Source organism: Gopherus evgoodei, chromosome 14 (genome assembly GCF_007399415.2).
Source record: "Gopherus evgoodei ecotype Sinaloan lineage chromosome 14, rGopEvg1_v1.p, whole genome shotgun sequence".
Taxonomy (NCBI): domain Eukaryota; kingdom Metazoa; phylum Chordata; order Testudines; family Testudinidae; genus Gopherus; species Gopherus evgoodei.
Window position 1 is genome coordinate 19,990,979 of NC_044335.1, and position 71,699 is coordinate 20,062,677.

General features: G+C 45.2%; 2 protein-coding genes across 4 annotated transcripts; one reads left to right on the forward strand and one right to left on the reverse strand.

The window, feature by feature from the left end:
- Nucleotides 1–471: 471 nt before the first annotated feature.
- GDAP1L1 (ganglioside induced differentiation associated protein 1 like 1) lies at nt 472–38,657 on the forward strand. The gene is made up of 6 exons (XM_030533208.1): nt 472–869; nt 8,783–8,975; nt 13,384–13,557; nt 25,793–25,890; nt 26,696–26,810; nt 38,294–38,657. Exons 1-6 carry the CDS (start codon nt 690–692, stop codon nt 38,635–38,637), a joined length of 1,104 nt encoding a protein of 367 aa, XP_030389068.1. The 5' UTR covers nt 472–689; the 3' UTR covers nt 38,638–38,657.
- FITM2 (fat storage inducing transmembrane protein 2) lies at nt 38,634–55,289 on the reverse strand. 3 transcript variants are annotated; one of them, XR_003996500.1, is made up of 4 exons: nt 55,019–55,289; nt 53,248–53,385; nt 39,018–39,126; nt 38,634–38,703 (listed from the first exon to the last, which is right to left on the reverse strand). XR_003996500.1 is itself a non-coding variant. In XM_030533211.1 (3 exons), the coding sequence occupies exons 1-3, from the start codon at nt 55,189–55,191 to the stop codon at nt 39,090–39,092; spliced, it is 348 nt and encodes a 115-aa protein (XP_030389071.1). In that variant the 5' UTR covers nt 55,192–55,289; the 3' UTR covers nt 38,809–39,089. The 3 variants fall into 3 exon arrangements, 2 of the variants coding, with proteins under 2 accessions (XP_030389071.1, XP_030389070.1); XM_030533211.1 differs by lacking the exon at nt 38,634–38,703 and having other exon boundaries at nt 38,809–39,126; XM_030533210.1 differs by lacking the exons at nt 38,634–38,703; nt 39,018–39,126 and having other exon boundaries at nt 49,028–53,385; nt 55,019–55,281.
- Nucleotides 55,290–71,699: the final 16,410 nt, after the last annotated feature.

The following is a 71,699-nucleotide window of genomic DNA, read 5'->3' on the forward strand; positions in this document are numbered from 1 at the left end:
AATAATTGTAACCCACATCTGTGAGCTCTTTGGGGCAAGGACTGTCTTTTTGTTCTGTGCTGGTACAACCCCTAGCACAATGGATCCTGGTTCATGACTGGGACCCCTAAGTATTACCGCAATACAAATAAATCATAATAATTAATTAATAGTTAATTGGAACATACAGAAACACGAGAACATTTGAAGAATCCTTGCTTCTTTGTTCCATACAGCGCTGTAGGTAGGAAAGCACCTGCTGGACATTTTACGGACAGCATTTATTTATGAATCAGTTTATTCAATATCCATCAAATATAAAGTGATCCAAATGTTAGTATCAGTTGCAAAAACATTCCTAATGAGATGTGGGGTTTGGAATTGCATGTTGACTCCTGAGCTGGTAGCACAGGTAGCACAGACTGTTTCTGATCAGTTCCAATGAAACAATGCATGCCCAGTGTAGCATGTTTCAGTGAACGCCCTGGCAAGAGTGTAAATGGGCTGTGATTTAACACACCCAATCCCCTTCTTTTGTAAAATCAGGTTCTGATTCTGCTGCCTGGCATTGCTCACCTAATACCGAGCATGTAAGGAAATTCAGTCCACTTGCTTGAGTAATGATGCTGTTTCCATGAGCCCATGTGATGCTTGGATAGTGCAGCTGCTGCTTCTCTCTCCTTCTCCTGTTCTTCCAATCTCAGGCTGTCATGGCGACTCCCAACAATGCTACTCCCACCAACTGCAGCTGGTGGCCCATTTCAGTTCTTGAGAATGATGCAGGGAAATCTGCGGAGGTTGAGGACAGCCAGGACCCAACAAACCCCGCTCTCAGATCCAAGGATAGGCTGGTTTTGTATCACTGGACCCAGTCTTTCAGCTCACAAAAGGTAAATGCTGTGCTGAATTCCCAGGGAAGAATCACCTCCAAGATCCAGGGCATATCCCTGCCGTGGGAGAACGGCTTGGATGGGTGTTTTGTAGGATGAGTAGACTGGCTATTCAGAGATGAATAGGGGGTGCAGCTGGCAACCAGAATATCTAAAGAGTGATGGGTTTGTGTCTGTATTTCTGCATTTTGACAGACTCTGTCTGGGGTGACTGGAATGTGTGTGTGGAGGGGGGGAGGGTCCGGGGTTTCACTGTAATTCTGCCTTTGCTCTGAGGTCAGATTTTGTACTGGGAGATGTTTCTGATTTATGATCCTGCTTCATCTAACACCTGAATCTCACCTGAGAGGGAGAAGGGTAGACAAAGACAATTGCATTGAAATATTGGCTAGCTAGGACTCTCCTGGTGTTGGGGGAGGGGATGGTAGCCATATGTACAATGGTCACCATTAGTTCCTATACATCGTGGCACAGAATTGTATCCATGGATTTGAAAAAAGGGCTCAGCACTGTGCCAAACAATGCATTTGCTCCTGATGCTGCAGCAATGCTACTGAAATCCTGTTCCCTCGACTCTCTGAGTCAGTTCAGAGCTGCCATGCATGGATTTTGGTAACAAATAACACTCAATCATATTCTCCAGTCAATAGTGAATGTTCTATTCTGCAGCTCAGGATAGCAGCCAGCGTTCAACAAACTGACCTTATTTTCATAGTCACCAACAGCCTCAGTTGTTCTCCTTACATTCATTATATATGTGAGCTGAATTATTCATAGCGGAGAAGGTGAACATAAAGTTTTCAAGCTGCAAGGGCCTGGGTTCCTATGAGAGCAGAATGTTCTCCCTTCACCCCAAGCACATTCAGGGAGGCTGTGGAGGCAGGGGAGGGGGGGGACAGGCTTGTGTGTGTGCACAGAGAAATCCTGAGGCACACAGTGCAGCCAGATGTCTACAAATGTTGAGTCCTTTCTTCCCACTCTTCTAACTAACGTGCTTATTCTGCATTAGCAGAACTGAGTCTTTAGGGTAAACAATCTGACTCCCATCGTTCCTTCCTTCCCTGCATTGCAATGTCCCTTTTGGGATGTTGCTATTTGTATCCTTATCTATTGCTTTTCTCATTTGTCTCCCAGCACTGGGAGGGAAACAGTTAACCAGCTACTCACACAGGATTTTCTACAACCAATCCAGGCCGAGCCCTAGCTCTGCCAGAACCACTCCGCAAACACTATAGGGCACATTTTAAAGTCACAGTGCACAATCTCATATTATTTATTGAAATCCCAATCTGATTTTTTTAAAGTCACTTGCAAAGGAATAACACCCAGAAACATGTTCACTGTAACTAGGGATTAACTAGCAAGACAACCTGCTAACTATTACAGCGCATAGTACTGTACATGTAAGTGTAATGGACACAGCATGCCGTAGAAAGCAGATCCATGCCAGATATTCAAATATCCTTCAAACCCTCTTTCTGATAGGAAATTTCCTTTATGTTAGAGGTGTTGTTAAAAGTCCTTTAGGAGTAAAGTGGTTTCCAAGCCCCTGTCTCCCTGACTAATTACACAGATCTTGCTGCCAAGGTTGTTGAATATTGACTAATTGGGTGGGATTCCAGGGGCAAACCCTAAGACGTGGGGAGCATCTGCTGAACCCCTGATTTGGGCCTCACTGCTGTGAAGTAGGCTTTTAATTTGAAAAGGTTTCCTCTTTCAGTCAAGGTGTCTGGCACAATAAAAAACTTCAAATTTCTGGGCAGATGCCTGATGATAGAAGTACTCTGACACGCTACGCACAGCCAGGCCACCTGATCTAGCACCGGGCAAAGAAATGCCTGGGGTTCCTTGTTCTAGGTTTGGGTCCAGCCTCCCCATTCAGCACCATGGCCAGAGCATAAGACAGTCTCCTACAGCCTGCCAGAAACAAGCTGGGGGAGATGGGGAGGGAAGCAGGTTAACCTGCACAAGCCAAAGAGCCAGATTCATTCCTGTATAACTCAGCTGGGTTAGTTACACAAGGTATACATTTGGCCCAGTGTTTCTAAACCAGGCCTTGGACCTTCTTCCGTTAATTGATAGTCCCCCTAAGACATCAGGGGTGAATTGTCAATGGCAAAGCACCCTTGGACTTCAGTTGGGCCAGGATTTCACCCTAGGTCTCTGGGATGCAGATGTAGTGTCAGTGGCTCTTATACAGCTGTGCACATCTGGAATCCAGACCTATGATTTTTCTAAAGAAATAGTCTAGCTAGGCAAGGTCGCTGGATCTGGTGGCAGAATCCCTTGCAGGCTATTACAGGTGGTTTCTCAGCAGCTGACATGGAGATTCAGGGGACTGCTTTGATTAGCAAGCACTTCACAGCTTGGTTATCAGTTCAAATCCAGCCCAGGTCAGTTGTAACCCAAAGTAATTCCCTTCCAACAGCCCTTTGGTGTCACTTGTATGAAACGAGTTGGTAGGTCTTAGTCCAGTTCCTAGCAGCTCAGGTTTCTATGTGATAAAAATTGCCATAGCAATTGGTCTGAACACCCTCCTCCTTGGCAGCCTCAGCTGAGTTCAAGAACTGAATAAGCCTGATAGACTGAATTCTTCTCTTAACCTAGATGCAGTTCCTGACCTGTAGTCAGGGTGGAGCTACACTAGTGGAAGGTGCTGTGTGTGGGAAGGCTGCCCTGCTTCTGTACATGTTCTGTGACTAGAGGAGAACCATCTCCAGGGCTGTCGAGCTTGCTGCTTGCATCAGAACCAAAATGCACCAAAGGTTATTTGGTAGAGAGAGACTTGTCCCAGCATGCCAGTGCATATTATCATAAGAATCCTTTTCCACTCCGGGCTCTGAAATGGAATCTGAGCTCATGGTAGTTCTCTCTTAGCTTGAGTGGAAGCCTCTTCCACATCCAGGGAGGAAGCATGGTCTAGTGGTTAATGGACAACTCTGGGGGTAGAAGCCTTAGAGTCCATTTGTGGTTTTGGCACTTATTCGCTGTGTGACCTTGGGCAAGTCACTTCCCCACTCCAGGCCTCAATTCCTCATCTGCAAAAGGAGGATAATCGCACCCACCAACCTACCTCACAGTGGGGCTGTTAGATTTCATTCCTTAATGTTTAGAAGATGCTCTGAGAGCTTGGGATGGGAGGTGCTACAGAAACACAAAGCACCTGATGACTACTATGAGGTAATGATGGGTAGCAGATTGCTGTGCCAGGGATGCAGTGGGCACAATTGGCACCAGACCTGCTGGACATGTGTGGTGACCCCTGCTGCAAGCTCTGCTTCTCTCGTCACTTCTAGAACAGGCCAGTGGCTTCTTAATGGCTCACTGATTAGAAAAGAGGAATGGGGCAACGGTCCTCAGTGGCAGGACCGGTTATCCCAGCACTGTCCTTCTGGGGTTTAATTCCCTTTCCGCAACACAGGGGCAGAGAGCGAGGAATCTGAAAACAAGGGGTTCAGGCTTTTACTTGTTTTATGTTAAAAGGAAAAAATAAATTGTCGCTCCTGTAAATAATTAATTGCTAGTTCTGCAAACTCTTTGTTTGGAGGCTCTAATTAAAAAATGCTATTTTTTTAAAGTTTTATTTTTAGCAAATTCTAGTTGTAAGAAAACAATTGCTTGTTTGTTTTTAATTCAGAAGTTGTGTGTTAGGCACCTGCCTAGGTGTCACACCAGTTTGTTTGTTTTTTACTTGTGTGCCCTACTTAAGTCATAGTGGTGAACATTTTCAAAACCTGCATGTCTAAAATTAGACTCCTAAGTTCAAATTACGGATTCTAAATTAAGTGGCCTGATTTTTAGAGGTGTTGAGCACCCACAACTTTTCTAGAAGTCAATGGGAGTTGTGACTGTTCAGCACCCTTTGAAAATCAGAACCTTAAGTATGGGCTTGGTGGTCTGATATTGAACATGTGGGTTTGAAAATGTAGGTCAGTGCATTTTATACACATTATATTTTGCACTTCTCTAATGTTTTCCATGTGAAGAAGTGTTACTAATTTGATCTCAAATCCTCCTGCCCCTGTGTGGTTGCTATCATTGTTCCAATTTTACAGATGGGGAAACTAAGGCACGGAGGTTTAGTTATTTACCCACGTTCACATGGAAAGTCTGTGTCAGAGTCAGGAACAGAACTCGCATCTCCGATTCCCATGTCACAGCCCACCTGTCACCCCTGGAGTTATTTTTATTTAGAACAAGTAGAAAATAAACATCCTGGTATTAATACTATGCATCAGGGCAATTTGTTGAGTGCCTGGAAAAATATAACTGGTTCATGTTCCATGTGCCTAGGAAGATCTGACAAATAACAACAAAGATCAATTCTCAGTGCAATTTTGTACGTGAGGGTGCAAATGAAACAGGACTGGATGCCTCTTAAAGAGCTGGATGGGCAGTGTGACGGGCCATGCTTTTGTGGCTGGTACTCCAGGCTCCCTGACTGTTCCCTACCCTAAGGATGAGGCCCTCACTGCCTGCCTCCCATTCAGCTGTGCACAGCTCAACCTGCATGACGTGTGTGCTGCTCACTGCATTGGGAGTCAGTTTTGTAGCAGCCCAACCCCTCTGGCAGGTTAGAGTGCACAGCTGAATGGGAGGCAATGGGTACTATGGTCTGCCAAGGGCCTGGAGTGGAAAATTGGCACAGCTGCCCAAAGAAGCCGGGATACTAACTGATTTAAACCCCTGACCTCCGCGACTCAGAAGAAGAAGCCAAGCCTGGTGTCCAAAAGCCATGTAAAGGGTGGGATACAGATGTGAGGGATGCATATACAAAACAGCTCAGGACTGGGCGTGCAAAGGTTCTTTAGGCCACCGATGTGTCTCCATGGTGCTCCTGGGTCATGTGTGTTCTGGGATGGACCTTTGGCTGATCCCTGTACCACCTGCCAATGGCCTCATGGGGGTGATGCAGCATTTGGGGGTAACTCACACACAGGTGGCATTGGCTGTTTCCCTTTTTCCAGGCCACACCTGCTCCACTAGCAGAAAGGAGGGATTTGGCAAAGGAGCTATTAAGCCATCTCAGTGGTATCAGAGGATGGCTTTAAATGGCACTGATCCGCCTAAGGCTTTGTATTCAAGCAGAGGAGCTCTGTAGTTAGGGCACTGGCTTAGCACTCAGAAGAGCTGGGTTCTGTTCCGTGGTCTGCTGGGTTTCTTTCTGCTTTCATATCTGTAAAATGGGGATAATGATAACGATCTTCCTTTCTAAGGTGACTTGAGATCTCTGGCTCAAAAGTGCTGTGCAAGCTCCAGGTGATATTATTTATTATGACCCTGAGTTTAGACCTGCACAGCCCATGAAGCTGGGAACTAGGGTCATACAACAAGAATTTGGGAGCCTCCCTAAATGAGATCCAGTAGCTCTGTATGTGCACCATCTGGGCAGATGGGAGCAATATGGTGCCTACCATCACCCTAAGACATGCATTTGAACTATACTAGGTATGGCATCAAGTATCAGAGGGGTAGCCGTGTTAGTCTGGATCTGTAAAAGCAGCAAAGAATCCTGTGGCACCTTATAGACTAACAGACGGTTTGGAGCATGAACTTTCGTGGGTGAATACATCTGATGAAGTAGGTATTCACCCACGAAAGCTCATGCTCCAAAACGTCTGTTAGTCTATAAGGTGCCACAGGATTCTTTGCTGCTTTTATAGGTATGGCACTGTTTTCTCTCTGGCAGCTTTACGAAGATTTCCAGGGGTGACCATCTGTACCTTAAAGAGAAACGCATCAGGAGCAGCAAAAGATGGAGAAGCCAGACAAAGTGTCTGAGTCGTGCTCCCCATGAGTGAAACTGCTGAGTATTGTGGGTGGTGTAGAAATGTGCAGTATGTCTTCCTGTCTCAGCAGATCCCAGTGTTGGAAGGGGCTAGATTGGCAGATCAAAATACCACTCTCACAGTGCAACTGATAATCGAGTGATAAAACCATAAATCCAATCACACAGAAGCTTAAGGGCTTTATAAGCATTCACTGGCCTTTACCAGCTGATAGTGATAAGTCAGGACACAGTCTGAGCTAAAGCACAGAGATCTGATTAGTCCAAACCTTTTGGTCCAAGAAGGAGTGTGAGCAGTGCATGGCTGAACTTCAGCAGATGCTTTGCTTTAACACACACAGGTATCCGTTATTCTCACAGAGAAGCACACAGAAATGTGCACATTCACAGAGACAAGCCCTGTTACACAGATGCACACACAAGCACACTAATTGCCACACTGACAAATGCATGGCATTTTGATTAAAAAACTAGAATATCAAATTAACGTGGCTCACAATAAATGGATTAAAAACTGGCTAACTGATAGGTCTCAAAATATAATTGTAAACAGAGAATTGTAATCAAGCAGGTGTGTTTCCAGTGAGGTTCCACAGGGATTGGTTTTTGGCCCTACTCTATTTAACATTTTTATCAATGACCTGGAAGAAAACATAAAATCATCAGAACTAATTAGTCTTGGCTCCCAGTTCCCTGCTCTAACCATGTAGCAGAAGCATTCACGAAGCCAGACCCTGCTATAATGCAAAATGTCTCTAGCAACGAGGGCCAGGAGAAAGGAAAGAGAGAAGCTACAGGCTACAAGGGACCTTCATTTACAGCATCTTCATACAAAGTATATCACCCCAAATTCTTCACAGGGATAAATAATAGGAGTCAGGGAGGGAAGAGAGGCAAAGGAGGAAAGAGATGCAAGGTGGAGGGATGGCTGGAGACTCACAGAGCAGGAGCTGTGGGGTATAAGGCTCTCTGATCCCATGGAGGGACAGGGGGAAAGCTAGTGCTAGGAAAACAACAGGAATGGGAAGGGGATTGCAATATGTGGCAGGACTCTCCCTGTTGGACATTTGCATTCTCCTCTCCCCTTGACACTCCTCTCTGCTTTTGGAACCAGAAATATTCCCAAGGGAGCACTGACTGGCAGGAGTGAGGAAAATAGTGAGCCTTCCCCTGCTGTGGCAACGATACTCCATGTATAAGTGACGCCAGCCATTTGGCGTGTAAGGGAGGTGCCCGAAAATCACTTGATGAGGTCCTGTCCTAGGTTTGCAATGTGTGCATCATGGCGTGTCATTGTGCCTTAGGGATACCATGTTCAGAGGCGCCATTGTGATGAAACATAATGGCACAAGAGGAGGACAGCATGCTGAGATTATGCCTGTCTCTGATCAGCCCCTGATGCCAGCTGCCATCACTCGTTAAATTTTCAAACGAGCACCTTTGTGCTTTCTCCCAAGCTGCCCCTCATGCCTAGGAGAAACTCCCCATAAACTTCCACAAACCCAATTCATTATCCATCTTCAAATCCCTCCTTACAGCTCTTCTTCGCTGCCAGGCCTACAAAACACTTGACTGCTAGTGTGCAGAGACTACTGCCTATCATGTTGGTCAATATGGTCTCATTGTTTCCTTTCCTCCATTAGTCTGTTGTCTGGTCTTATATTTAGATTGTAAGCACTTTGGGGGAGGCGCTGTCTGTTCTATTTTGTACAGCATCTAGAACAACAGGGTCCTGCTCCATGATGGCTGGTCCTAGAAATTGTAATATAAATAATAAGTTTCTGTGATTCTCTGAGACTGGGTAACAAAATATTTCCTCTGCCTTCTACCTCCTTTTTGGCTGCTGGGAGAGATGCCAGAGACGCTGGTATGTTGGGCTCAGGGCTCCTCCTGATGTCCTACTACATAGTACGTGTCAAGTGGCTCGAGGAATAATCCCAGGGTGGGCACTCTACTGAATGCCCATTGGTAAGAGGAGCTCCAATCAGCCCTGTGAATGCTACAAACACGGGGCCCCAAAGAGCCACAAGTGGCTGAGCATCACTGTCCTGTAGACTTTGTGGGTATTGGAGACCATATGCAGAGCCCGGTGGGCAGCAATGAGACTTCTTGCTTCCTGCTGTAGGTCCGCCTGGTCATCGCGGAGAAGGGGCTGCCGTGCGAGGAGCGGGATGTCAGCATGCCCCTGACTGAGCACAAGGAGCCCTGGTTCATGCGTCTCAACCTCGGAGAGGAGGTGCCCGTGATTATCCATGGAGACAACATCATCAGTGACTACAACCAGATCATCGACTACATGGAGAAGAACTTCACAGGAGGTGAGGAGGGATGGGTCAAAATTCATAATCAAAATGGGGTTTTGATGGAAAATTGGAGTTTCGGCTCAAGGAAACTGTTGGTGAAAAGGAAGTGGGTTTTAGCCCACAAAAGCTTATGCTCAAATAAATCTGTTAGTCTCTAAGGTGCCACAAGTACTCCTCATTCTTTTCGTTGGTGAAAAGTGTCTGCTCTTCAAGAAAAATTTCAGCTTTTTTTGACAACAAAACATTCCAAAACCAAAAGGTTGTCAGCCGAAACTGAAAACTTGCAGTTGAAAACCAAACATTTCAATTTGGAAATGTCACCACAGTGCCTCATGGGAGTTGTAGTTCATGCCCCTCATGTCCCCATTCTCCTTTATGAGCCAGGCTCCCAGCAGGGCTACTGTTTTTGTATTTGGTTTGAGTTTTGGGCTGTGTTCCAGGCCTCTTCACCACCCTCAGCTGTGACAACTCTATTATTTCTGTGTATCGTCATTATGAGACTTCATGTGCAGAGATGGGGTGAAACTGGAACCACTTATTCAGCTCTCCACCTCAACAACCTTTACGAGTTTGGATAAAATGGGGCATAGCTCTGAACTGGCCAGGGCCAATGAGGTTTGGCAAAATCAATGCCAGTTGTGGTTTTTGCTCAACCTCTGCTTAGACCTAATAGTCCTGCAGAGTTTTGCCACCCAGTGGGATGTCACACGGTCTGACACGAAGCTTTCATAGCCTGCCAAAATCAGCTTGCTCTGGTGTCCTGGCCAGTGGCACCGGGCGCTGACGTTCCTCTCCCTGGAATGTGCCTGGGAAGGGCTTTCCTGGGGCTGAGCTGGTGAGTGACTGCAGTCGGAAGACAGGTTGGTATATTGCCAGTAGGGAGGAAATGAAAGGGGATGGCAGCTGTTAAGGAGGGGAGATGTTTATATTTGGTGTTACGTGAATGTAGTGCCAGTGAGCAGCACAGTATTGCCAGCACTGGGGAGTGAATCCCTTTATTTATCCAGAGCAAATGCAGCCTGGTTAGTGGCAGAGCGAGCTCCCCCACACTGTCCTGCCCTGGTGCTTCACCCCCCGGGTTCACAGAGAGAGGGCCCAGCCCTGAGGCAATGACTCACCAGTGCTTTCCTGAGTTCCCTTCATTTGTCAGAGCAGAGCTGGCCAGTTCAGGGCTGTCAGACTGGGATGAGTAAGCCGGGAGACTTCAAAGGCTTAGGAGGGAGGTTTTAACTCTGTCATCGTGACACTCATCCTAAAGCCTGTCACCTTAGGAATGGAGAGACTTTAAAAACCATCTTAAAATAGATTCCAAAAACAAGGGAGTCTTGGCAGATCAGCGGCTGTCCTCCTCTCCAGCACTCCCTTCTCACGCTGCTCAGAGAAAGCATTCAGCAAAAGCAGGAAGGTTCCCCACTCAATCAAAGGCCTTCTTTTAGGCTTAGTTGAACAGGCTGGTCTTGCTGAATCCCCAAAGTTTCAACAAATACATCTTAAACAAAGCAAAGGACCACTTGTCACCAACCATCGTAGCTTCCCAGAGGTTCCCGCTTATGGACCAGGCCAGGACCCAGCTTTGGTTCAGTCTGAAAGACTCTTCTCAGGCACTTGGCTCAGCGGCCTATATTCTGTTTTATTAATGCAACCCCACTGATTTCTAATCCCCAGTGAGCTCACCCTTACAGATGTGACTTTACCTTGTCTCCATTAGGGTTGCACACATCTAAATGAGGGCAGAAGATGCACATGTGATAGCATCCTGTCACCAGCAGAAGGTATTGACCTAGTCAGCGTCATGGAACAGCTCCTAGAGTGGTAGATAATTACAGATCTGCCATGGTGCCGGGGCAGGGGGTGGGAAGGGGAAAAAGGTGCTCTGACCCTGGTTAGCAGTTCTATTAGTCATATTAGCAAGCTCTGGAATCATGTCCAGCCCATTCTGGCTTTGCCTGCAATGCCAGTCTTTAGAGGCTGATGCTGGTGAAATAAATCACTCACCCCATAAAAATGTTTCAATCCTGGAAGGGCTCTTTATACTAAGGATAAATATCTGCAAGGCTTCATTTTGTCACAGGCTCGAAGCAGAGCCTAGCTCTATTAGTTACCAGCCATACCCTGTGAGGTAATATATAACATGGCATCAGCAGCAATCGGGCCAATATGTGGAGTTAGTTCAGCAACCAACAGGGAGAACAGGTGCCATTCTGGTGAGCTAATGCCTCCAACACCAGCTGAAGGGAGTAGGTCCACAGCCAGAGCTGTTGCATTTCAGTGTGGTTACTGAGTAGCCTTACTTGAAGGGCTGGCTATTCTGAATGCATTGGGTTCCAGCCCGGGAAACCTTGGCATGAACTGCTACGATGCTGGCTGAGAGCCATGTGGAAGCATGCGCTCTAGGGATTCTGTATTCGTGTTATTTCATTCCATTGGTGGTGGTTCTCAAATGAAAAGTCCCTGTTTGTGGCTGGGATCCAGCCTCTTGTACTTGGTCCAAGGACAGCATGAAGGTGAACGGCAAACTAGCAGTCCCATGAGGGACTTTGGCTCAACCACATCATATTTAGAAGCTATGAAAATCTCTCAGTCTGAAAAATTCACTAGGAAAGGGTTTAATGTGATAGAATCCCCAAACCTATCAATGGAGACGCCTTGCTTGGTCCCACCCAGTTCATCCCTGGGGGCCAGGAATGTTCCCTATAGTGCATTTACTGGTTCTTTATAGAGTCTAGATTTATATTATCCTAGGGAATAGCCAGCTCACTTATCTCTCAGGACAAGCCCTTCCCATTGCTGCTGATAGCACTTACTTACCCACCTCAGAGGGAGGTGATGAGGTTTAATTAGGTTTTAAACAGCGCTTGCGATGCAGAGCACTACATACCAGCTACCAGGTCTGATATGCTTTTCAGTGTGAGGATGTACCATGGCTATTGCTATAACCCAAATCTTGGGGCTCATGCTCAAACACCCATAGAAGTCAGTGAGAGTTTGCCAGCGTTCAGGCCGAGTAAAACCGGAATGAGGACCTCCTGGTTTGACTCTGTGCTTGGTGCAAGGAAATGGAAATCATGGGACCAGTGGAAGATTTCAATCAGTCACAGCTGAGAAGAAATCAGATGTTCTCCAGGAATTGTTTAAATCCTCAGTGATCTTTTGGGGCCACATTTTCACTGGGTTTCCAGGAAGCACCTGCAAAATCCCCTGACACATACAAACCCTGTATTGGTGGAACAAAGCCATTCAGATACCACAACCAGCTTTTGGCTAGAAAAGGCAGGCACAGTCAGCTTTCAGACATCATGAGCCTCTTTTCTTAGAAACTCCTCAGCCAAGGGCTGTTGGCAAAGATGCATGTGCCACAGTGTGCCTAATGTGTGTGCATAATTACTGAGACTGCTTGAAGTTGATCAGAAGGGTCTGTTTGCATGTGATTTGTATGTGCACTCACAGTAATTACATGCATATATTAGACATGCCATTGTAAACAACCCCGGAGGGCTGTGGCTTTGAAAATCAGGCCACTAATTCACTCTTTTTAGCAAGGAGAGAAGGAGCTGAATGTTGTCAGTTAGGAAGAGAGAGCACACACACAAATGTGAATGTTTCAGTGAGTGTGAGCGGATGACACGCTGCATAACGTAGCCAGGGCTGACCTTACAGTAGTTAATATTAGAGCAGAACTATGAAGATGCAAAGTGCCATATAAGTACTAAGTATTGCTGTTATTATTGAGTGTTATGATTGTGGGTGCTTGACAGCGCCCGAGTTAGCACCCAGGAATTAGCATACAGCTAAAGCACATGTGGTGGGTCTGGTCTATAGGGAGTTGCTGGGTCTGCGTCTGTGCACTGATTGGCCAAGAGACTGCACTTGGAATAAAGAGCATCACAAAATAGTTCTGTTGCCCTAGAACTCCATACACAGGGGATTTGGAAAATCCCATCAATTCCAGGTACGAGTTTGGTGCCAGTTTGCTTTCCTGGGAACAGAACTCAGCACCTGATGTTTAGAGACGCAGAGACTTTGCAACCACCACCGAAGTCAATAAGAGCTGCAGATACTCACTAACTGTAAGACCCAGGCCCTGAACATTTACACTCATTGGGTGCAGGGGAGGGCCTACTGTACATGATCAACCTAATCAACCAGTGCATAAGAGGGACCAGTCCAAACAAATCCAGGAAGGCTTAGCTCCGGGGTTAATTTCACTTGAGCCCCAGGAAAGTGTTTCAATGAATGGTTTGATTCCATCTCTAATCAGAACTAGCACATGCTAAACACAAACCGGTGTCTCAAAACAGGAAGTAATGAGCCACCCTAAATCAATCTTTGATCATCCCAGTGGCCTGGGGACAATCAAATCACATGGGAACACGTTGGTGTATTGTAGCTGTAACCAATGCCAACTTTTTGTTCTGTGTTTCAGAAAATGTTACCCAGCTGATCCCCGATGCCGGGAGCATTCTTCACACAAGAGTGGTGCAGTACAGAGAGCTCCTGGACTCACTGCCCATGGACGCCTACACTCACGGCTGTATCCTCCATCCCGAGCTCACCACTGACTCCATGATTCCAAAGTACGCTACAGCTGAAATCCGCAGTAAGTTGCCTCTTTAGCAGGACTGCCTACCGCCAGTGAACAGTGGGATGTTTATTCCTTTCTATCTTGGCCCTCTGCAAACTCCACCCCGACAGGTGCTGTTGACACACATTTAAAAACACAAGGGCATAGGAGATGCAGAGTAAATCAGCCAAAGTAGCAGCACTTCTTTCCTTTGTGCTACTGCGCATCATTTGGTCATGTGACTACATTTCACCTTCAGTGACTTCAGCCCTCCATCGGGGCCTGCTCAAACAGATGGGCTCAGCAGTGTGCCCAGGAGACAGAGCAGAACTCTTACTTCAAGAACAGGAGACAGTCTAGTGGCTTACTGACCCAATACACTGGAGGCAAATGTCAGGTGTCACTCAGACTCCTGTAGGCTCTTTACTTCAGCTTACTTCTCCGGGAGCTTTACTCCAGATGTTTATTCCCTCTGGTTCAAAGCCATTCTGCATGAGTTCCAAGTCACTCACATTTTACACTGTGCCCCTCGCCAGGGTGGAAAATATATCTTGTGAAACAATGGAAATCCTGCCACTTTGAAAATCTCAGTCTCCTTTTCCCATGATGAATCAACCCTTGACCATTCCCCAGAGCTTACAGCTAGAGCCGGTAGAAACCTTTGGACAGAATGTTTTTCCATTGGAAAATGCCATTTAGTTGAACCTGCTACTTTCCAGGGGATCATGTCAACATTTTGTTTCGATAATGTTGGAACATTCCATTTTGGCATTTTTGAAATGGAACATTGTGATTTTTCATTTCACGAAATGGAAATTCTGATTCCTGCACAACTCTACTCACAATCAACTGCTGAGTAGCGAGGAGCATCCCTTATTCCCTGTGAGACGGTGAGAAAATGGAGGGTAGCCAGCACCTTCCAGGATGGGACCATTAGATCCTCCAGACATAGTATCATCCTTGCTTCCTTCTGGGTCCCCTTCTCAAGGACAATAATCTTTCTGCAGGGTGCTGCCCAGAGCACTGCTTACAGGATCCCAGATGGGGCTTATCATCCTCTCCAAGACGATAGTCTCTTTCCTGTAGGATATTTGTACCCTGTGAGCAGAGAGCAGAAGGGGATTGTGAACCTGCTGCAATAGGAGCTGCAGGACTACTCTCATGACCAGGCACTGAGCATGCAATGGAGTGCACTGTCAGCATCAAGAAAAGCTGCTGTCAAAGCCCTGTCATCATAATAGACACAGACATAAAAACCCAGATGACCAGGTCCAGCCCTTGTGCAAGCAGGTGCTAGTCTGTTGGGCTTCAGGGGAGTTGCATTATTTTAAGCCATAACTGAACCTGACCCAGAGTGGCTAACATCCAGGCACTACGTTCTGCCAGTTACCCATGACTAAGATGCTCAGCCAGTGAGTAGCCTCTTTACGGCTTTCAGTGGCATTGAAATTCACTTGGGATAATTAGGGCTTGGTGGTTCTGATTCCAAACAACCAAGGTAGCAGTGGTCTGGAAAGGAGACAGAGAAATTGACTGCAGCCTTTGGGACAGAGGGTAGGAGTCCATCTAGTCGCAGTTCAGAGGGATCAGCCTCCACGTGTCCAGGACCAACATTACTGGGTCCTTTGCAGATGTTTTATTCATACATGCGGGTGGAGGACATGCTGTGCCCTTCATTATTTTATAAAGCATATTGCATTTGGATGCATTAGCTGTTATTGCTGAGGGGGCGCAGTTAGGAGAGATTGTTATTCCATACTTTACAGCCCAGAGACTGTGTTAAACAGGGCACGCGCTGCACATGCTTAGGGCCCGGGTTTCCGTGGTTGCTGAGCACATTCCAGTCTAACATGTGCTGTCCATTCATGAGGATTAAGAAAGCCAGTGGGGCGGTGCATTTTGGCAAGTACAGACTTTGGAGTCCTGGCCCCCTTCACACCATGGAGGGGGATCCACACCAGTACTAAACAGGCCAGCATGGGTGCAGGGCTGTGTGTGGAAGAGGCCTGTGGGGATCCAGTGGCCCGCAAGGCCCAGGTAGGTGGAGTAGAAGCCATGGCTATGTGAGTGAGGGGGTGAAGGGTATATTAACTCTGTGGCCTGCCTGTGGGTTGGGGGATGGACTCTACCCCAAAGACTGCCTATTACCTCCCATGAAGTCCAAGTACTGTTGCTTTGAGCAGGAGGGAGAATATCATAACAGACCACATAAAGTGTCCAAATCACAGCCTCTCTTTCCTCCCTCTCCTTGTCTCTTTTACTTTCTCCCTGCTGCTCTGCTTTTTCTCATGTGCACGCTCTCCTTCTTCCTCTCCTTCCCCCCACCTCCAGTGGGCTATTTCATTATTATTTTCAATAATTTAAAGGTCATACGGGGGAGACTGCCAGGGATTTAATTACAGACACTGGATGAAGTGACGTAATACTGTGCACTTGACCTTCAAGCATTCATGAAACATTGATGATACTTAATATAACTCAGCTGCAAAGACTACTCTTAAGGCCCGGTTCTCCTCTGGGAAGTGCCTTTTCAGAATGACACTGGAGGGCCCCACCATTGTTGTCTCTCAAGGACTCTGGATCAGAATGGCTCATGGATCACAGTTTACAAATACAAGGATTTTTTACCCTTGACAAGCCCATCCTAGGATCTGGAATTAAGCTGGGCTCATGTATCACAGACAATCAGATATCTGCTGTTGACAGGGCCGGCTTTAGGCCAGTTCCACCAATTCCCCCGTATCGGGCCCTGCGCCTAAGAGGGCCCCACGCCCAGTGGCAGAGCCGTTGAGGAGTGGGGCAAGTGGTCGAGAATCCCTTCCCTGGCTAGAGGCTCCTTTTTAATTTTTACTCACCCGGCAGCGCTCTGGGTCTTCGCCGGCAGGTCCTTCACTTGCTCCAGGTCTTCAGCAGCACTTCAGTGGCAGGTCCTTCAGTGCCACTGAAAACTCGGAGCGAGTGAAGGACCCGCCGCTGAAGATTAGGAATGCCACCCAGTGAGTACAAGCCCCACATGTTTTTTTACGTGGTTTTTTTTTTTTAAGTCATCCCTGCCAGGGCCCCGTTGAAACTGTTCAAATCGGGCCCCGCGCTTCCTAAAGCTGGCCCTGGCTGTTGACCATGTCCTTCTCTGCCAGATTTTCTTCAGGGTCTTTCTGTTTGTGTCCCATCCCCATCTAGCTGGGACTCTCTCTCATATGGGCTCCCCATCTCCATCTTCTCATGTGTGCCTTTGCATCTCCACCCTGCCTTTTCCTTGTGCCACAGGCACCTTGAAGTCTTCTCCCTTCTACCCTCACTGAAGTTCTTTTGTGATCTGACCTAGACTTCCCTCCTACTCTCAGTCCCAAGGTTTCACACCGAGGACATGCCCTAAGCACATAAAGGGAGTATTAGAAAGTGCAATTTGCTCATGCAAATATCCCATTGGCACACGTAGGGCCAAATTGTACTCTCAGTGGAGCTGGTTTCAATCCAGAATAAGGCTAATGAAGTCTAAGATGAGAAACCAAGTTGATGAGAATTATACCAGGAAGAGTCAAGCACAGAACAAACTGGTGCTTACGATATACTATTGAGAAACACAAGAATATTTCTTACCTTGTCAGTGAAGTGAAAGGGAAAGGAGGAATTCTAGAGGATATAAAGAACCAAAAAATATTAATGCAGTGAAACAGGTCTAACCACAGTGCTAAACATAGGGGGTCAACTCCTAGCCCCACTGAAGTCAATGGAACAGATAATTTCCCCTACATTCTCAACAACACTGAACTCAGTTTTGGCTTTCCACCTTGATGGAACAATAATTCAGGCCCCCTGCACTAACAATTCCATCATTGCAGAGTCTGCCTCAGAAAAGGTTGTATAGCAATCGACATGGGGAGACGAGGAGACAGGCCCCCTTTATTCTATTCTTGGCTTTGCCACAAACACCCTTTGTTACTCCGGGAAGGTTCCTTGACTCCTCAGTGTCGGTCTATCTGGGCTACTTATCAGGCTCCATCACTGTAGTATCTGTGCACCTCAGGTTAATCTCCACCTCCTTTTCTATCTCATTCCCTTCTCAAGTCTTCCTATTGGTCAGTTCCTATAGTGGGCTCTTCCTTGACAACACACACATGTTGAGATGGTTGTACCCCATCACATGTATGTGTTTCTATGTGCACACGTACACTATTGCTTTCTAATGGGTGGAAGCAGATCTGCTCATGTGGATAGCAGTCCCTTCTACTGGTTAAGTTAGTGCCACTACTGTAATTTACCGAGTACCACCTTGTGATTTTGGAGCATGGTGATGATTATCAGTATCTGTTTATATTGTGGTAGCCCCTAGGAGCTAGGCACTGGACAAACACAGAATACAAAGATGGTTCTTGCCCCAAAGAGCGTACAATCTAAGCAAGCGTAAGAGTGTGGGTCTTTTCCCTGTGCTGTGTGTCTATGAAGACTTGATGACAGTGGTGTTGGCTGCCCACAGCTCAGTGCACAGAAGATGAAGTAAAAGGCTTCCAGCTGTGTGCCTAAAAGAAGTTTTCTAGGGTTGGGATTATACCAGGCATTGGATCAGCAGTTATCAGAACCAGAAAGCCAGGATGCATTTTGGACAGAAGCTTCTGGGCAGTCGCCTGATCAGTGGAAGAGAGACGCAGAACAGAGAGAGAGAGAGAGAGAAGAACATACAGTTAAAGCCATTTATTATTTATCATTATAATTCTGAACTCCTCAGCTCCCGGGATGGCCCATTCATTAGAGGGAGAACTTCCCCTAGCAGGACTGACTGAGTACTCCTTGCTTTAGAGGTAGATGTTGGGATGCTTTCTCAGGGTGACCAGAACTGCAGGTGACCTTGTTACCCCTTTGCCTTAGCAAGAGAGAGATTTGTGGGTGTCACCCCAGGTTGCTAGCCAGCTAGCCAAGTTCCCTAGTACTCTGCCAGCCCTCTTTTCCTTGCAGGTAACATTTGATACACCCTTGTCCCCAACGCCCCCTAGAAGTGGATTCCTCTGCAGTGTCCAGCCCCTGCCACTGGACACTCCCAGAGATTACCAAGTCTGCTGTCTCCAAAGAGACAGTATACACACCAGCCTGTTGGCTTGGCAGAGGTTTAGCACTGTATGTGAAAACATTGCACTGGGATGAACTTATAGTAAAATGAATAACAGGTTTATTAATAGTGGACAGAGAGCTAAGTGATAATGAGCAAGGATAATAGGAACAAACTGATTACAAATAAAACAAAAGTATAATGAGCTTTTGAGTAACTGAACTTGGCAGGCTACAAACCTTGTCTTAAGGCAGTTTTCTCACCTCCCACTACTTCTTAGCATCACCAACCCATATGGTGAGGGATCCAGAGTTCATGGATGCAAAGAGCGCTGACCTCTTTGTTCCCTCAGTGGTGGATCACCAAAATTCCTTTTGCTTCTCTCTATATTCCCCCCAAGTTTATTATCTTTGTCACCACTGTCAGGATGAACCCCTGGCATTCAGACTCCAGCCTCTTCCCATGCTGAGTTCACATCCTCATGTTAATTTGTTCCTCCTGTTTACCTCTGATGCAAATGAACTGCCCGTTGTCTCTGGCATCACCTGCTCATTTTACATTAGCGACAGGGAGATAACTATCCTGCCTCTTGTCTGGAAGAAAACCTGTTTCTCCCTTTCTCTGGTCACAGACTTTAAAGCATAATATCAATAGTTCCTAATATAATGTTAATACATACACTTCAAATTGATATAAATGACCATGTGTAACTGGCTTTCATTTGATATCTCACGCAACATTCTCTGTAGATAAATATCATGACAGCAATGTGTTAGGTGTAGTGAGTTTGTCAGGCTTGATAGGAGTTGCTGTTACATGACAGTGGCATTGAGGGGCTCAGAGGGGCAAGATGTACAGAATTTCAAGGGTAGACTTTGTAATTAATAAACCATTTGTTCAGTTCTTATAAAGGTCCCAGCAACGTCTATTTTGTATGCACAAGGCAAAAGAGGGTGAAAAGAACACAACACAAACTGCTGATCTGATGGGGATGAAGCTGCAGGCACAAGGTATGCAGCAGCAAGTGTTCAGGAAAGCTTTAAAAAGTCCGTATGCTGGTAGTCTAACAGGAATCCAGAAGAGAAAATGAAGAGCTGAAAATCATTTGAAGTCCACTGGGGCTGGGATGAACCTGCTGGGGGATGACATGGCATTTAGCTTTTATTATTATATTGGGACTGTGCCACCACTATTGTTAAGGTTGAGGCCAGCTTACTGTTTACCAGCTGGTAAGTGCTTGAAACGTACAGCAGGTATGCTTCAGCAAGGGCTGCTCTTGGGCTGTAGGTAAGAGGCATGACTTGGTAAATGTGGCATTTTCTCCAGTGTGTTGTCCCCCACAGAATTGCATTCTCTCATTCTTTGGTATGCACCCCAACTGTCCTGCACTGTGTTAGGAACAGTGTATTGCCTGGTGCAAGGACTGCTTGCAGCAGGTTGCTCTGTGATATGAGGAGAAGTGCATCTGAATCCAGAGAGATCCTGGACTCCTTGTTTCTGTGCTGACTCATGGGATTGTTCAAGAGGAGCAAAATGATATGTTCTTGCTATGGGGATTTGTACCAGTGTAAGAACATAAGAATGGCCATACTGGGTCAGACCAATGGAATCCTGTCTTCAGACAATGGCCAGTGCTAGATGCTTCAGAGAGAATGAACAGAACAGGGCAATTATCAAGTGATTCATCCCTTGTCGTCCAATCCCAGCTTCTGGGAGTTGGAAATGTAGGGACACCTAGAGCATGAAGTTGCATCCCTGACCATGTTGGCTTATACCCATTGATGGACCTATCCTCCATGAATTCCTCTAATTCTTTTTTGAACCAAGTTATACTTTTGACTTTCACAACATCCCTGGCAACAAGTTCCACAGGCTGATTGTGCGTTGTGGGAAGAAATACTTCCTTTTGTTTGTTTTAAACCTGCTGCCTATTGATTTCATGGGGTGATCCTAGTTCTTTTGTTGCATGAAGGGGTAAATAACACTTCCTTATTCACTTTCTCCACACCAGTCATGATTTTTAGACCACTATCACATCTCCCCTTAGTCGTCTCTTTTCTAAAATGAACAGTCCCAGTCTTCTTAATCTCCTTGTATGGAAGCTGCTCCGTACCCCTTATCATTTTTGTTGCCCTTCTGCACCTTTTACAATTCTAACAGATCATCTCTGAGATACAGTGACCAGACCTGTATGCAGCATTCAATCTCTGAGAGTACCAGGGATCTACATAGTGGCATTATGATATTTTCAGTTGTCTTATCTATCCCTTTCCTAATGGTTCCTAACATTCTGTTCACTTGTTTGATTGCCACCGGACTTTGAGCAGATGTTTTCAGAGAACTATCCACAATGACTCCAATATCTCTTTCTGGAGCTAATTTAGATCCCATCATTTTGTATGTATATTTGGGATAATTTTTTCCATTTCATCTGCCATTCTGTTGCCCCATCACCCAGTTTAGTGAGATCCTTCTGTAACTCTTTGCAATCAGCTTTGGACTTGACTATCTTGAGTAATTTGTATCATCTGCAAGTTTTGCCACCTCACTGTTCACCCTCTTTTCCAGATCATTTATGAACATGTTGAACAGCACTGGTCCCTGTACGGATTCTTGGGGGAAGCTGTTATTTAGTTCTCTCAGTCGTGAAAACTGACCATTTATTCCTACCCTTGTCTTCCTGTCTTTTAACCAGTTACTGATTCATGAGAGGACCTTCCCTCTTATCCCATGTGTGGTGGGGCAATGAGTCACCTGTGAGATGCCTCCTGCTGGTTGTCCAAGGAATTAGCTCTTTCCAGTCCAGAGCACCCTCTGCAGGCTGGTGGCTCACCGCTGGCCCCCACATGCCTTCCTTCTACCAGAGGTTCTGCCCACGGCAGCAATGCCCAATCTGGGTCTCCCCACCCAGGGGAGCCCCCAAACCCCTATCCCCACCTTGCCTCAGTGGCTACTGCCAGTGCCCATCTAGTCCCCGCTTCCTGGGGCAGACTGCAGTCGGTAAACCACTGAGCATCGGCAAGGCGGGTTGGATCAGCTGCCTCTGCCTATCTCTGGGCTGCCCCTCTGCAGCCCTGGTACCCTTTTGTGGGCCCTTAACTAGGCCTGCAGCCTGGGGCTTAGCTAGGCGGGAGCTCCCCAGCTCCCTCTGCCCTTCCCCAGCACTGCTCCACCCTAGGTACCCTTCTCAGCTTCCCAGGTAGCCAGGTCCTTCTCTCTCTGAAAGCAAGAGACAAAGTGTGTCTCTTAGCCTCTGGCCCTCAACCCTTTTGTAGGGCCAGCTGTGGCCTGACTGGGGCATGGTCCCACCTGTGGCTGCTTCTCCCAATCAGCCTGGCTTTTTCTGCTGCAACCCTCTCCAGGGCTGCTTTAAGCCCTTCAAGGCAGGAGCAGGGTGACCACCCCACCATACCATGACTGCTTAGTTTTCTTAAGAGCCTTGTGAGGGATCTTTTCAAAAGCTTTCTGAAAGTTCAATATACTGTATCGACTGGGTCACCCTTGTCCACATGCTTGTTGACACCCTCAAAGAATTCTAACAGATTGGTGAGGCATGATTCCCTTTACAAAAGCAGGGTTGACTCTTCCCCAAGCTTTCATGCTTATCTCTGTGTCTGATAATTTTGTTCTTTATTATAGATTCAACCAATCTGCCTGGTACTGAAATTAAATTTACTAGCTTGTAATTGCCAGGATCGCCTCTGGAGCCTTTAAAAAAAATCAATATTACATTAGCCACTCTACAGTCATCTGGTACAGAGGCCAGTTTAAGCAATAGGTTACATACCAGTTAATAGTTCTGCAATTTCATATTTGAGTCCCTTCAGAATTCTTGGGTGTATAACATCTGGTCCTGGAGACTTATTATTGTTTAACTTATCAATATGTTCGAAAATGTCCTCCACTGACACCTCCATCTAGGACATTTCCTCAGATTTGTCACCTAAAAAGAATGGCTTGGGTGTGGGGATCTCCCCCACATTCTCTGCAGTGAAGCCTGAGACAAGAAATTTATTTAGCTTTTCCACAATGTCCTTATCTTCCTTGAGTGCTCCTTTAGCACCTTGATTGTCCAGTGGTCCCACTGACTGTTTGGCATGTTTCTTGTGTCTGACGTACTCACAAAAATATTTGCTGTTAGTTTTTGTGTCTTTAATTAGTTGCTTTTTAGATTCTTCTGATAGCGAACATTAACAGTATGGGCAGGGATAAGTGCGGGTGATGTTCTAGAGGGAATCCTTAGGAGAAGTGTCAAAGGGTGGAAACAGCTGGCATCTCTGCGATGGTTTGTGCAGAGCAGGTGAAGTGGCTGGGTATAGGCCAGGTAGAGACAGCTGGTGATGATTAAGCCTATCTTAAATGTGACTTTTGCCTTAGCAAGGACATGGACTGACAGTTTTTGTCTCATGCTGCATGTCATTTGCACAGTGCTCCATGTCATCCGGAAGGATAGTGAGTTGTGATGTCTGCCAAGGGCATGTTATGGCATCCCTTATAGAGGAAAGAATTAAGATTCTGGGGGTGGGACTGGCATGCACCTTAACTCTGTATTTCCTGGTTTTCAGAGGTTTAAGTCTAGGTGCACTCAACGTTCTTGAAAGGCATGAAACCTTGATGGTCAACCTTGACTCTCGTTAAAGAAGTTTTGGGTGCTGAATGAAGAATTCTCTTTCTCTGAGTTGTTTATGATCCACAGTAGGATGCATGTATAAATCAGGCAGTAAAAGAGCTGAACTGAGCCAGGTATAGGGGAAACGTGGGTCAGATTCCATCCCTATCTTCCCCAGTCCCCAGGCTCCTGAGCTAGCGACAGAGGTAGAGAGAAGGAGGATGGGGGGCTTTACTGATCATCTCAATCCTGACCCAGAGCATGCACTGCTATTCTGGGCCCTAAGCTCCCCATATACATAGGCTAACCAGATAGCAAGTGTGAAAAATCAGGACGGGGTGGGGGTCGGGGGGGTAATAGGAGCCTATATAAGATAAAGCCCCAAATATCGGAACTGTTCCTATAAAATTGGGACATCTGGTCATCCTACATACACAGCTCTGCCCATGGCCCAATGCTGCCTGCAGCTCACTCTGTATTCCACATCTGAGTTCTTCTTTCACAGAAACTACCGACTCTATCAAATGGCATAACTATTCTTTAAAATCAGTCCGTGACCTGGATAAACAGCCAGGTCCAGCTTTCACTTGCAGCTGAGTGAGGGGGATGGATAAGGAAATATCTGTATCATACTCACAACCCTCTCCCCAACTCTAGACAGCTATGCCGGGTTTCAGAGTAGCAGCCGTGTTAGTCTGTATCTGCCAAAAGAACGGGAGTACTTGTGGCACCTTAGAGACTAACAAATTTAGCTATGTCAGGAACACCTCACCTCTCTCGAGAAGATGAGCAGTGGGCTGGCTGTGATACTGTACAGGCATTAATCACTCTGGCTGTGCTGGGGAATGAAGGGAAAGTCAGAGGCTGATTTATAGACTAGCCCTGCATCTTGCTGAACCCCTGATGTTGTCATAATTAGCAGTGATCATTTAAGGGAGGCACATAAAAGCGAGGGGGAAGAGAGTCATTACTGGGTTATCTTATTCACTGAGGAGCCTCCAGAGGTGTTTGTTTTTAATCTAGTAACCTGTTCACTGCTTCATCTGCTACCAAAAGCAAAGTGTCCTGGCTATGTGATTCTCAGAGGAAGGGTGAATGTGCATTTCATACCCTGGTGTACATCTATCTATACTTAAGGTTTGTTATTATAGGCCAAGGATCGGCAGCCTTTGGCACGTGGCACCTCAGGGAACTCCGCTGGTGGGCTGGACCAGTTTGTTTACCTGCAGCATCCTCAGGTTTGGCCTATCGCAGCTCCTAGTGGCTGCGGTTCGCTGCTCCAGGCCAGTGAGGCTGCGGGAAGCGGCGGCCAGCACATCCCTCGGCCTGCCTGACGGGCCGCATGCCAAAGGTTGCCGATCCTTGTTATAGGCCAAGTCCTGCATTCCTGCCATATCCCCAAATCCCAGTAATTCCACTGGGAGTTGGGGTCCCAAAGGCATGCAGGGTCAGGCCTGGGCCATCGAAGTGCTCACGGAGGCTATTACTCCTTGCTGATGGGGTAGTATGTATCTTCCTGGTACAATGGAGCTAGCCATGCTTCTTGCTCAAAATGGAAAGTGTTCCCATCTCTAGCTTAAATCAGTCTGTTGCTTATTATTTATCAGTGATCATCATTATTAATAAATCAGATTTAGTTCTCAGTTACACTTCTGTAAAATCCGGAGTAACTGCATTGAAATCACCAGCGTGACTGAGAACAGAATTTTGCTTGACATGGCCCAGATTGAGAAAAGTCCCAGTTTCAATGGGATTTATGCATATGCTGACGTACTTTCTGGTACTGTAAGTTCTTGCATATTCACATAGCACTTTTTACACAAATGAACAGCACCTCACGGTGATTTATAGACTAACGGCCTTGTTTTCAAACTGTTCTCTAGATGATGCTTGCAAATCCCAATCAATTACACTCTCCAAGGGTAAAACCGCCAGAGCGGAACAAAATGGCTCAGCAAATATTTGCTGTGACAGTTAATGGCCAGATCCTTACTTGGTGTACAGTGATTTCAACAGAACTTCACCAATTTACCTGGGGATCTACCTTCATGTTTTTACCAGTATTTGCACAGTCACAAGGTCCATGGGCAGCTGCAGTTTTTGGCTGCAAGAAGATCCGGATTCTGCCCCCCACCCAGGGTGGTACAAGTCTTGAAGTTAGACCTAAAGTTACACCTCTTTGCACCCAGGCTGAATGAGGACACTAAACAGACACATGTGCAGTAGAAACCACTTTTCCTGGTGTAATGACTGGGGAGAGAATTATAGTTTCATGGCCAGAATGAGGTTCTATTCACAGACTGCCAGGTCGGCATCACTGCTGCTGCAATTAGCCTTCCATCTGCAGTGCAAGAGGATGCAACAGCCAGGGCCGGCTCCAGGGGTTTTGCCGCCCCAAGCAGTGCAAAAAAAAAAAGCCGAGATCACGATCTGCGGCAATTCAGCGGGAGGTCCTTCGCTCCAACTGGGAGTGAGGGACCCTCCTCCGAATTGCCGCCAAATACCTGGACCTGCTGCCTCTCTCTGGCGTGGCCGCCCCAAGCACTTGCTTGCTAAACTGGTGCCTGGAGCCAGCCCTGGCAACAGCTCCCCCAAACTGTCCTTCTGTCTCCCTCCAGGACACTTAGCTAATGCAAGCACGGAGCTGATGAAACTGGACTACGAAGGGGAGCCCCAGCTGACTGAGCCATACCTTTCCAAACAGAAGAAACTCATGGTAAGACGTCTACAGCAACGCATGGGACTTTATTTCTAGGAGGGAGAGGGAGGATGGATCCCAAAGAACAGCCAAGGGTGCCCATTGCTGGGGCCCTGATACTACTGAGAGACCGCGGAAGCATTTGGGTCCATTCTAAAGTGCTGAATATTTCCTCCCAAGTCACCCTGATGTTGTGTCTGTACCACCTGGGGACCAGACTCCCAAGTGAGTTGAAACCACTAATAGAGCCTCTCTTTCCCCTCACCCCTCTCTGGGGCTGGACTCACAGTGGGGCATCCTGAATTTTACTGCAACTGGGATGCCATTGGGGCTTGTGTGGTCTCCAGGAAGCAGCACCGTTATGTGAGCCCAAAGGATGCCTCTCTATGGCTGATCCAGTTGGAGCTATGCTGATCTGCTCTTACTGGGGAGTTGCTTCCCCTGGCCAAAGTGGCAAGAGCTCAGCTGTACTAGTCTCTCCTGGGAGGCCTCCCCCCCTTGCTGAGCCGTGAGGAGCTGTGCTGCTGAGCTGGAAGCCATCTTAGCCAAAGCTAGCAGGAACTGTGCTGAGCTGGGCTAAAATGGAAGTCACCTCCCCATGGCTGAGTAGGTCTTAGCAGGGGGTCACTTTTACATAGATGAATCTTCCCTCCAGAGTGTGGTGAACTCCTCCTGCAGCTGTTGAATAACTAGAATGATGAAGGGGTTTGGAAAGTGCTGTGTATGTTCTACATTGCACCCATTCTAGTGCCAAGAGCACCTGGACAAGGAACGTATAGTCTCAGGGCCACCCATTTAGTGTAAGCCTTTGGCTTTTGTTTAGGCCAAGATCTTGGAACATGACAATGTGAGCTACTTGAAGAAAATCCTTGGAGAGCTGGGAATGGTGCTAGACCAGATTGAGGCCGAGCTGGAGAAGAGGAAACTCGAGTATCAAGGTAGGCAGCTTTGTGAGGTGTTTTGAAAGGCACTGCTGAAGCACTGGCCCAGTAAAGCAGTAACTTTGCAGCACCAACAGTCACATCTTCTCATCCAGAGGTTACTGTGAGGCGTTCCCTTCTCTTTACCATAGTCATCCTTATCTCTGGGGTGGCATTGTTTCAATGCCTTGGGAGCCACCACCTGGGAAGTAACACCTGTGTGGTGCAGCACATAAAGGGTTAAGGCCTCCCTTCTGATCTCAGATGGCCAGGTTACATGGTTCCACACATCCCCCTCTCTCTATTTTCACTTCCCTCTGCTGGCTGCGTGATGATACCTCATAATGAGCTACCTAAGAAACCAAATGAAAGTTCAGAGGCAGAGGAGCAATTGCACTCAACTGCTATGATGAAATGTCAGTGGTGTGGCTTGTCATTCACCATTCAGATCAACTGCTCCACCCACCTCCCATCGAACATGCCTACAAGGGAAGCGAGGTTGTGGTGAGAGCTGCTTTGACATTACACAGTGACCCTGGAAAATGACAGAGCTGGGGTGGGGCAGAGGAACTTCCTCTGCTCCAGTTGTGGCTGAATCCATTGCAAAGTAACAATAGTTTGTGTGTGAGGCCCAAAGAAGCTTGTGAGGAACTACGATCAGTGAAGCAACTTCAGGGAGGCCAGGAGCGTATCTAAAAACACTTGGACCAGTCTCACTTCTCGTGCAGTAGGAGGGGAACAAGGAATTCTGCTCAGATGCATTGAGTAGGGTTTGGAAATACACCGCTGCGCTAGAAAGAGCTAAATAAACCAGTGCTCCTGGGTTACACAGCAGGGCACGCTCTGCAGAGAGGGATTGAACAGCCTTCGCTGCTCAGGAAGTGGGGGATTAAAGATGGGCCTTTTCTGCGTAAACATGACATTTCTCATAAGTAGCCTTGTCAGTGTATTTTAGCACTGGCCTGTGCAGGCCTTGGTGTATGGCTTTGTAAATCATCGGTGTTTGTTTAATTCAAGAAAGCTTCTATTTACACCCAGTGACTTGTTTGTGAAATGCCTTGGGACTGGTGGATTCACACAAGAGGTCCAAAGTGATAGCATATTGTCAGATAGTCAGGGCAAGTCAACACTACAAAATTAAGTCAACCTAAGTTACATCAATATCCAGCCACCACAGTAATTGAATCTCTTTTGCATGTCCACACTACACTCCTTCCGTCAGCGGTGCATGTCCTCGTCAGGAGCTCTTGCATCAATTTGTCAGTGCGGGGCATTGTGGGATGGCTTCTGAAAGATAGCAACAGTCGATGTAAGCAGCACAGTGTCTACACTGACACTCTGTCACCCTAACTACATTGACCTAAGCGCTGCGCCTCTCACAGAGGTGGAGTTATTACGTCAGTGTAGTGGGCGAGTTACACTGATGGGAGCTACATTTTAGTGTGGACGCTTACAGATCTAGAGTGACTTAAGCTGCCTTACATTGATCTAATTCTGTAGGGTAAACCAGGCCTCAGTGATTATGGATGCAAACGGCAAAACAAAAACAACAAAAAAAAAAAACAACAAACCCAAGGGGGAGAAAAATATTCCCACGAACTGTGGTTTGTAACCTATCACTTAAATCAACCTCTGTACCAATGACTGGCGGGTAGCTAATATAAGCCTGGTATTTCCCTTCAGAGGAAACCTGATCTCTGCCCTCTTTACCCTTCCTGAGCCTGAACGGGGCCATTGGAGAAAATCTGTCTCCTTGCTCCAACCACGAAAGGGAAAACCAATACCCTGATTGGGGGGGGGGGCAGAGAAAGGGAGATTTGTGAGCTCCCCCTCCACTGGCGTATGCTCCCCTATCTGGGGATGAAGATGCTGTCCCCTCTGCTGTAGTGTAAAAACAAGCATGCACTAAATCAAACCTTACTAGTCGTTTGATATTGCTGTTAGTTATTGCATTATTAACCCAATCTCTAGCCTTGTGAATGTCCATGCACTTTACAGAGAGTAGGGAAGACATAGTCCTTGCTCTGGAAAGCTCATTATTAGGCGAGTGGAGCGGAAACAGACAATTTATGGCATTGCCTGGACAGGGAGCTGCAAATAAGCGGTGCCTGCCTGCTTTGAGAGGCTGCAGCAATGGGGCTAATGTTAATTGCAAGGCCTGGTTTTTGTTGGCCTGGCAGACACACACAGAGCAGGTGACAGCACTGGTGCCTACTGGCAGAAGGGGTTTTACAGCACTGGTAGGCCACCATGGGGGAGACAATCTCACCCCAGGACTCAGGCCCATGTCTATAATGTCCAGATAGCACAGAAGTTCAGATTGAGGTCTTTCACAACGTGGGTCCATCTCTAGTACAAAGCAGGGCAGTCAAAGCCCAGTGTGTGAGTCAAGCATCGCCCAGTTTGTTCTAGGCCAAAGGGTGTCAGGTCCCAGCCCATGAAGCCCCATCTGGATCCAAGCAGCCGGGTAGCTGGAGCATTGCGCTTCGGGCCCTGTCGCCTCAGTGGCTGCAGCTCTGGACTGAAGATACGAGTGGCTGCAATGCAGCTTGTGAGCCGTTGTCAAATCGTTGGCACCAGTGGGATAAAGTTTGGGCGCCCTCTGTTATGAAACGGGAGATAGGGACCAGCCCTGTCTAAGTGGGAAGGAAACAAAACGCCTTTGAGTGACATTGGCTTCGTGCCCCAGAAATCTCCCATCAGAGGGCACCATAATGAGTACTAAGCGTGAGTGTGTCTGTTAATGAGAGCATTATCTGACATGATTAGCAAGGGTAGGCACAGACGCACTCCAGTGACTGCATGGCTTTCCATAATCCCCGCACCTGTGGGGTTTGCTGGGATTGAACTTGATAGCTGTTAAGTCCCCACGTTGCTTTTGACTGGGAATGACCCAACTCCCATCACAGCCAGAACCAGTTATTTTGCCCTGGAGAGTGAGGTGGCTGCAGGAATTGTTGCTTGACTAACCAGTTCCAAGGTCTGTTCCAAACCTGCAATCCACAAATTTCAAGCCCCCTCAGCCGTGCTTGTCACGCTGCTGAGAACCACTTTCATTGCATAGTGCCTGAGAGCCTGCTGGGTGCTTCACAGAATCTTAGAATATCAGGGTTGGAAGGGACCTCAGGAGGTCATCTAGTCCAACCCCCTGCTCAAAGCAGGACCAATTCCCAACTAAATCATCCCAGCCAGGGCTTTGTCAAGCCTGACCTTAAAAACCTCTAAGGAAGGAGAGTCCACCACCTCCCTAGGTAACCCATTCCAATGCTTCACCACTCTCTGAGTGAAAAAGTTTTTCCTAATATCCAACCTAAACCTCCCGCACTGCAACTTGAGACCATTACTCCTCATTCTGTCACCAGGTACCACTGAGAACAGTCTAGATCCATTCTCTTTGGAGCCCCCTTCAGGTAGTTGAAAGCAGCTCTCAAATCCCCCCTCATTCTTCTCTTCTGCAGACTAAACAATCCCAGTTCCCTCAGCCTCTCCTCATAAGTCATGTGCTCTAGCCCCCTAATCATTTTTGTTGCCCTCTGCTAGACTCTTTCCAATTTTTCCACATTCTTCTTGTAGTGTGGGGCCCAAAACTGGACACAGTACTCCAGATGAGGCCTTACCAATGTCGAATAGAGGGGAATGATCACATCTCTCGATCTGCTGGCAATGCCTCTACTTATGCAGCTTAAAATGCCGTTAGCCTTCTAGGCAACAAGGGCACACTGCTGACTCATATCCAGCTTCTCGTTCACAGAAAGAGCTTACAGCCTTCATTGTACTCATGACAATGAAAGTGGGTGGCTAACAGAATGAAGGGGGCAGGACAGGAAACAAAAGATTAAAGGTTATTCATAGACTCATAGACTCATAGACTCTAGGACTGGAAGGGACCTCGAGAGGTCATCGAGTCCAGTCCCCTGCCCTCATGGCAGGACCAAATACTGTCTAGACCATCCCTGATAGACATTTATCTAACCTACTCTTAAATATCTCCAACGATGGAGATTCCACAACTTCCCTAGGCAATCTATTCCAGTGTTTAACTACCCTAACAGTTAGGAACTTTTTCCTAATGTCCAACCTAAATCTCCCTTGCTGCAGTTTAAGCCCATTGCTTCTTGTTCTATCATTGGAGGCTAAGGTGAACAAGTTTTCTCCCTCCTCCTGATGACACCCTTTTAGATACCTGAAAACTGCTATCATGTCCCCTCTCAGTCTTCTCTTTTCCAAACTAAACAAACCCAATTCCTTCAGCCTTCCTTCATAGGTCATGTTCTCAAGACCTTTAATCATTCTTGTTGCTCCTCTCTGGACCCTCTCCAATTTCTCCACATCTTTCTTGAAATGCGGTGCCCAGAACTGGACACAATACTCCAGTTGCGGCCTAACCAGCGCAGAGTAAAGCGGAAGAATGACTTCTCATGTCTTGTTTACAACACACCTGTTAATGCATTCCAGAATCACGTTTGCTTTTTTTGCAACAGTATCATACTGTTGACTCATATTAAGCTTGTGGTCCACTATGACCCCTAGATCTCTTTCTGCCATACTCCTTCCTAGACAGTCTCTTCCCATTCTGTATGTGTAAAACTGATTGTTCCTTCCTAGGTGGAGCACTTTGCATTTATCTTTATTGAACTTCATCCTGTTTACCTCAGACCATTTCTCCAACTTGTCCAGATCATTTTGAATTTTGACCCTGTCCTCCAAAGCAGTTGCAATCCCTCCCAGTTTGGTATCGTCCGCAAACTTAATAAGCGTACTTTCTATGCCAACATCTAAATCGTTGATGAAGATATTGAACAGAACCGGTCCCAAAACAGACCCCTGCGGAACCCCACTTGTTATACCTTTCCAGCAGGATTGGGAGCCATTAACAACTACTCTCTGAGTACGGTTATCCAGCCAGTTATGCACCCACCTTATAGTAGCCCCATCTAAATTGTACTTTCCTAGCTTATCTATAAGAATATCATGCGAGACTGTATCAAATGCCTTACTAAAGTCTAGGTATATCACACCCACCGCTTCTCCCTTATCCACAAGGCTCGTTATCCTATCAAAGAACGCTATCAGATTAGTTTGACACGATTTGTTCTTTACAAATCCATGCTGGCTATTCCCCATCACCTTACCACCTTCCAAGTGTTTGCAGATCATTTCTTTGATTACCTGCTCCATTATCTTCCCTGGCACAGAAGTTAAACTAACTGGTCTGTAGTTTCCTGGGTTGTTTTTATTTCCCTTTTTATAGATGGACACTATATTTGCCCCCTTCCAGTCTTCTGGAATCTCCCCCGTCTCCCATGATTTCCCAAAGATAATAGCTAGAGGCTCAGATACCTCTTCCATTAACTCCTTGAGTATTCTAGGATGCATTTCATCAGGCCCTGGTGACTTGCAGGCATCTAACTTTTCTAAGTGATTTTTTACTTGCTCTTTCCTTATTTTCTCTTCTAAACCTACCCTCTTCCCGTAAGCATTCACTATACTAGACATTCCTTCAGACTTCTCAGTGAAGACCGAAACAAAGAAGTCATTAAGCATCTCTGCCATTTCCAAGTCTCCCATTACTGTTACTCCCTCCTCATTGAGCAGTGGGCCTACCCTGTCCTTAGTCTTCCTCTTGCTTCTAATGTATTGATAAAATGTCTTCTTGTTTCCCTTTATTCCCATAGCTAGTTTGAGTTCATTTTGTGCCTTTGCTTTTCTAATCTTGCCTCTGCATTCCTGTGTTATTTGCCTATATTCATCCTTCGTGATCTGACCTCGTTTCCATTTTTTATATGATGCCTTTTTATTTTGTAGGTCACGCAAGATCTCAAGGGTAAGCCAAGGTGGTCTTTTGCCACATTTTCTATCTTTCCTAACCATCGGAATAACTTGCTTTTGGGCCCTTAATAGCGTCCCTTTGAAAAACTGCCAACTTTCCTCAGTTGTTTTTCCCCTCAGTCTTAATTCCCATGGGACCTTGCCTATCAGCTCTCTGAGCTTACCAAAATCTGCCTTCCTGAAATCCATTGTCTCTATTCTGCTGTACTCTCTTCTACCTTTCCTTAGAATTGCAAATTCTATGATTTCATGATCACTTTCACCCAAGCTTCCTTCTACTTTCAAATTCTCAACAAGTTCCTCCCTATTGGTTAAAATCAAGTCTAGAACAGCTTCCCCCCTAGTAGCTTTTTCAACTTTCTGAAATAAAAAGTTCTCTGCAATGCAGTCCAGGAACTTATTGGATAGTCTGTGCCCCGCAGTGTTATTTTCCCAACATATATCTGGATAGTTGAAGTCCCCCATCACCACCAAATCTTGGGCTTTGGATGATTTTGTTAGTTGTTTGAAAAAAGCCTCATCCACCTCTTCTGCCTGATTAGGTGGCCTGTAGTAGACTCCCAGCACGACATCACCTGTGTTTTTTACCCCTTTTAGCCTAACCCAGAGACTCTCCACCCTTCCGTCTCCTATGTCCATCTCCACCTCAGTCCAAGTGTGTACATTTTTAATATATAAGGCAACACCTCCTCCCTTTTTCCCCTGTCTATCCTTCCTGAGCAAACTATACCCATCCACACCAATATTCCAGTCGTGTGTATTATCCCATCAAGTTTCAGTAATGCCAATAATGTCATAGTTGTATTTATTTATTAGCACTTCCAGTTCTTCCTGCTTATTACCCATACTTCTTGCATTAAGAGAAGGGCAATTCCTATGAATCCTTTATTAAGTCTCTGTGAGGATCTGGTCCTTTCATTGGCAGCATTGGCCTTTGGGATGACTGTGTTCAGAGCGGCAATCCCCGGGGCTTCCCATATTCCTGGCAAGCCGTTTCCCTGTCTGTTGTACAGCAACTCAGTCTCAGATGGAATCTTTCTCTGCTCACATGCCAGGGTCCCTGCGGGAGGTGGGGGAAGCCTTGTTGGGCTGCTTTGCTCTGGTCTGGTAATTGATAGCTTTCTTTTCATCAGGCTTTCACTCTCTGTAATCGGGAGTTAATTGAATTTTTCAGACTTCTGCAGGCATTTTGTGTAGGACCCCTAAAATGCCTGCCCTCTGTGAGCAGCACAAACTCCATCAGTTTCAGCACAACTGGGAGACCGTAATGCCCCCATTCCCAAAGTCTCTGTGGCTGGGCAGATGCTGGTGGTTCCTGCTGTGGGCTGTGTGCTCATTACAAAGCATTTACTGAGGGACAGCTGAATCCTTGGGAATAACCCTACTTTTCAGGAAGCAGGCCTCCTCTGGAAACCCAGACACTGGAGACTGAGCTGCTACATAAATATCAGAACACAAGGGGAGAAGAATGACAAAATGGAAGAGAAGGAAAGCACAGGAATTGCAGTGTGACCAGTGATGTATATGAATTGGGATATGTACTTTCTGATGGTCAGAGCATGAGATGTGCAGTCAGGAAGTCTGGGTTCTAGCCCCAGCTCTGACACTGACTTGCTGTGTGACTCTGGGAAAGTCACTTAATCTCTCCATGAGTCCCTGTTTAAAACGATAGTGATCTACCTCATAGGGGAAGGGATGGTATGAGTCTTAGTCAATTGGTATTTGTGAAGCACAGTAGGATCCTTAAGTGGAAAGCGTTATAGCAATACAAAGATTTATTGTTATTTTTAATGGAAATGTCACCCCATCAACCTGTTGTCCCTGGCCCTAAACATTCAGTGATAGATGATCAGAAATACCTGTGAGCAATTGCAGGCCTAATTTGCATAATCAATTTCCTTGACTGCATGCAAAAGTTGCCTATTTGTATATGTAAATAATTAGTCAGATTTATAAATGGTCAATTGTGCGCCCAAAAATCTAGGTTATAAATGTGCTTTTACAAAAACTTTGCATGCATATTAGGTGTACAATTGCACATGCATTAAGAACATAAGAACTTCCACACTGGGTCAACCAATGGTCCATCTAACCCAGTATCCTGTCTTCTGACAGTGGCCAGTGCCAGGTGCTTCAGAGGGAATGAACAGAGTAGGGTAATTTTGTGTGATTCATCCCCTGTTGTCCAGTCCTGGCTTCTTGCAGCTGGAGGTTTAGAAACACCTGGAACTAAGAGCCATGGATAGACCTATCCTCCATGAACTTGTCTAATTCTTTTTTGAACCAAGTTATACTTTTGGCCTTCACAACATCCCTTGGCAATGAGTTCCACAGGTTGACTGTGCATTGTGTGAAGAAATACTTCCTTTTGTTTGTTTTAAACCTGTTGCTATTAGTTTCATCGGGTGACCCCTAATTCTTGTGTTATGTGAAGGGGTAAATAACACTTCTTATATCCTTCATGATTTTATGTACCTCTCTCATATTCCCCCTTCGTTGTCTTCTTTCTAAAATGAGCAGTTCCACTTTTAATCTCTTCTCGTATGAAAGCTGTTCCATATCCATAGTCATCCTCATTGCCCTTTTCTGTGCCTTCAATTTTAATATATCTTTTTGAGATGGGCTGACCAGAACTGCACGCAGTATTCAAGGTGTGGCTGTGCAGTGGATTTATAGTGGCATTATGATATTTTCTGTTTTATTATCTATCCCTTTCCTAATGGTTCCTAACATTCTGTTCACTTTTTTCACTGCTGCTGCACATTGAGTGGATGTTTTCAGAGAACTTCCATGATGACGCCAAGATCTCTTTCTGGAGTGGTAACAACTGATTTAGATCCCATCATTTTGTATGCATATTTGGGATGGTTTTTTCCAATGTGCACTACTTTGCACTTATCATTACTGAATTTCATCTGCCACTCTGTTGCCCTGTCACCCAGTTTAGTGGGATCCCTTTGTAACTCTTTGTGGTCAGCTTTGGACTTGACGATCTTCAGTAATTTGTATCAACTGCAAATTTGGCCACCTCACTGTTCACCCTCTTTTCCAGATCATTTATGAATATGTTGAACAGAACTGATCCCAGCACAGATCCTTGAGGAACCCCACTATTCACCTCTCTCCATTGTGAAAACTGGCCTTTTATTCCTACCTTTTGTTGCCTTTCAACCAGTTGTTGAACCTTCCCTCTTAGCCCGTGACTGCTTAGTTTGCTCCAGAGCCTTTGGTGAGGGATCTTGCAAAGGTTTTCTGAACCTCCAAGCACGTTATATCCACTGGATCACCCTTTTCCACATGCATGTTGACCCCCTCAAAAGAATTCTAATAAATTGATGAAGCACGATTTCCCTTTACAAAGGCTGTGTTGACTCTTCCCCAACATATCATGTTTATCTATGTGTTTGATAATTTTGTTCTATAGTTCAACCATTTTATCCAGTATTGAAGTGAGGTTTACAGGCCTGTAACTGCGAGGGTCGCCTCTGGAGCCCTTTTTAAAAATTGGCATTCCCTTAGATCCACAGGAGCTATCTCTCTGGCGTTAGCTCCGATGCTCTAATTTGTTTGGAAGGTGGAACTGGACTGAGAGTCGCCCTCCTTTAAATGTTTACCACAGAATCATGACAGTGCAGGAATAATTCAGGACATAGTCCTAGCCTGGAGTGCGTGCAAGGCGGAGAAGAACAAGCTAGGAATGGAGGGGGTGGTGGTGTTCATGCCAAAGTAGGTTTGTTTTCTGACAAACAGAACAGTTAGTTAATGAGCAGATTGGACCTCACCCCATGCCACTGCCCTACATGCTCTGCAGGAACCCAGAGTTCTAGGAACATGCCACTATTCCCCTGTAGGCCCCCAAATGCGGCCTCTTCGGGGTTGGGTCTGTTCTTCTACTTAGCCTTTCTCTTTCTCCTCTTGTCAGCCCTCTGGTACCTCCTCAGATTAGTGAGGTGTCCTTCAGAGACGGACATGTAGGGTTTGCGGCATTTCAGAGATGACTGAGGCAGGTTTTAGAATAACTTACTTATTGACCTAACAACAAGAAATAGCTTGCAAGTCAGAACAGCACAGATGCTGCTGTAATCTAGCCTGGCTTTATTCTCGTTGCCCTCTTCCTAAAAGAATCATCCCTGCCTCTGTGTGAGAGTCTGTAGGAAGTGTGGCCTAGCATCGTATCCTGCAAGGTGTGGGACAACTTTTAACCTCGGCCTAAAGCGCAACCTTTTCCTGCAGAGGGTAACTCCTCACATTACAGGCTAGGCTCACTGGTTTGTCATCGCAGGTCTGTTCCTGAGCACTTGCACCCTGCAAATCCTGGTTTGTTATTGCAGGGTTGCTCTTAAGTGCTCTGCTACACACACTGGTGTATTATTGTAGAGAGGCTCCCTGGCTCTGTACTGCACCCAATGATTTTTTATTGGAAGGTTACTCATGCCCCAGCACTCAGAAGTACTAGAGATTTTGCCTGTTTATTGATTTTAGAAAAATGTATTAAGAGCATTTAACTTCCAATCATTTGCTCCTAAGGGTCAAACAATAAAGCTTCCCACAGCTACAGAACATAGCAAGGGATTCAGGGGGTCTAAAAGCCTAAAGGGAGAGACAGAAACCCTGCCCCCGCTCCCCACCCTTTTCCCCCTTCTCTTAGCTCTAATCCTTGCTCCTCTGTGAGTTTATGTAACCCCACCCTTAAGGAAATCAGCTGCTGTCACTAATAAGGCTCACCTGCTACTCTGCCGCTGGCCCTGCCAGTTAGCATAGTACAGGGATGGAAGGATGTTTGGGAAAGTGTTTTAACCCCCTCCTGGCCAGTGCTAATGCAGGAGTTCCTCCGTCCCATCACAGACTTTCTTCGAGAGCATTTCTCCTGTGATATTATTGCTGAGGGTAGCCAGTGACGGGGAGCTTTTAACCCTTTGGTATCTGTTCTCATAGCCCATGTCAGCATTAAATATTGCCTCCCCCTGAAATCTGATTCCCATCACAGAAGTGCTGATAAATCTGGTGTCTTGGAATAGAGTTTCCGCCAGAGGTCATGAGTTTAAAGAGGCAGAAGATGCTCGCTAGTGGCAGCAGGAAAAGCTGGAGGTGCTGCATCAGCAACTACGCTAGTCCCACACTCTGTAGGAAATTTCTTGGATTCCCAAGTATTTCTAAGGTCCCTAATATAGAAAATGGGGAACAGGACCTGCCGTGACCCTGGGGCCACCTTCGTTTCTGAAACATCACACTATGTTCAACCAGCAGCCAAGGACAAAGGTAATTGCTGTCCCTGAGTGCATAGGACAGCTTGTTCATTTGGAGCTGGGACACTTACTAGGTCCCACTGAAGCCAAAGGGTGTTTTGATGCTCACCTCACTGGAAGCAGGATAAGGAACCACCATCTGGAACCAGCCCACAGAGAAGGTTCATGAGTAGTTCTAAATTCAGCAAATTCTCACAGCCCTGCTTTTTAAGATTCCCCGGGGCCCAATTCAACTCCTTATAAACTCATTAGAGAAGATCGGCTTCTTAATGAACTCTAACTCTGCAGCGATACTTAGAGCCTAATCCAAAACCTGCTGCAGTCAATGGAAAGGCTCCCCATTGCCTTCAGTGGACTTTGGACCAGGCCCCAATTTTCCAAACAGCAGCTTGTTCTCATGTCTGTTTTTGTGGCTTAATTCTCCAGGGCAGAAGTGTGAACTCTGGCTCTGTGGCTGCGTCTTTACCTTGGCCGACATCCTACTGGGGGCCACCCTGCACCGCCTCAAATTTCTAGGACTGTCTAAGAAATACTGGGAAGATGGCAGCAGACCCAACCTACAGTCCTTCTTTGACAGGATACAAAAACGCTTTGCCTTCAGGAAAGTTTTGGGAGACATACACACCACCCTTCTCTCGGCTGTGGTACCCAATGCCTTCAGGCTTGTCAAACGGAAACCCCCCTCCTTCTTTGGAGCCTCCTTCCTCATGGGATCTCTGGGGGGAATGGGATATTTTGCTTATTGGTATTTGAAGAAAAAATACATCTAATGCTGGCTGTTTGGTGTTTAGTTTGGTGTCTCTGTGCTGTGTGAAATCACGCTGACTCCTCAGTCACTGTAATGAAATTTGAAACAAGGTATGAATAGTTATATTGTTGATGTAACATTCCATAGTTAGAAGTAGAAAATTATACCGCAAGGAATAAGACACACAAATAAGTCAACTTATAAATGGCTTTTTTTAGGTTTAAGTATTAAACAGTAGCGACTGGTGAGTGTCATACTCAGGCACTTACTGAGCTTACATCCCTGTCATGGAGTGAAACTGCCTCCAGAGCAGGCAAATTCCGGTGGAAGGGAGATGACAACCCCGGAAAAATATTCAACCCCCCATGTTAAACTATGGGATTTGGATACTCTGTGCGGTACCTTTATGTTTTCAAAATGTACATTGGCCGCATCACACTTTTCCCAGGTGCAAGTAGAGGGGCCGTTGTTCTTCTAGAAACTGTTACACTCTTGTGATCTGGGGTCTTTCCTGGAAGCAGAGAGGACACAGCCAGTTGGGGGGTACAGTAGCCAGTCAAGATTAAGGTAGAGTTGAATGATTTAATTATCCATTTTTTAAATTATTTCCATTAAATCAAATATTTTTAATGAGCTGGTCTTAGAATGTATCCACCTTCTACATCTGCTTTTTTTTTTTTTATGTTTACATGTCTTTTATTAAGAGCCACGTTTATTTCTCAGTGATATCATTTTGACTTCCAGGCTGAATTCTGTCTGACACAGATTTTTTTTTTTAGCCTCGCAGCTCTTTGCCTTGAATTTCCTTTCTGGATTTGCAAAGCACCTTTCACCGACTGAGCTTCTCAGAACTTTTCTGCACTTGCCTGAAGACACTTTTGTTTTCTCTTCTGTTGAGGGCTCTTCTCAGTAACTTTCTCCCTCTGTATTTTCTTAGAGACACTTTGCACAGAATCACGTTTATCACTTTCTTGTGCCTTTTGCATGTTGGAAAGAATAATGGGTGTCACTGCTACTCATGCTTAGAAAACTACGAGATCCAGAATAAACCAGATGGGAGGCATAACTGCTTTACATTTCTAAATGTGCTTAACATCAGTTGACTCTTATTTCAAAGTGGGGCAGTATTTGGAGGGATGTCAGGTGGTTTGTGCTGTTTCCTTGCACAGTAAGGATTGATCTAAAGCCCAAATGAAGCAATATACCCTCCTTTTCAATCAAATCTTTCTAGCGAGATCTAAGCCTGTTAGAATTTCCTCTACCTAGTTTTCAGAGCTCCAAGTGTTCACTGGCAAATAGCACTGCATCTCTAGATTTGGCAGCTAACAATGAGCGCTGCACAAGTGCTAGGAATCACATTGTGCCTCGCCTCTGGTACGAAGTGGCAAAAGTAGTTTCTTTATACATTTGCGAGACATTGGATTTCACAGCAACGTCAGTGGTCCCCCACCCTGTGAGTCATGAAATCATGAAAAATTCACCAGAAACAACATGAGGGACCAATGTGTACATTTGTGGACAAATGTGCAGGCAAAAATGCACAAACGTCCTTCATATTTTCATGATCAGTTACACATACAGTTGAGCATGCAGTCACTCAGTTTGAGTGTGCAATCATTTGCACACAGATGAGGCACCCAATTCATGCACACTTTTTTCCTAGACGTTAAACCCATATTTTTCAAAGTGTGTGTGCATGCATGCATTGCTCCACTGGTGCATGCAAAACCCTCAAACCAGCATTTGTACATGCAACTTGGGCAATTGTACGTAAGTGTCTATTTACATGACCAAATGGGTGCAATGTTTTATGGGTAAACATATTCCTACAAATATTGCTGGTGTATTTGTGGAAACTTGGTGGTAATTTGGCCCGAAGTATCCAATATAGGAGACACTGAATTTGGTACATTTTAAGGAGGGCAGGAGATGGAAGTCTCTCTCAATTTCCTCCCCTTGTTTAAAAGCTTGAAAGGAAAAGGCTAACGTAGGAACACATGGTTGCCACCCTAGAGCAGGCCAATGGTCGATGTAAAGCAGTGATTCTCAACCTTTCCAGAGTACTGTACCCCTTTCAGGGGTCGGATTTGTCTTGCGTACCCACAAGTTCCACCTCACTTAAAAACTACTTGCTTTCAAAATCAGACATAAAAATACCAAAGTGTCACAGCACACTATCACTGAAATATTGCGGACTTTCTCATTTTATCATATAATTATAAACTAAATCAATTGGAATACAAATATTGTACTTACATTTAATTGTATAGAATACAGAGCAGTATACACAAGTCATTTTCTGCCTGAAATTTTATCTTGTACTGCCTTCACTAGTGCTTTTTATGTAGCTGAATGCACTGCTGGAGGCACCACCTAGGTACTACGGTGATGATCACAGTGAAAGAATCTCTCTGGACTAGAATAGGAACATACCTGACAGCGAGCACTGACTGGTAATGCTTACCAAATGGGTCCTTTTCTGAGATTTTTATGTAGATTAAATAAACAATTCAGAAAAGGCAAACAACCCCGGCATGTTCCCAGGGTCAGTGAGTCTGGTTTCCCTGGTAGTTCACCCAGCAGTGAAATCAGCTGGAGACTCTCCCTAAAGTAAGCACTCCAGGGAAAGACAGTGAGAGTAAAAAACGACAATCAGAGGAACTGTTGGGGAGATTCGGTGGATAGCAAAGGCACTGCTGAAAAGAACCACTGGATGAGCATTACCATTCCAACCAACCTATATTAATGCACATACTTCATTATGGTGCAGTCCTGCTACGGTTAGAGGCAGTTATGATCAAATGTAATTGCAGATCCACGAGTTGGCCTTTACCTGCAAACCTCTTCTATTCATTCAGGTGATGAATGGTTCTCTCCCTATCACTGTAACCTTAACGTGGAACCAGGCAACAGCTGCAACAGAACCCTCCTAGACAAGGGTTTCCCCACCTGAGGTGCTCTCGATAGACAGAACTAGTGACCCACTGCAGATGTGGCACCCCAGCCTAGGGCTACATGGGGACTTCAGGCACAGCCCTGAACAACAAGGGGTGGCGCATAAGTTGCAACATCCCGAGTTCTGCTGGGCAACATGCCTGAGTCTAAGTAAATTCCCACTTTGCTTCTGGCCATAGTAATTGACAGCTGTGCCACCCAGCAGTAGGTGCTGTCCCCCTGCCCCCATATACTGGCTTAGCTACAGGCCGGTAAGCAGGGGATGAGGGTACATGCCAAGGATCTGCCCATTCCCTGCCCCGGCCCATTTACAGGCTCCTGGGAGGGAGTAAGCAGGCAAGTAGGTCCACTTACTCCTTTGAACTAAGGCCCCCATAAGGGCGTAAGGAGAATTCTTCTTCCATTATATAGGGGTGTAATCTGAGCCACAATCTAGCCCTATGTGTTTTAACTTTCATTTTAAAAGGGCCTCAACCTGGCTTTTGATTTTGCTCCTCCTGCAGTTTTCCCCCGGATATAGTTTCAGCTTTTAAAAGTCTAACTCCCAGATTTGTGGATGCAATCAAGTTTTTAGACATCTAAGTGCCTTAAAATTTTTATTTGCACTCCAACCCTGAATCTGCAATTATTTGGGGACAGAAAATCAGAAGCCACTTTCAAAATTTTTGGTCATTTAGTATTTATCAGAGATCTGTGTTTTCTGTGGCAATGAGTGAGTTGTGGATACATTGTGTCCTTTGGGTAATCAAGACTCTCACTTTCAGCTAGAGATTCCAAACAATTTGATCTCTACTCCCGGCTATTGTTCCAGTTTAAATAGCTCCAAAAACAAAGGTTTTTAAATCTTTTTTTCTGTGGGTTTTGTTTGAAAGCTTCAATAATGAAAAATGTAAGCGTACGTCATTTTATCTGGCAATTGATCTTGTCCTGTCCACACCTTACTAGTCTCCTTTATTTTTCAAGGCAGAGCAGAAACTCCCCCCCTGCCCAGAAATGGTGTATTCAAGAATAAAACTGATCAGATGATGAGGGGAGCGAGAACATGATATCAAGCCTTTCCTTTCTAGGTTGCCAATAAGAGCCAAGCCCAGGTTCGCAGTGTTCAAAGAACATCTGGTGACTGTTTCGTGACTCATGTGAAATTAGTGGCAGGATCATAGTCTGTTTCTGAACAGATAAGTGTCCACATGACAGAATTGTTAGCAGCCTGAACAACTCAGGTACGGAGTGCAGGGCCATGGAGCTAGAATTATCCTCTCAGATCGCTCATCTAAGGGCAAGATTGGTCAAGGTCCATAGATGGGGCAGAGTGGGGGAAGCTTGCACTGGCACTGCACGTGTTGTGCCTGTTTGAGACTAGATACGTGACTTTGCATCCAGGACAATCGTTCAAAAGGAAAAAAATATCATAGCAAATGTTAGTGGTTGTGAAAGTACTTAACATTAGGTCATGTTTTAAACATATGCCAAAAGAAACTTTACAGCATTGGTCAACACCATCGAGAGTTAAGCCAAACCAATCCGAGTTATTCCAAAATCCTGGTTTAGGACACTATAATAATGGACCAAATTTATCAGTTATTACTAATGGCCTTAGGTATTGATAAGTCACTGAATGAATAATCCAAGGATAAGGAAACTGCTCTTTCAGAAATTAAATAACCCAGTTTTGCATCTGCAGGTATTCATAGAATAGTGAAGAATAAAGTTCTGACCCATCAATGACAAAACTTTCATTGACTCAATGGGGTGGAATCAAGCCCCATGGCTCCAATTCAGCAAACTGGTGCTTTTGTTATCCAACAAAGAACTTAATCACATGCTTAAATTCAATCACATGCTTAACTCTCATTGGCTTTAATGGGGTGTAAACACATGCATAAGCACTTGTGTGAACAGGGTGAGACCTCGCCATGTGCTGAAGGGTTTATCTGAATTTGGGGCCTAAATGACCAAGAACTAGGGAATCCAGACCAATCCATTTCCAGTACTGGATATAACCAATTCCAGCTTTTTAGCTGGTTGAGGCCAAAAAATGATGGATCTTTTGTTCAGTCTGAAATAAATGCATTAAAGCCATGAGTGCATTTCTCATCCTTTGTTCTTGCACTGGTTTTCTAGCATGTCCAAGTGACTTTACTTTTTGCTATTATATTGTCCTTTACCGTACAGGGACATTTACAAGAGTTTCCCATCCTTCACTATGAGAAATTGCACATTATGAACAGAGTCTGTTGAGTTTTTTAAAATGACTCGTATATTGGAAATATTATAATCTTGTTTTAAGAAAATAAAATAGATGGGTAATTGGTTCATCACAGATTTATTGGTGTAGATTTCTTTACCACTTACTGCACTTACCAGGGAACTCAATCTGTAGCAACCAGGAAAAGTAGAAGTGAGTGGAAGCCACCACCTGGAACTTGTCTGTATACTGAGGTCTAGCATTTTAGGTACACATAGCTTTGGTTGTAGCTCTCAAACACTCTAAAACGGATTGCTTTGCCTTCCGGTTCACCTTAACACTGACCAATTCTTGTTTCCTAGACAGCAGCTTCAATATAAACAGTAAACTAGTCTCTGAACTACTTCTCTGATCATGTTTTGGCTGAGAATGAAATGCTCCTGCATTTGTCAGAATAGCAAAGACTCATGGTTTAGTGTATGAGGAAGGGAAGTGGGTTCTGTTCCTGGCAAGTCATTTTACTCCTTCATGCCTCAAGTTACCCATCTGTAGCTTGGGGAGAAGAAAACTCAGCTACCTCACAGGGGTGTAGGGACTTTAATTTATTGGGTGGGAAGTGCCACATAGTTTCAAGAAAAACTTGTTCCTTTGGCCCAGTGCCGCACCAAGGGTCAAATCCTCCCTTGAGGTAACCACTGAAATCAATTATAGTAACATAAGGGATACAATTGTCCCAAAGATTCAGCTCTGTCTTGATAACCCAGGGCCATACACTGGTGTGATCAGCCATCTTGGATAAAGTCACGTGAATAAGGGAAGATGACATGTAGCTTAGTGAATGAAGAGTTAAATCACTTTCAGGATTTCAACATAGAGAAAAGCACTAGGCTTACAGTTGAGACTAAGAAAGCTTCCTGCAAATGAGAGATGGGATCATCCTGAGCACCCTAAAAAGACCCATCACGCTTCCCAGGACATAAGATCAAACAAAGCTCAAGAGTATTATTTCCCCGGGCCCAGGTGACATATATAACGGGAAATCAGTATGTGAGTAAAGACATACTAAAGCTATTTCACAAGCAGATACAGCCCATTGACTGTAGCAGCAGCTATAGCCTTGCATAATCCCTTTCATGGGGCTTTTGCCAGTGGATCCATGCACAGTAGTTCGTAGACACACTGGCTACATGCCCACTCCTCCCCTTGCCTGCTCTCACACGCCAGTTCCTTGGCATGATTCTGCACCCTTCTTATCTGCCAGGGACAGGTACACTTGATCCTACCTCACCACAGGGGACTGAACTAAATGATCCTTTGTGGTCCCTTTCAGCCCTGCATGTCTATGATTCCATGCCAGACTCAAAAAGGCCTGATGCCCAAAATATATTTAGTTTAAAAGGTGGGTCTGTCATGAACTGCTAGTGCCACTTGGCATCACAAACACTAGAGAGAAAAGTCCCTTCACTGCCCAGCCATCTAATCTATATCCGCTGCCCCACTCCTTTAACTAGCCCAGGACTATCCCCTGCAGTTTATTCTCCAGTCCTTCACACACACCATAGGGGACAGTCAGCTGTGGTCTTCTTCTGCCCTGCTCTTTATTAAAGATGTTCCTAACAGTTTTATGAGATTGTACTGGGACCCATGTCAGGATCTACACAGAGCTTCACAGCATTGTGTCTCTCCTACGACAAGTGATTTCAAACATTGCTTTGAGAAACCAGGGAGCAGGGACTAGTTCACTCCAGAATCAGGTAACATTTTGGAGGTGTCATCCCAACTTCATGTATATAAGTCCCCACCTCTAGGAGAACACACCCCTTAGCCTGTACCACTGGCAGAGCGAAAACACTCAGGCTTGAATAAGAGGTGATCCACTGTCTGCAGAGTTGTTCCCTGGCTGCTACCACTTTGCCAGTTCTTCCCCTTTCCTCACTGGATAGTAAAGAGCCACCAAGACAATAACAGGCAGATTTTACCTGAGTGACAATCGGTATATTTAAACAAATGATTTCATAGGCATGCTACGGCGCTCACCAGCTCGTCTTTAGTGGATTTATCCTCACAATACCCCTCTGACGCGGGGAAATATTGTCATCCTCAGTTTGATGGGTGACAAACACAAAGAGTAATATTCTGGCTCTAGTGAATAAAGCCAAGGGAAATTTTGCCATTGCTTGCAATAGGGCCAGAACTTCAACCTAACTGACTTGCCTAAAATCAGTTGGGAAATCTGGGACAGAGCCAGGAACTGAAGCCAGTGCTCCTGAGGCTCAGGCCAGCCTTCTTGTCTGTTGCAATAAAAAGAAACTTTTACACATAACTTGTGCTAATATTTCAAACTCTTTGAATCTGTTTACAATAACCAGATAACTTGATATATTGCAAAATATTATTAGCCTTTACAAAAGTACCAGCAGGGAGGATCCTTGCCCCCAAAACACTCTCCTCCCAACTTGACACCATTTGCATTACCCATAATCTTAAAAAAATGAAATCACTTTGATTAGATTAAAAAAAAAATAGCGTTCCACACTGCTCCACAAACCAGACCAGAAAGAACAGGCTCTGACTATAGGCTGCAGGGACCATGGAGCCTGGAATGCAGGAGTCTTTGAAGAGCCACTGTCCATAAATAAACCACAACTAAACTACAAATAACTGTGAAACATGAAGAAACAACAGGTGCTTGTTTCTGCGATCTAAAAATAGAGACCATCCCAAGATGCGGAGGCTGCACTTTGAGTATCACTCCAAAGTAACACAGTGCATGATACTATTGTAGGGGAAACAGACCCCAAATTTGGGGTCAGAGCCTGGTGTCCAAGGGGCTGATTTGAAAACAAGGCTGGAGAAACAAAAAGACAACAAGTTTCAGGGATTCAGTCTCACCTCTTTCTAAGATGAATCTGGTGCAGAGCTCAATTGAGCGCCAGACCAGGAAGACAAGTTTCAAAGCACGGTCCTTTCTTTAGTTCCATGATTTCCCTCTTTAAGAATGCAGCTAACCCCAGACACATCCCACACATTCCAAGCCATGGTCTGCTGAGCCTGTCACAGGCATCCTTACATCACCTGCAAGTCTCTCTTTAAAGGCAGGAATACTTCAGGGGAAGGCTGTGCAGACATGTAGCAGCATGAGGTTCAGGTAGGTTTGACTTCAACATCACAAACATTATGGAATAGGGATTAAATCCATAGCTGGTGTAAAGAGTCATTGCTCCACTGAATTCCACAGTTTACCCCAGCTAAGAATCTGCCCTCTGATCTCTACAATTCATTACATTGTAGGACATGATTTGAAACACCACCCTCCTACACGTGCAGAGATACACCTAGATTGGACATCAACAGAGGGCCTTGGAAATATGATAGATCAATTAGACTGTTATTCATATTTACCTTCTCTTGTTTAACAGTTCAAGGCTCTTTCCAGACACGAGAGGTATACAGTACAAGTGGTCTTTCGCCTCATATTATGGCTCAATATACATAGGGTTGCAGTGAGCCCTAATGTTACATGTTTTTCTGTATATTTTTTAACCTGGATATTCAATTCTCCCTGTTCCCCTACTTTTATCCCATTGTATCCTTGTTGTGTGTTCAGTTTTAGCTCCAAAACATCCTTCCTGTGTCTAAGCAGCAACTAAATTTCCTGCTAAGCCTACCACCAATGCCCCCTCGTAATGCCAGCTACTACAGTGTACAATGGCCATTATCCAAGATAACCAGAGCACCAGACTCATCTAGTCCATCAAGAGTCACTACGTTTACCAGTGAGTACAGGGATCAGCCTAACAGAATGTGCAGCTGTGCAGGTGCACCGGAACAATCTGTATAGTGGGGGTGCTGAGAGCCATTGAACCAAACTGTAAACCCCGTATATGATGGAAACCACGTTAAGCCAGGGGTGTGGAAGCACTACCAGCACCTCTAGTTCCAGGACCCATGCAGCTGTGTGACCACGATGCTGGGCCATCTGCAAGTGACATTCACCCTTTCTGCCAGGAATCCAGTGCATCTGTGATACAGCTCTGCGCAGGGCATAATAGACCTATGGAATATCAGTACATTTCCATCCCATGCTAGCCCTGGGTATTTTAGTTTAACTTTACAATTGCTGCCTCAGCTGTTCATAAGGAGTATTGTTATCATAGTTCAGAGCTGCAAATGCTAACAATCTTCCACCTGATAGGCTGACAATATGCTTTAAAAATATGCTGAACAGAAAAAAAAACTTTTTATTAATAAATGGAGCTCTAAGCACTCAGGAGAAGCTATAAAAAGAGGAAGAGGAGTGTGAGTGAACAGAGACTGACTAGGCAGCTGACAGCAAAGAATTGAAAAAAAAATGATGAACTCAGACAAGGTGCAGGAATACCATCACCTTCTGCTGCACAGTCACTGAAAATGCTCACCCCCAACTGTTTAACAGGAACGGCCTAGATTTTTCAGAAAAGTTGGGTGCACCACCGTAGCACCTAGTTTGCCCATAAAAATGCATCTGGGGTCACAATCTAGCATCACCTTGAATTGTAATGCAGATGAATTACACCAGAGGTACGATTCTGTTATCACAAGCTCACTCCAGAAATAGAGGTTGACTCAAAACTGTTGGGCCGTCTGGGAGGGGAGGTTTCCGAACTGCACTACTCATATAGACATCACTAAAAGGTTTTACGGTTACGGTATCAATAAATGGTCAGATCAAAAGTCTGGTCTAAACCCCAGTGTTCGAGGCTAGAGAGAAAAGTTTAATTTAGGGGGAAAAAAAGAAAAAGAAAAAGAGACTTAGGGGAAAAAAGAGAAAGCATCAAAACCCAGGCAGTTCCAGTTTTGTTTAAGACCTGACCTCTCGCCCAATTCTTATGGAAGACAAACTCTCCTCTGCCCCATGCTGGGATTCTGTTCTTCCCCATTATGATGTAAATAGATAAAACATGTTATTGGAAATGGTAATATGAAGTTAAATTAATCCCAAATCTTTTAAAACTTCCTATTTTGCTATTCCTCTTGTCCTTCCGTTCCTTAACAGGCTCTTGGCCAGGTGAAAGCTCTGAGATCTGGAATGCCAAAAAAATCCCAAGTTATTTCTCTTAAGGGCGTCATTACATAGAACCCCCAAAATAAGCCATAACCTTAAATATACAGAGTGAGGAATAAGCAAAAAGCTACTTTTAAAAATGTATTTTGTTTACTTTATTTGTGTATTGTAGTGGGATGACGACAAGCAAAATTCCCTAAATAATTCCAAAGACACAGGAAACAATACTGAATATAGGCAAGAGACTTTAATTCAGGAAGTCAAAACAAGGCTGTTATGAGTTACAATTTCATGATTACAATTGCTTCATATCATCATCCACTACAAGATTTGAATATTGTCCTCTCAAATACTTTTTCCAGGTTTTAGTTTTTAAAACTCAGGCAAATTCCAAATGTATTTCCAGCAAGTTCAAAGAAAAGATCTGTCCACTTGGCAGCAATCCACATGAAATCCAGCTGTTTAGAGTGGAATTTTCTTCTCGGCTGCAAATTTACCCCAGATGTGGAGGGACTGGATTTTCATTCCACTGGTAAATATAAACTACCCCCCCAAAAAGTAAAGAGAAAAAAAATACGTGCCCAGAAGAAGATTTCCTGCCGTTGAATTCCACAGACAGCTATTAAATTAACACTGAAAATGAAAAGGACGGGATCTTCTGCCTGTGGTACAATCAAAAGGCACAAAAGAAAAGTTCCAAAGTCTGAACACAGCAAGTGAACTCTCCGAGTCAATGGTAAAAGTGTGGCCTCTGTACTGAGACTAGACACCTACCCGCGAGATTGCCAAACATATTAGGAACGAATCCAGGCCCCACAGTGGGAGTTTTCCCATTGACTTCAACGGGGCCAAGTTTTCACTCTAGGTGTGCAAAGTGCAGGTGTATTACTAAGATAGTTTGCTCAAATGGGTATTTATGTGTAGACAATTACACAATCAGTCTGCACAGTGGACACACGTTAATGCTCATTTTTCTCATACCTCATATTTTTGAAAATTTGGGACCTACTCACATGCCTAAATACCACTGGAATTCTCAATGACAAACTGAAAAGTCTTATCCTGCAACACTTACTCACCAGAGTAAGTGCTTACTCATGCAAGTAGTCCCATTAACTACATGGGCACAAGTAGCAGCAGTGGGCCCTTAATTTATCTTTAGAGGCTCCAGAAACTGAACCTCAACCACACAACGCCTTGTAAGTCCTCCAGGTGAATTTGATCGGTTATATTTATCTAACATACTAGCACTAAGGTTACAGGAAAGTTTCAAGCATTTCCATATCCTATGCTATTCATTTTAATAAATAATAAAATAAAATAATAAACAGTTACTATGACACACTGGTTAGGTGAATGGAAGTGTTTGTAAACAGAGATTGCACAAAAATAGTGTTTTCCAGAGGGGAAGCTAATTTTAATTTAAGCTTTAAAAGCCTGTCAGTTTAACTGCATAGTTTGTAATAATACTGGGGTTCTACTCGGGACTTATCTACATGGGAACGTTACACTGGCATAATTTAAACAGATACAGTAAAACTGATATAACCCGTTTGTGGTCTCTCATATCAGTATAAAGGCGTATAAAAATCAATAGACATCAGTTCAGGAAAGAACCGGACCTTGGGGTGCGTCTGCCCAGGAGTCTGGGCTTTTAGCAGTTTTGTTTAAATCTATTTGGAACAGGTTTAAGCTAAACCAAAATAAAGAGCGTCCACACAGGGTTTCACATTAGTTTAACTATATCAGTTTAAATACTGATTTAAGTTAAAGGGATGCAACTCTGTCATGTAGACAAGGCATCCGATAAAGCAGCTGAAAGGTGGTTTGACACAATGGATATGTCTACAATCTGAACTGGAGGTGTATTTTCCAGCTTGAAGAGATATACCTGCATTATCTCTGACTGATCTAGCATACTAAGAATAGCAGTATCGCCGCGGCAGCATGTTGAGCTAGCCTCCTGAGCATGTATGAGTCTTGGACAGAATCGTACTCAGGGTTGCTGCCACCTCCCGCCACCGTGCCTGCACTTCTTTTTTTAGTGTGACAGCCTGAACAGAGCTAGTGCAGGTATGTCTCCTGGAGCGGACATTACACCTCTGGCTCCAAGCGCAGACATACTCAAAGAACAACCCAAAACACACAGCTGAATCTCCTGAGACAGCCTGATCCTGAGATCTGCTTTGTGCCTTATGGGAGCTCCCGAGTACCCTCAATCATCACTTGATTCAAAGGAGACAGAGGGAAGTCAGCATTTCAAAGGATCAGGCCCCAAATGAGACATTAACCTGTTTGTATGTGCGGGACTGTCTCCCTCGCTGGCTAGGAAAGAAGTGTTAAGGTGGCAACATGAATATATTACGATCAGGGTATGGAACCCCTTGTCCTAAAGGCAGCAAAACACTTAACTCAGAATTAAGTGATGTAGAAAATTAGGTCCATTACTGTGCTACTAGAACTAGCTACAGTTTAGCAGACATACAGATGAGCTACCAAAAGCTTTTGATAGCCTGCTGGACGATTACTGCTGTAAAACTGATTTAGGTTTGTCTATCCCTGACATGAATAAGCCTTTTGTAAAACAAGATGATAAATGTTTTTAAACTAAAAATTATGCTAAATGTCCATCTCACATGAAGGACAGAACAGAGATGTCCCAATCTGGACATCATAATAGGGTTTTGCTGGCTACCACTTTTTGCCACAACTTAGTATGCAATTAAAATAGCTTATTTGATGCCAACAAAAAGGTAAGAATAAATATTTCTTTAAGCATATTGCTATAGTGCCCTTGGCAAACAGTATATTACATACAATCCCCAACAAACAGAATGATTCAAAATATAGTGGGTCCAGTCAGTGCACTTGTTACATGAGGCCAGAAATCCACGTGGCGTCTGAAAGGAACATATCAAACACGTTTTTTTTTTAATTGCAAATACAAAATTTGCAACTTGTAACATCTGGGAAAAAAATCTTTTAAATCATTAACATTTTAGTACGAGCCAATTAACAGAGAATTGGAAGAAGTCGTCTTATTATCACATTTTAACAAAACGTATCATCTTGCTATTTTTACAATCAGTGTCAAGAATAAAGGGGCAAATTGATTTTTTTTTAAAATCAACTGAAGCAATAAAACTTATTCTTTAGGAATTCATTTTCAAAGATTGAGAGTAGCAGTCAATTTAAAGCTATGACCTAACAGACTCTGGGTCTCAAAAATCAAAGTCTCTCTTCTCCCCACTGAATATACAGATGGCCAATTAAGATTTATGGGACATGAAAGTATTTAACAATCTGGGAATGTGAGGCTTCACAACCCAGCTACATTCTGCTTTAATAAGTGCATTCTGATTGCCAATTAACAGTCTGTTGCAATAGTTAGCACCATTAAACTGCCCCAGGCACATTTGTAAAGTTTACAACTAGAGTATTCAAAAAGTCAGACTTAAAACCTAGCACAAGATTTGGACCACGTGATATATTTTATCTTAAAAAAAATGGGGGTGGAGAAGAGAATGAAGAATTTTAGATCAGTGAAAGGTGTTGGCTTGACAGCCCTAAAGACCTCTGTCAGTGCTGGTTCCTCTGTTTATCAACAGAACAGGTAGAGAGAGCATAGATAGCAGTGCAGGCTTTCCTTACCAATGGGCCTCAAGCTTGCCCCAGCAGGACCCACAGGAAGGGAGAAGAGAATTCAGTCTCCAGGCGGGATCCAATCCTTGGCCTCTCTGCTCAGATATCAGTTAGGTGGCCAATTATACTCAATCACGGTAGGCAGTTCTGTGATATCAACATTTGCTCACCAGGAACCATATCATAGCCACAAGTCAGGAATCAGACTATAAAGACTATTGGCTTTTCTTCCCATCCCCTTAAATATGCTATTTACTATTTAAATTTAAAAAAAAGTAGCATTGGACAAATATTCCTGTATTTAAAACAAAATCTGAAACACAGAAACTTATCTGCTACAATTAGGCTTCTTTGAACTTAAGCTAGCGTTTTGGGGAGGAAGTCCAGGAGAAAAGGATTTCAAGTACCAGAACCTGTATGTTCCATACCAGGCTGATAGACCCACTAGGGTGCCAAACAATTTTTGGGAGAAGTCATGGAAATATAGAGCAGTGCAAAAAAACATCCAGACCCAGATCAGGGTCAGAAAGCTCAAGGCAACAAACAGGGCATTGACCACGGCATGTAATCGTGGGCTCCGTTCAGTGTTCAGGACATGCAAGACAGCCATCTCCTCCACAATCATCAGAGCACAGTATGTTAGGAGGAAGGAGTGCCCTGAGATGTCAAAGCCATGCCAGAAGCCACCACCCTGGCGGCACTGCCACTTGCTGAGGTGCTCCTGGAACAGCACATCAAGTGCTGGTGATTTGTAGCAGCTGCCAGTGAAATCCTCTATGTGCAAGAAGAGACTAGTGCAGACATACCAGACCATGGTGCCCACCAGCAGGGTGCTGATACGCCGCAGCATCTCCAGAACATTTCGGCTGAGACAGTAGTTGGTGATGGCAATGAAGGGTAACAGCAGCCAGAATGTCCAGGCCCAGGCCAATTTGACAAAATAGCTGCCAGGGAGAAGCCAAAGGAGAAGAATAAATATATTAACTTTCAAGTCAGCAAAGAAGGGGTACGGATTAGGGGTGTACATGGAAGAAGTTTCTAAATTACATCATTAACAGCTATTTACCGTATTTACACAGCACCCAACACCACAGCATCTAATCTAGAAACCTAGAGACCAGAAGTTCTTAAGCTTTCAAGTGACAGCCAAATAGACTGTCTTGTGGACATATCCCTCCCTCTTCATGACTGTCTGGAGGACCTCCCCTGCCCTCCAATCCACAATGGATTTACATCTCCGTGACAACTGCTAACGTGAAAAAGCAGTATCAATAACCTGGGGGTTGGAGGCGGGGGGGGGGGTGGTTGCACACTTTGCTGCTCCTGTAGGCTCCACTCATTTGTATACACCAGGGGCCCTTTGCATCCTTCCATTTTCCAGTACAGGTTCCCTGTGGGCCACCCTCCTAACTCCAGGGATTCTCTGCAACCCCCCCATGCTCACTTTGGGGATTCTGTGTGCCTCCCACTCCTCAGGGTTTGTGTGATCCCCCATTCCTCCCAAACCGAGAGCTCTGTTTACTCTCTCTTCCCCTCATCCCAGGGGCTGCCTATTACCATTATTTCATTTCTTTCTGTCTGGAGAAAAGTCATTCAGGGTGTCAACACATTAAACTATTAATGAACAGAGATGAGACAGGAGTATTGTTATACTAGAAGGTATTAATTGTTGCCATCAACCAGTTCTTTGATCTACTGACAATTACAGAGATACTTGAAAATATGGCAGGGGCTTCAAGTGTCCTCCATTTTTCCAACATTCACAAGTTATTGCATTATAGAACCAAACAGATAAATGCCATCAAACTGAATGTAAGACCTTGCAAGCTTGGCCAAATATTTAATGTGTTTTAGGAGCTAGAAGAAAGGAGGAGAGTCAGCACCATCTGAAAGAGGAGAGTCAGCACCATCTGATCTAATCGCTCTCAGATTCTGTCCCCAAGTCTCCATGCCAATTTCTGGGGCTCTACAACTATTGTTTTTTTCTATTTAAAAAATATGTCTCCCTGTTTCTGAGTGGAAGATCCAAACAGACAAAATTGATCTGCAATACAGGGGAAAGACTAACCAAGTGACAATGACTGCACACAAAAGGCTGCCAGATGTACAATGTAAAAGGGAAAAACTCAGAGCTATTTTCTCTCTCGTCTCTGTCTTTCACAGGACCCTCAGGGATCACGGTAACACCAATAGGTACAGCATACGGTTAGGCTCACGGGCCCCTTTAATGCGTTGCTCACAGACGGACGGTGCTGGCTGGCCAGCTGCATAGGGCTCCCCTGCCCCTCTGTGTCCTACAAGCAACCAGGCCCCACAGGATGAGCGTGTTACGCGTGTCCTGACTCTCTAGGATCCTTCTGCAGCCCCGCATGGAGGGAGTCACATATGCACTGCTGGTGTGCCAGCTTGTGCTCCACCACTACAGGGCCGGCTGGGGCTGGGGCCATTGGATCGGGGCTCAGCCAGCCCCCGCCCTCCCCGCGAGCCATACGCCACCCAGCAGGGTCACTCATACCCCCAGCACTGTCCTCCCAGGCCGCCCGCCCCACCCCAGCAGGCTCAGGCCCCGCCCCTCACATGTTGAGCAGGTTGCGCTTGCTGCTCATGTAGGAGTCCGGCAGCAGCGCCAGCGCCTTCAGGAGGGAGCCGCCCAGCATGAGGCCCAGCAGGCCCCAGGGCAGCCACCGCCGCATCGAGCGCCGCACCAGGGCGGTGCGCAGGGGCCGGGCGCAGCGATCCAGCCGCTCCATCGCGACGCCGCTCGCTCCCACCGTCACTCCCGCCGCAGCGGCAGCCGGACGAAAGGATCACCCTGCCCCGGCGGCGCCCGCCTGCCCCTACCGCCCGCCGTACTGCGTCACCGCGTGTGCGTACGTGCGTCATGACGCACGGCTCCCACTGGAGTCCAAGGGCGCCGGCGCCATCTAGCGGCCATCGAGGGCCAGCGCCGGCACGCCCGAGGGAGCTCAGGGCGCTGCTTAGCGAGCTGCTTGTCTGTGAGAGGCGGCGTCGCGCATTTCTCTCGGGAGACTGGGCGGCTTTGCCAGGTGGTGCCGATCGGGTCGGGTCAGTACCCGCCGCTGCCCGGCTGTGCCCGCCCCGTGCAGGAGCAGGAGCGGCCGCGCCCGGGCGAGACCCCGCCCCGCCACCCCGTGACCGGCTCCCATCAGTAGGCTTCAGAGTGAACAGGCCGGGCTCTAGGGAGCGGCGGCTGCGGGGCTGCGTGTCCCGTCCCTCAGGCACAGGGAGCCCTCATTATCTTCATCACAAGGCGGATTGGGATGCAGGAGGCGGCTACCAGAGCCAAGCAGTGGCTGGGCCCCAGCCGGCATGGACACTCTGCAGCTCCAGCCAGGGCACCCCCACCCGCCAGGGGAGCCCGGCCCCCAGGCACCTTCTGGAGGCTCCAGCACAAACACAGCCCCCTCTCCAGGTGGGGACGAGTAAGTCACTGCAATGCCAGGGGGCAAAGGCTCTGGGCAGCACCGCGGGCAGAGCAGAGCAGGAGCATTTGCCTCAGGTGTTCAAGGCTGTTCAAAGCCAGCCTGAGCCCTTTTCCAGCTTCGCTGCCCCTGGCCCCTTTGCTGATACAATTCAATAAACTCAGAGTTTTTTTGCAGCTTTCCACTAAGTGGCACCACAGGCCTGTGGAAAGGAAGGGACCGGGCTACTCCAGCCAGCCACAGGATAGCACCAGATCCTGGCGAGTCGGGTGGGGATGTGTGTGTGTGTGGGGGGGGGGGGGGGGGGTTTGCATCAGTTTACCTGCTTCATTTCTGCTTATCCCGCTGTAAAGCTCTGGGTGGCCTCAAGTGACTAGGCACCTCGGCCCACATCCCCAAAAGGATTTAGACACCACTGCCCTGCTCTGCTCTGGTGCCATCTAACTCCCCAGGCCAGAGCCTAAACTCACTTGTCACCTATTTTGCTGTAAAAGTTCTTTACCCACCTAAGTTTCTGCTTTTTGGTATTCCCACTGCTGCCTCACTCCAGATACTGGAGTCAGCAACCTATGGCTGATTTACTGTGGCATACTGCTGCCAGCCTGTGGTCCTGGCTGCCAGCCCCGCTCAGCCCGCTGCCGGCCTGGATGGACGGAACTCCGGGATGACAGTGGACTGAGTGGGGCCAGCGGCTGAGATCCCGATTGGCAGGGGCTGGCAGACAGCACCCCAGACTAGCAGCGAGATGAGCAGCTCAGCCCACTAATGGCCTGGGGTCCCAGCCGCCAGCCCCGCTCAGCCTGTTGCTGGCCCGAATGGACAGAAGCCCAGGCAGGCAGTGGGCTAAGCGGGGCCAGCAGACGCGACCCTGTCTGGCTGGAACCAGCAGATGGAACCACAGGCTGACAGGAACCTGCTGCCAGCCTGGTGTCCCAGCTGCCGGTCTGCTCAGCCTGCGGCCAGTCTGGGGTTCCATCTGCCAGCCCCTGTAAATGTAAAATGTATTACTGGCACATGAAACCTTAAACACTGCAAATAAATTAAGACATGAGCACACCACTTCTGAAAGGTTGCTGACCCCTGCTCTAGTCCCTCTGCACTCCCAGATGGGTTGCCTAACCACCATGCTATGGAGTCATTCTCACTTTCTCAATAACTAATTATTTTATCCAAAACCAGCATCAACAGGAGAGATTCAGGGACACCCACTCAGAACATCCCATAGTCCAATGGGTAGGGCACTCTCAGGAGAGACAGGAGTCTGTTCAAATCCTTTCTCCCTATCAGGTGGAGGGGGGAATAGAATCTGGGTTTCCAGCATCCTAGGTGAGTGTGCCAACCTCTGGGCTGTTACAGGGGTGGTAGTACCACATCACCACCTTCTCCTCTTCTAGCCATTTTGTTTCAAACTAGGCAGGTGCCTAACTCATTCCAAAGAACCAGCTTAAGCACCTAAGGTGCCCCACTCCAGGAGAGGCATTCCTGGCTGTGGATCACAAACAGAAAAAAGCACCTGCCTTCAGTCTGTAGTTAGGTGCCTGAGGTTGGCATCTCCTATTGGCTAACTGAGGCAGTTCTCCATCTAGCATGCAGGCTTTTGTGGATCCCATTTTTAGGTGCCTCTCTCTCCTGCATTGTGTAGGGAGCATAGGTGCCTATTGTTATTGTAGGACTGAGGACACCATCGTGCTAGGTGCTGTACAAACAAGAGGAAAAAAGCAGTCCCTGTCCCAAAGATCTTACAGTCTATGTACATGCCTATGAATCCCAAGTTCTCAGGAGGGTATTTTGGGCTGAGAATGGCTTGATAGGTCCCTTTCAGGGTCCATCAATGCTACTGTTCTTTGGGACACACAAATACGGTAGAGCGACAAGGCACCATGTTCCCCCATGCTAGTGGCTAAATAGATTTTTTTTTTTTAATGCTGCCAGACATCAGTAGCTCCTGGCACAGGAGACCAGATTTGGGTACCAATGCTGGGTCTGTCACAGTGGTTTGGAGCGTGTGGCTTGCTACAAGGTTACCACACCAAAAAAGCCCTTTTCTCCTTTCCTTTGTCCAAGTAATTTATAATGCTTAGCTACAGACCCCATACAGAGGTTTGTCCTGCTGAGAACTGTATAGCAGAACCTCATTTGATAAACACATCAGCTGCTACAGCTGAGTAAATCTCTGCCCCCCTGCAGCCACACATTAAATTTAAGGAATTGCTCTGCTGAGTACAATCATATTATGTGGCTGTCAGAGGCCCCACTCTGAGGAGACCATTTCCAGTGGCAGCTGAGAACCATTTGTCAAGGGGTTGAACAATTCCTTTGTCTCCTTGGAAACAGCCTTAGATAGGCAAAAGGTTAATTGGAAAATGAAAAAACAGCCCACCCAACTCAAACATCTATGTGTTTATCTCTGTCTGCCTTTCCATCCAATATTAAAGTGATTGATTGTTTTAGACTGAGGAACACACAGTTTTATGTGAGCTGACCAGATGTAGGGGATTTCAGGACCGACTCTTATTGAAACAATTAGGGAGAGTCCACAGTCTGAGAATCAGAGAATTCAGGTACCCTGTAGGAATTTGTATCATATTATTGTTGTCCTGTGTTGATCAGGAGACCCACCCCAACCCTGTTAAAGCAGATGAAGGACTCCTGTGGAGACAGTTCTGTAAGCTGCCACAGAAACCTCTCCCCTGCTATATTAAGACAGGTAAATAGGATATGGTAGAAATGGCTGCGATAGCTACTCACACAATAGAAAAAGATACTTCAGCTGGTGAAGTGTATGGTTGCAAACTGGAGATTTACAAAAAAAATAAAATAAAAAGCTAATTATATCTTGCTGGACTATATAATGACTAGGGGGACATGATAAGAATCCACAAATATCTGAAAGGTAAGTGTAAACCGCAAGGCTGTAGAAGAACTGTAGAAAGTGATAAAAGAGGCAGCTGGTCTGATTGTTCGAGTAGGCGTTTTCCATTTCTAATTTATCTGATTTAATGAAGGCCCAGAGATGAAGCAAGCTGGGTGCAACTGAGGAAATATGAGTCATTCCCAGATCTTTCAACATCATCCTAATGAATATGAATCTTTTTTGATATTCGTACCGTGGAAAAAGTCACAAATAGGAATATGCATCACTGTCCAGCTGTTTGGAAAAATCCTCCATTGTGCATACGAATGCCAAGAAATGGAGCAGAATGGTATTGCACACCCAGGAATTCCAGCTTTGAATCCAGCCTCATTTAGGGAAATGAATTGCTCCATAGATTGTTACTATCTCACTAGTCAGCAAACCCATGTGAGGCTTTAATAATGAACCAGAAACTGGGCACAAAATTCACCTGCTTCGGGGGTTTATTACAGACCCAAAGCTCACCAGACTTTTACTAAGCTTCATGAATCTTTCAGTGTACCTGGGTCAAGTTTCAAGCAAGAACATCTGAATCAAGTTTTGAATGAGCTGCAGGAACTTTCGTGGTTTTGAATGGAAACCAGATAAAACTTGATGGTTTTGATTGAGGTTTGAGGTTTTGGGTTCAAATTCAGAACTCAGAGAGAAGGGTGGTGAACTTAAGATAGGCCAGAAACTTTACAAAGTTTTTATTGCCCCCTGTCATCATGCCTCCCACCTCCAGACCACTTCCTTGAGTCTAGGTGTGGTGGTGCAGGGCTTTTTTCAGCCTGGTGCCCTCCCATAGTCATTCTGGTGTCACAACATATATCTTTATAGATAGCCTAGCCCTCCATCCAGGTCACTGTCCAGTCTGTTCCTCTTCCAAGTTAACAGACAAGTCCCAGATAGAAAATCCCAAAGTCTGAAGGCTTCTGAGCTCAGTCCTCAACCTGCATCTGGGCCCCACAATACATGACCCCTTTCTGATGCCCTTACCATTCCCTAGACCAAGAGGGAAATGACAAGCTGGGAAATGACAAGTAACTCCTAGCTCTTTGGCTTAGATGAACCAGTCCTACCCTCCTCTGAGCAGAAGGTCCCTGTCAGCCCTCTGTCTGGAGCTAGGGTTCTCTCCCAGGCCTCTTTGTCTTAGGTTAATCACTCCTACCCTCCTTTAAGCAGGGATTACCTCCCCAGCCCTTTTCCTGGAGCTGGGATTGTGACTTAAAATCCCAGTTCCCTTTAGCTGAACACCCTTATCAATTAGCCTTCCACTCTGGAGTGTTCAGCAGGGTAGCCTTCTATCAGGGTCTGCCTGCTCTGAAGGCACAGGCAGCTCCCCAGGTCCCAACTCCTTCCCACTTGGTTGGGTGAGAGAGCTACAGTGTCCAGATACTTTCCTCAAGTACAATTAATTCCATGGAGCCTTAGGTCTCATATATATCTGTTGGACCCTCTGAAGCTTTAAAGGGCCATGCCAAGGGATATGGTGGGCTGACCACTCAGTGCTATCACCCTCGATAGCAGACGACCTTGGCACACTCCCCACAAACAGAAACTGATGTATCACAAAGCTCTGTCACGGAGCCCCTGAGATATATTAAGGTAGCAGAATATAGTAGGTGATAGTGTCTGACAAATACGTTTCCTTTGTCTTGACCTATAGAAAGGAACTTCTTGAGAACCTCAGGGGCCAGGTAGACCAGGCCTGCAATGATGGACATGTTTGGCTGAGTCTGACCACAGAGCTGAGCTCTTTTCTGAACAGCAGGGCCAAAGAGGAAGAACCAGAACACACCATTTGCTAGCCATGATGCAGCTAAGTGAATTGGCAATTAATTCTGGTGAAATACCATTTGTCTTAGGGCTAGGAAAAGCTATCCAGCTGCAGAGACAAGGAGCCTGAATACTAGACCTGTGCAGAGTTTGAAAAGGCAAAGTCTTTAATAAAAATAAACATTGTTGTCCTAAGATCCTTATGTAGGCCTCTGTCCATCATAATCTCCAAAGTTTGAGATTTCCTTGTCTTGTTCATCTCTCCATGTAGTATTCTGCACTTGAGAATATCAGCAGCTGCTAGCAGGAGCTAAGACCTGTCCACACATCTTCTGATGGTCATAGTATCTCTGGTCAGCTTTAGGTCAATAGTTCATGTCCTGGGAAGATGGCAGGTATAATGCTGTTTGTACAGAGTTTTTGTTTGCTTTCAGAGGGGAACACATGCTGGGATACTCCATTGAAACATTGTGGGCTCCTTGATGTACAAAGAATAAAGTGCATTGTACATCAAAAAGCTCTTGTTTACCTCAGCTTCACAATCTAACCTGTTAAAGTAATAAAGACGACTCTTTCACTTTTCTAACCAGTCAGAGAGGTCCCTTTAGAATGTCAAATAGGTCACTAGTCACCTCCAAAACAAAAACAAAAACCAAGAAAGATTAGGGGATACATTATGCAACCATTTGCATGTATTCCAACTCACCGGTGTCCCTCCTAACATATGTGCATGTCTTTAGAATCATAGAATATTAGGGTTGGAAGGGACCTCAGGAAGTCATCTAGTCCAACCCCCTGCTCAAAGCAGGACCAATCCCCGGATTTTTACCCCAGTTCCCCAAATGGCCCCCTCAAGAATTAAACTCACAACCCTGGGTTTAGCAGGCCAATGCTCAAAACACTGAGCTATCCTTCCCCTCACCCAGTCAGTGAATTTTTGGAACTCAAAAGTTTGTCGATCTTATGATTACACACACAAGACCAAATGACTTGCTGTGGAACTACACTGAAAGCAATGGAGTTCTATCAATAATGAATTTGCCCCCCTGTGATTTTATCATATTTATGAGCGATTTCATTTGTCAAACAGCTATTGTGAAAATAATTTTAAATCAATGTTTTTAAAAATTAAAAAGCAGCATGGAGCGGAGGTACTGCTTTGGAACAAAGACCTTGTTTTTCATACAAATGTCCTTAGTATTAAAAACAAGGGTTGGTGGGAGGAGACCCTGTATGAGACAGACAGAGAAAGCATTTCTCAAAGCATTTTTCAAAGTCATCATCACCAGATCTGTGACAATGTGCAGTCCGAAAGAAGAGAAGGGTACATTGGAGTTCGCTTACATTGCAGAGAAATTCTTCATTTGGTACTGAGAATTTCAGCCAAGAAGGAAATCCAGGATAATGACATTTGACAATTTATTATATGTTGTTTGTGACAATACTGCCGTGCCCATGTCTAGTGTTGCTAGTCACAGCATCATATCCCTGAATTAAAAAAGACAGCTGCATTCACACAAATGATTGAGGATAATAGGGGCTGAGAATGGGTTTCACAGAGTAAAGTATTGTCTGCTTAAACCCCTTATGCTAGGGCACCGCCGTCTTTGAAACTTTTCCGTCTTTGCTTCACAGATTTGTAGTGCTGCCATAGGTGCCGACTCTGTGGGTGCTCCAGAGCTAGAGCACCCATGGGGAAAAAAATGGTGGGTGCAGAACACCCACCAGCAGCCCCCCCATCAGAACCTCCCCTCTGCCCCAGTGCCTCCCGCCTGCCGCAATCAGCTATTTCATGGCATGCAGGAGGCTGGGGGGTGGGAGTGAGGATGTGTCGGGGGAGGGGTAGAACAGGGCAGGAAGAGGTGGGTGGGGGTGTGGCCTGGGGCAGAGCCAGAAGTCAAGCACACACACCCCCACACACACATTGGAAAATCAGCACCTGTGAGTGCTGATGTTCAGATTGTTTTTCAAAGAGGTGCACTGTAAGCTGAAGTTCACTGGTTGCTTGATTGGTTGCTAACAGAACATATTGTGGCATCTGCAGTAGAATTCATAAACTGGGCACCAGTTTTAGATGAGTAGAGCTGATGTCATGGGCTCGAGATCCCTTCACTTCAAATTGAAACATGAGAATCATCTCTGAGGTCATGAGTTCTAGAATGTTCAGTGAGAAAAATCTGATGGTTTCCAGGTGTTGTGCAGATTTGGAACAATTCGCCTTCTATTTAGAATCCTTTTATTCCACATCCCATCTGTTTCTGTTGCCGGGACTACCAGCTGATGCCAATACTCCTTTAGAAGAACCAATCACTGTTCCTTTATAGGGACTCAGAGGAGGATTCAGTTTAGCTGAATGTGATGAAATCTGATTTTGCATTGTTTCCTCTATGGGGATTGCATATGGAAGATTTGTAAGGGAAGAGTTCCTCCAGAGCTGGTGGAACTGTGACAGAGAAAATCCATATTTATGTTAACTGATTTTGGGGGGAAAGCAGATATAGCCTACCGCTGCCCCTTCTTTTGTATGTTTTAACATGCATCCTCCTTGTTTTGCAGAGGGGAGTCAGATTTTGTACTGTAAGTGTGTAAAGAATTTGGCCCATGGGCTGTGAAATAAAAACCTGGGAAGCATCTTGACTCAGTGGAAAATAAATTGTATTGTTTTGTAAGGAGAAAAATTAATGTGTTAAAGAATGTGCTTGTTACACTGTATTTGGCCTGTTAATCACTTTGGGGTTCTATTGGAGTCTCAGTAAGCTTCAATATCTCTGCTGCTGCTCCTATATGTGCATATGGTGCAGGTATATTCTAAGGTGGCCAAGGTTATGCAGAAAGTTCCCCAACTCCTCTTTGCCTTCTGTTCCTCTTTGACTCTGAACTAGAAGTCAGAAAACATATGAAAGTCAGGATTGGCAACCTCGTTCAGATAAAATAGGGTCTCCATCATACAAATGGTCATCTATTATTAGAACCAATGTTGGTTCTTGTTTGATTTGAGTTTTGGGGTAAGGTACAGGCTGATTCTTATGGTCTCCAAACACGTTGGTCTATTCATAGTTTTCACACCATGTACAGAGGCTTGGAAGGACTTGGTAAATGTCAGCTTCACCATACATACAGAAACTGATAAAATATTTCCATCTGTAATAATCAAATTTTTCAAAGGCAAAGTAAGAAAAGTGCCACTTGAACTTTGATTTAGGGATATTTACTTTACATATTTTGACATGTGTTTTAATGGTTACAGATCTTTAAATTTTTGAATCTCAACATTGACTGTCATTAAATAATTGTCTGATTCTACCATAATTTCCCACAATTGTGAAAATTTAATAGAAAATACTTAAAACCCATAATTTTGCACAACTGAAAATGTACATGGATAAAAATTTAAAACAGTTAAAAAATAACTATCAATATTATTCATCAATTTTAAAAAGTAGTTTTGCCCAGTCTACATCTATCTCATCCTTGTTTAGACTTCTGTTCAAGTCACTTGTGAAATGGTCTCTTATTTCTCTCTCCAGTTTACTGATCTTTCCCAGAAGGACACCTGCAACCCAGATGGATCTGCTTATCACTCATTATCTGCCAGCTCCTTCCCCAGTTGCTTTTCTCTTCATCTCCCCCCACCCAGTGTTTTGAAAATGATAATCATTTGGACAGCATGTGCTTTTAGTAGCTGAGCTGCTTGTACTGGGAATTCATTCTTGCAGGAGCTTGGCCAAGTCCTTCTTGCTCTTTGTTTTCCTTGGTTCACGCTGCTTACATCTCAGTGATTGATTCTGTCTGATTTTGATTGTTAAGTGTGCTGGGGATGTTTGCATAAAAGGTGCTACATAAGCATAATTTGCACAGTATTTTCTTTGCTTAATGGGAGCTTATGCCTGAAGTTCTGGGGTCCTGGACTTTCCCTGGGACACTGCCTTTGATTTCCAGTGCCTCAAGCAATGTAGCATGCCCTTCTCACCGTAAGCTTGGCAGAGTGTGGTTAGCTGGACAGTTGTGATCACTTTTGAGTCTCTTGGGAATTCAAACCTCCATGTGGGGAGTGATGTGACAGTCTTTCCATGACACAGAACCAGGTGTTTTGCTGTCCCTTGTTACAACGGATGCTTTTAGACCCTGATTTGCTTCTATACCATGCGGACCTATGGATCACTCTCTTCTGTGAGTGGATGGTACATTATGTACAGCAGAAATACTGAATCAAGTAACTGAGGTGACAGAAAATGCTATTTCACAACCAATGTGGCTGTTAAAACAAGTGGTAGGCTTTCCCCACTCCATAAACCCCAAGAATTTTGGAAGCAAGTATGGAAACTTAACCCAGATAATTTGTAAATACTGAACTATCTCTGTTCTCAGCATCAAACCCTCTGCAGGTCATACATTTCCCTGGCAGACTGTTCAAATGAATAAAAAGGATATGATTCTGGCTAAAGGGAATTTTCAGCAAATTTGGTGGTTATATCCAAAGATCAAAATAATGTGGGATATGGGGCAGCTACATATTCAAAGAGTAATAAAGAGACCGATTCATTTTTCAGTGACAACAAATAGCAAATTAATATCTAAGACTACAAAACAGTTAGACTTCTTGCTCTGTAAAGCCAGACTTTAGCAGAGTAGCCCAATGGCAGATTTTAGTTTAAAAAGGAGACTGGTATTGTGGTTAGGTCATGGGACTGGGATTCAGAGGATCTGGGTTCAATTTGTGACTCTGCCACAGAGTTCCATTGTGAGCTTGGGAAGTGTCACAGATCGGCTTGGTCTCCCCTTGCCCTCCTGTCACTCCCCAGACTGCTGTGAGGCGGTCGAGACAATGAATCTCCCATGTGCTGTAAGCTTCCCTGGGTCTCAGCAGGTGGTAGCACTGCTGCTTCCCTTGGCCTCTCCTGAACATTGCTTGGGCACCAGCTGTACATGACATCCCTTCATAGTAATGGAGCCCTGCAGCCCACCTGCCTTTAGGCACCCAGGACCAGCACATACCACCTTGCTTAAACACACCATCCTCCAGAACTCCAGCTAAAAGTGTGAATCTTCTGCTCCACCTCTTCAAGGATCACATGATAAGGTATAACACAAAAAAGGTGCACACACTTTGCTCAGGAACCTACAGCACTACTGCTCTTTACTTAATTGCCTGAGAAATTTAGACTGTGTAGAAAGACATCAAACATCCTCAGAGTAATAATACCCCTCACTCTAGCTCACCCTTCACCGTGGGGGACCATCTGAATTCAGGTAGTCAGAGTTTGCCCTGCCTCATCAGGCTCCCGCAGAAGCTTCCTCCATCGTGAGCAGCAGCTGAAAATGGCCAAAGACACTGAATAGATCAGCTCCTGCCCTCTTATAACCTTCCTGCCCCTCTATCAGATGACTTCCAGGTCAGCCTCTTCAGGTAATCTTAGATCCTTATCAGGCAAACTCTACAGTTCTCTTGGGTGGGAGCTGACCTAGTGGTTTTTAGAACAATTCCATTTCTGTGAGAGCTGTTAAATCAATGGTTCTCTATTGTCAACCCCTTACCACCAGCCTTCGGCACTGCAGTCCGACATAGAGATAACAGGATAACAAAGAAGGAAAAGAACCTCCCATCCACAATGGAGTCGGCAGTCTAATAAAGATACAGCGAGTTCATAATCTCACACAAAATTCATAAATTGTCCAGACAGATTCCTCCAATGGTCACAGCAAGTCACTTAATCTCTCAGTTACCTCAGTAGCCTATCTGTAAAATGGGGATAGCAATACTTCTCTATCTCATAGCAGCCTTTCAAGGGTAAATTCATTATTGTTCATGAGGTGCTCAGAGAGCATGGTGACATAGTCCAGAAAAGCCTAAACATAAAAGTATTTATCTCAAATGCACACAGTTCACAAAGCTGTGAGACAGTCTCACTATAGAGCAAATTACCTCTCAAAAATTTGGCAGCGCCTTATTTTTAAATAAAATAGGTATGCAACTTAATATAAAAATGTACACCTAATTTGCATGCATAGTCATTATTGTTGCCAGCTCTGAATTCAGGTTGTGGCAGCGAAGTGAAGGAAGAGCTTATTTTGAAATACCTTATTGGATCACACGCTTTTCTATATTTACCTCTGGGCAGGAGTTTCACTACTGATTTGGGATAATAATGCAAAAATAATGTGAACTCTGCTGTTCTCTTAAGGGGGCAAGAGTTTATAGGCACAGCAATAATAACCCACCATCAGTAATAAGAACAGAGCATGAGTCCTGGTAAGGGGCATTTCAGCCACATGCAGATTGCTCCAGCTCCATGAAAGCTGGTTTACCAAAATATAGACTAAACTGCAGGGATTTATTTACTTTTACATGTGCCACACAATTACCTCAGAGTCTCCCTCATAAAATGAATATTTTCCAGCTGCCTGATGAGTCTTCCTCCTCGTCCTTGCAAGGTGGGTCAATGTCTGTTCCCTCTGCTGTCAATAGCGGTCAGGAAATATTTTACTTACAATGCTCAGGGGAACAGGAGCTTTCTGTCCAAGTATGGCCCCAGGGAAGCTTGCATGAGCCAAGACCTAACAAAGCTCAGAGGAGCTGAAACCCAACTCAGGACACAGTGGTGAGCTCCTGAGAGCCGAGTCATTATATTATGGGACTATGTTGTGATGGTGCAATTTCCAAAATAAATCAAGGTCTCTGGGGTTGTGGGCATAGGCTCTTTGGTTAGATTTAGGACACAGGACTCTGAGGTTCTGTTTCCAGCTCTGGGAAGGTTTGTGGGCTAGCAGTTAGAGTAGAGATCTGACAGTTCTGTTACTTATATTTTTCCCTGATACTTCTTTAGCAACTTTCCTTTTGCACAGTTCTAAAGCACTTTATGTATGTTATAACAGCAGTACTTATCTCCATCACCAAAATACAGCCACCTTGGGCACAGAACTCAGCAGTTATCCTGTCTGAAGGACACTACACTACCGGACGTTTAGGAGAAGAACTGAATGCTTTTTCTGGATCTAAACTATTGGGGAAATTTTGATAGGCAGAACTTTGGGTACTTGAGTTGGAATATGGCTCAGATGCCAGGGTAAATGCAGGGAAAACAATGACAGTTTCAAACCTTGCCCCAGACTCTGCTCTGGGATACACTTCACTTTATCTGGCCTTGGTCCTTTTCATTAACTGCCCCCTTCTTCAGAAATAAATGAACAGTATTTAGTTGGATTTTTAGCACTTTTGGTGACATTCAGCTGCCATCCCCATCCCCCATACCTGGCACCTCCACTCCAACTAATCCTTTTATTTTGGCATCCAACATTTTCCCCTTATTCACTGTTTAGCGAAAAAGATAGCAGGTACCAGTCAGAATTAGCAGTCCTGGATCTGCTGCTAAAATTGAAATTTATGGCTTCCAGGAGCTTCTAGTGCCAGTGCCAACAGTGGCTATATTTGGGTCAGGAGCAATGCCCAAACTCCAGTTGAGGAATCTCAGAGCTGTACCAGCTAGAAGCGAGTTACAAAATCATGACTGTTCAACTGAGAGAGGAGATACGTCATAAAGGTACATGAAATAGTGAATAGTGCAGAGAAGGTTGTTGGGACACTGCTATTTACCCTCTCATAACACCACAACATGGGGACGCTGAGTGAAGTTGAAAGGTGACTCATTTCAAACAGATACAAAGAAATATTTTCAGACAACACAGCGTGAACCTGCAGAAATCACTTCTACACAATATCATGAAAGCCAAGAATTTAGCAATTTTTTTTTAAGAAAAAGGATTAGACATGGAAAATGAGAATGTTCAAAATTATGCTAGATATGATACAAAACATAAGGGACCAAACCCCTCATTATTTCAGATAAAAGACAATCACTAGCATTAAGACCAAATGTCCCCTATGGGCTAGTTATTCCAAAAGTATTTATTAAGGAGTTTCATGCAACTTCTTTTGAAGCATCAGGTGCTGTCCACTGTCAGAGATGAGAGACTGAACTAGACAGACCACTGGTCTGATATGGGCTGGCAATTCCCATGTTCCTATGCACCACACTGACAAAATGGAGCAGACTATGGCTGCTTCTCAGCTTCGCTCTAGGTAAAGCCTCCCACTCTGCAAGGAATACGGAGTCCCAGAATATGATGGTCCCTCTTGCTACTCACAAGGAGTGCAATATGGAACCTTTCACCATTCAGTCAGCAATTTAAAATCAAATCCAGACTAAGCTGTGATTAGGTGACTGTTCAATGGCCTATGTGTCTCAGCCAAGATTCCTAGCAGACAGATGGACATGGACGCATATGCATAATATCTCTAGGATACGGCCTTTCTTATTCATCCACACAGCTAAACCTCTTCTTTAAGCTCTCCTCATCTCAGTTACTGCAACAGCCTTCTTTCTGGCCTTAGCAAAAGCAATCTTATCTTGCTCACATCCATTCAGAATGCTGCTGCAAAAATAGTTTCCTAGGCTGGCAGCCACCACTCTTTGCATCCCTTCACTGGCTTCCCCTTGTCTAGCTCATCAAACATAAGCAGATTGTATTCACTTTTAAGGCCCTTCACTGTCAAGCCCCACCCTATCATTTCTCATTAACTTGCTTGCTTCTGATCAGCCCATGTTCCCAGCCTCCACTGCCCACTTACTAATGTTTCAAACAAGCACCTTTGTGTTTTTTCCCACTCTGCCCCACCTGCTTGGGGAGTGCTTCCCATTAACATCCATAAAGCTCCTCATTGTCGACCATCAAATCCCTCCTCAAAACTCTCCTTTACCATAAGGCCTATAAAAAAAAAACATAACAGCTATGCAGCGGGTGTGCTGAGACCAGTGCCTATCAGGCTGATCCGTATTGTCTCATTCTTCACTTGTACTCCCCCATATGTCTTATTAGTTTATAAATCGCTTGGAGAAGACCCTATCCTTTTGGTCTGTATTTGTACAGTGCCTAGCACAGTGAGACCAAGGCCCATGACTAGGACACCCAGATGCTATGGTCACATAAATAATAAAACCACCAGATTATAAGCATCTCCTCTGATGGCAGCCTCAGCCTGAATGGACATGGAGATTCTACGCCTGGATGAATCCATATGGCAGATGGTTGGGAAGGGGCATAGGAAAATCTCACATTGCTATGGCTTGGGCTGTACCTGTTCTGAGAATAAGCAGATTTCTAAGGACTGGCAACTTTCACCAGCATTTAGCGCTGTAAAAAATAAATTTGAAACCAAATCCTAGTGCTGGGATTAATCAGAACATTAACCAGCTTCCCTAAGAGAAACAGGATTCTTTTCAATTGTATTTGTCTGTACAATTAAAAAAAAATCTATTTTATATGAATACACCACAGATGTGTGACTTGACTTAATCTCTGTTGACACAATTCAGACATTAGGAAAAATACATGAGATGTATGTTCTGCTGAAAAAGGTCTTTCTTTGGCTTGTTCCTTTAATGTAGGCCCCAAACAATTGGCGGGGCATTTCTAACCCCAATGTGGAGAGATCAGCGGGACCCTGTGAAGGATAATGCAGGATTCCAGCACAATTGCTGGTGCTTAGATGAGGAGAGTTGGTGGCTCTGTTCCCACCTTTTCAGAGTGGCATTTTTGCATGCCAGTGAGAGCTTGCTCCATCAGCGATCTCACAGGTGCTGGGCCTTTGAACTCCACTTCAAAGCTGGGGGCTAGAGGGAAGTTTTTCTAAACTCAAAAGAACATGTAAATATTTGCAGGCACCGATGAACCATCCTCGTCATTTCAATGATCAACTGTATAAGATGGCTGGACAGAGAGGTCAGCAGGCTTTGAAGTGTATCCTGCTAGTTCACTGAACCCCTCCAGGAGCTGCAGAGATGGGTGCACACAAAATGCAATGACAGGGAGATTTGTACCTGAACTGGAATTTTCTCCTCCTATATTCTCCATATAAACTTACGAGGACAAATCAACTTTTTGCTAAGCTTGGTGCAGTCTGACACCTTGAACAGTAAGAAACGCCCTTTTCTGGTCAGGAATACATGATGAAAGTAAAGGGCTGAATTCTGATGTCATTGCCACTAGTATAAATCCAGAGTCACTCCAATGAATCAGCAGGGTTATTTCAGAGTCACACCACTTGCTGTATTCCTTGAGAGCAGAATACGCCTTACAGCTGTTATTCCAAACATGACTGATTTTGGGTCTCCTGATCCTGGAGTTTTACAGTGACCCATTATAAAGTCAGACCAATTGTTAAATCTAGATTCAGGTTTATTTTCTACCCAGACCCATCCACCAATGTTTAAAGGTCTTTGGACTGGAGAGTTGAGATTCAGAGGCCCATTCACTCCCCAACCTTTATGCTGAGGTGGTCCATGAAGGAGCTTATTAATGCCATCTGTGTGCTGTTTTTTTGCCATGTGGGCCACTTGTTCACTAACAAGATGGACTGAGAACCACCAACTAATTGTACCCATCATACCACCATCAAAGATGATCATGAACTTCATTTAACTGGACTGGATCTGACCCAGTTTCCTAGGCGTGAAAGGTTTTACATTCCAATCTGCCTCCCCATCAGCTGGTGTCTTTAACATAAGGATGCCGAAGCTTTTAAACCTATATTAAATATGAAGTTTAGTGCTTATTGGACCATTTGGTCGAAGGCTATGTCCACACTGGGAGCATTTCACTGGTACCTCACCACCTTCTGCTTAAATGCAAAGTGCACTTCTCTACCCTGCCTTCTCTAATATAAAAAGAACCACGTTTACTTTTTTTTTTCAAACCTTGAAACCTAACAACCCTCTCCTAGTGCATATACAATTCTCCCCCAAGCAGAGGACAAGAGAAAGAATGACCCACACATGACAGATGTCAGTCACATTTAGGATGACTACAGATCCCTTATTTCATTGACCTGTCTCTTTTTTAAAGATATATGGGAATGTCTTACAATTGAGCATAAGTACCATTGTAAACATCACATTGAGGTTTATAATAATTGCACTGTATGCTTGAGGGCAGAAGAAATGTACGCTTTAAAGAAAAATATGCTAAGGGCAATGGCACTTCATTAAAATGTCCCTTAAAATAAATTATTGTCCCTTATTTCCATCCAGAGAAGGTGGCCACCCTAGTCACATTGCTTAGTGTGCTAGTGGAAGGTGCTCAGGTTCTA

Excerpts from the sequence above, each read along its gene's own strand:
- GDAP1L1 (XM_030533208.1), top strand. The coding sequence starts at position 690 with ATGGCGACTCCCAACAATGCTACTCCCACCAACTGCAGCTGGTGGCCC. Across the intron at positions 870-8,782 it reads AGTCTTTCAGCTCACAAAAG|GTCCGCCTGGTCATCGCGGA; the intron begins GTAAATGCTGTG and ends TTCCTGCTGTAG. Across the intron at positions 13,558-25,792 it reads CGCTACAGCTGAAATCCGCA|GACACTTAGCTAATGCAAGC; the intron begins GTAAGTTGCCTC and ends GTCTCCCTCCAG.
- FITM2 (XM_030533210.1), bottom strand. The coding sequence starts at position 55,191 with ATGGAGCGGCTGGATCGCTGCGCCCGGCCCCTGCGCACCGCCCTGGTG. Across the intron at positions 53,386-55,018 it reads AAGCGCAACCTGCTCAACAT|CTATTTTGTCAAATTGGCCT; the intron begins GTGAGGGGCGGG and ends TCTCCCTGGCAG.